Source organism: Mangifera indica, unplaced genomic scaffold (genome assembly GCF_011075055.1).
Source record: "Mangifera indica cultivar Alphonso unplaced genomic scaffold, CATAS_Mindica_2.1 Un_0005, whole genome shotgun sequence".
NCBI lineage: Eukaryota > Viridiplantae > Streptophyta > Magnoliopsida > Sapindales > Anacardiaceae > Mangifera > Mangifera indica.
The window spans coordinates 532,864-604,952 of NW_025401097.1; the positions used below are offsets into that span (position 1 = coordinate 532,864).

The 72,089-nt window shown below is 31.2% G+C and overlaps 4 protein-coding genes across 4 annotated transcripts in view; 3 read left to right on the forward strand and 1 right to left on the reverse strand.

Moving 5' to 3' along the window:
* Positions 1-7,099: 7,099 nt before the first annotated feature.
* Positions 7,100-9,209, reverse strand: LOC123205441. The gene is made up of 2 exons (XM_044622391.1): positions 8,766-9,209; positions 7,100-7,442 (listed from the first exon to the last, which is right to left on the reverse strand). The coding sequence occupies exons 1-2, from the start codon at positions 9,045-9,047 to the stop codon at positions 7,272-7,274; spliced, it is 453 nt and encodes a 150-aa protein (XP_044478326.1). The 5' UTR covers positions 9,048-9,209; the 3' UTR covers positions 7,100-7,271.
* A 21,179-nt stretch (positions 9,210-30,388) lies between these two features.
* On the forward strand, positions 30,389-36,562 carry LOC123205425 (probable disease resistance protein At4g27220). Its single transcript, XM_044622375.1, has 11 exons — positions 30,389-31,445; positions 31,541-33,405; positions 33,479-33,946; positions 34,102-34,846; positions 34,955-35,024; positions 35,482-35,570; positions 35,676-35,725; positions 35,910-36,004; positions 36,160-36,194; positions 36,298-36,367; positions 36,442-36,562. The coding sequence occupies exons 1-11, from the start codon at positions 30,389-30,391 to the stop codon at positions 36,560-36,562; spliced, it is 4,665 nt and encodes a 1,554-aa protein (XP_044478310.1).
* A 235-nt stretch (positions 36,563-36,797) lies between these two features.
* Positions 36,798-45,951, forward strand: LOC123205410. Its single transcript, XM_044622352.1, has 8 exons — positions 36,798-36,855; positions 43,253-43,371; positions 44,220-44,254; positions 44,358-44,427; positions 44,502-44,590; positions 44,837-44,892; positions 44,989-45,107; positions 45,761-45,951. Exons 2-8 carry the CDS (start codon positions 43,286-43,288, stop codon positions 45,792-45,794), a joined length of 489 nt encoding a protein of 162 aa, XP_044478287.1. The 5' UTR covers positions 36,798-36,855; positions 43,253-43,285; the 3' UTR covers positions 45,795-45,951.
* A 25,353-nt stretch (positions 45,952-71,304) lies between these two features.
* The window catches only part of LOC123205409 (protein MIZU-KUSSEI 1-like), a 969-nt gene continuing 184 nt past the window's right edge, over positions 71,305-72,089 (forward strand). Inside the window, exon 1 of the mRNA XM_044622351.1 lies at positions 71,305-72,089. This exon is cut by the window's right edge and continues 184 nt beyond it. Coding sequence (XP_044478286.1) covers positions 71,372-72,089 — 718 coding nt within the window. The 5' untranslated portion in view covers positions 71,305-71,371.

Genomic DNA, 72,089 nt, shown 5'->3' on the forward strand with positions numbered 1-72,089 from the left:
TATGTTCTGATACCACTCTTCGATTATCTGTTCCCAATAATCCATAATATATCAGATACAATTCAACTATTTTGACCATATCTTCATCATTGTCTCCCCATGCCTTAGACATGAAACTTTTACCTAGATCCCTATGACACACTGATTTACCACTTCGAAAGTACTTGTTTGTAAAATTCAATGAATCTGTGGTTATGTATTCAATTATTTTTTATTCTGTACTAAACCTCAATCCAGTAATCATAGCAAACTCAATCAGACTAAATCTATAATTGACCCCATTTTATCGAAACCAAAACACTTCTCCCAACTCACCCTTATTCATTTGTCGAAATAATACATTGTTTAATAGGGTTGAACTATATCCATGTACTTCAAGATCCAAAAAATGTCCGAAACATGTTTGTCTAAATAATATTTTCTACTCTAAACTTAATTTTTCTCTAATATGTTTCACCATATCTTGTGACTACGAATATTAATGGTAACTCTAAAATCATGCGTATCATGAAATCGCCTCTCTCCCACTTGATTATTAATTGAAAATTTCTGGGAAAACAAGTTTAAAATGAAATGTTTTTAGTTTCATTCAATAAAGCTTAAATTTAAACAGTTACAAAGCAGATTTCACATTATGTAAAGAGCATTTTGCGTGATGTTTGTGTGATTTGTGCAGTGTATGTGCGCATTATCATGGTTTGCGCAGTGTATGGGCGCTTGAGAGGTTTGCACAGTGTATGTGCACTTGCACGTGAGCGCGGTTGGCACAGTGTTTACGTGGCTTACGCGTTTTGTGCAGTGTATGGGCGGATTACGTTGTTTGTGCAGTTTGCACTGTGTATGAGCGATTTGCGCAGTGTATGCGCACGAGTGCGATTGGCAGGTTGCATTGTGTGCACAGTGCATGGGAGATTCTGCGTAGTGTATGTGTGGTTTGCGTAGTGTATGCGCGGTTTGCGCAGTGCATGGGAGATTTTGCGTGCTTTGTGCATTGTATGTGCGGTTTGCGCGATGTTTGCATGGTGCTGTAAATTTGCGTGGCTTTCGTCTATACTTCCAGACATCCATTAACATCGAAACTACATCATTGTATACCATTCGAAACATTCAAAAACATCATATACATAATTCGACAGATTTAGGGTTTTATTGTAAAAACCCTACCCACTACCGTAACCACCACAACTGATGCACATTCTCAGACAAATTATTTTTTTCATCCAATACATCCCAACATTAAACCATCCACAATAAATTATTTACACCCATCATCATTTTATCAACAACATTAAACCAAATAAATAAATACAAATGGTAACTAACCTGTGAAACCATTGTTGATTTATTATCGTTGTTGTTTCTACTGCTTTTAGGATATTCGCCAGTGATTCTCGCTATGTATTTTCAGATTTCAGATTTCAGCCTTCTTTTTTCCGTTTTCGACAAAAATAACTTTGAAAGTGTTTGACTTTAGATTTTACTTGGTTTTTCAACATAAGGGTAAAATGGGTAAAAAAAGATAAGGTTTACTTAATTTGGTAAAACTTTTTTACCAAGGCCTAAAAACGTATAAATGCTTATAATTTTGCTTATTTTAATTAATTTCCCTAATTTATAAAATTAATAATTTTTCTTATAATTAAACTTTGAAAAGTTACATTTTTCCCCTAGAGTTTCAATTTTTCCACAAAACCTTTCCCTCTTTGGCAACCAACACCCTCTGGCCCTGTTTCTCCCTTCTTCCGAACTCATTTTTATTGGAAAAGACGAGTTTTCATCAAAATAAAGACAAATTGTCTTTGTCCAAATGAATCGACAAAGATGATTTATCGTCTTTGTCAATTCCATTTTGGAAAGACAATCATCTTCCCATATGAGATGAGACAACATATGGAAAGGTGATCGTCTCCCCTTCTTCTGAGAAGATGATTCGTCTTCCTAGATAAAGATATCATCTTTGTCTCAAAAGACTGCTGAAGGGAGAGAGAGATTGTCAAAAAGAGAGAAAGCGCCTAGAGACAGAGACCACAGGAGAAGGTGCCAGAGGAGTGGCCAAAGAATAAAAAATAAACCTTATGAGGGAATGTTACATTTTAAAACTTGGTTCAAGAAAAAATTATTAGTTTTTACGGTTTAGGAAGGAAATAAAGATGCAATTTTATTTTTTTAATATTATTAATTAAATGACAATTTGACCATAAAAACTAACATATTTTATTAATTTTAATAGTATTTGAGTTTTTGAAATTTAGTAGATGTGAGTTTGAGAATAGACTAATCCTTGGATAGAAATAAATCTTTTGGCCTTATTGATAAAACAAATTGTCTCTATTGCATGACATGTGGAACAATCAATTGAATTCATGATGTCAATTATAACATTTTATCATATGCTTATTCATACAAAATAATAAAACAATTAATTTATTCATATAATTGATTTGATAACATGTGATTAAATTATTTTAAAATAAAAAAAAAAGTACATAATTATACTACACAATCACACATTATCTTGTCGCTATGTATACATAAACAGTATTTAATTCATTTTAAAGTGTAATATTACATGTGTTGTGTTGGCAACTTGGTATTTCTAATGGTGATTGGCTTAGTCATTCAAAATTAAACTAACCCTACTCACTCTTTTGCCTGTATATCTCACAATTACAACAAAATATCTCACCATTTTAGCAAATATATCATTATGATCTCTTTAATTATTTACTTTCTAATTGTATTTGATTGATATTTAATTGATTTTCCTTATTTATATTTTATTAGTTTTACTATAAATAAGCTCAGTTGTAAACACTTTTAATCAAGAATTACAGAAATATTGTCTCAATTCTATTTCTCTATGTAACATGGTCTCATTACGACAAAGTTTAACATCAGTGAATGTGCCCCCATCTGACGTTGCATGCACCACCATACGCACTCCAGAAGATCTTTTGTTGCCTTCCACATGCTACGCACACCTTCCTTTTTTATCAACTATTTGAGTAGTGAACTATTACGCTTTTGCACTGGATTGTCGCTCCACAAACTAGCTTGTGCCACATTTCAATTGCACCATAAACACATTGCATCTGATTCTCTCCCACGTTAGACCATTGACCACTTGCTTTTTTACTTTGACCGACTAGTTCAAAGGGTTTTTTTTTTAATTGATTTTCTACTATCCCTTTTGAATCCATTTTTTATTGTTAGAAATTTTCAATTTTGCCTTTATAAATTAGTTTCAAAGTTCATCATGTTATTTTGTCGTACATAGTGACAATCAACTTTAAGATGTGTCATGCATTCTTGGAAAACAACATTAGAAGCAATGTGGATGGTGACCTTATTATCATAAAATGGATTAGTGGGTCGGGGGGAATTGGTTAACATATTTTTAAGCAAGTTAATGAGCTATACTATTTTTTTAGTAGTTTTTGCCAAGGCGCGATATTCAACTTCAAGAGATGAAAAAGAAATCATATTTTGCTTCTTGGAGTGCCATGTCACTAGGGTGTCACCAAGGAATGTGACAAAACCGATGATTGATCGTCTTATTGTTAGACATGTGCTCTAGTTGACATCACAATAAACATGTATTATAAGCTTGTTTTTCTTAGGATAAAATAAACCTTGTATTGGTATTGAGCTGATAAAAGCAACTACATGTTTTTCTAGCTCCACATGAGGGTTTCAAGGGTCTTGCAAGAACTAACAGTGCAAGTGAACTTTATATGTTGGATTTAGCCTAGTTAAAGTGAGATAAGAGAGATCACCAACAATCTAATGACAAGTTAAAGTATCTTCTAATAAAATTCCTTCTTTAGTGAGAATACCATGTTATTGCAGAATGGGTATTTTAGTTACTTTAACATTCCTAAAACCAACTTCTTTGATAATGTCACAAATGTATATTTGTTGGTTGAGATAAATACCAAGACCAAATCACACTACTTCTAGCAAGAGCCTATGTTTGCATTCCACTACACCATTTCATTGAGACGTGTGGGCATGATGTTTGATGAATGATGTCATGGTTTGAGAGAAAACTATGAAATCCCTTTGTTAAGAATTATGTCACATTATCTAATCTCACACATTTGATCTATTTGTTAAATTTAGTTGTAACCATTTTAACAAAATGCTTTGGGGGACCAAACCTGTCTCCCTTATTTTTCATCAAATAAATCCAAATGCCTCATGAGTAACTATCAGTGATTGTAAGAAAATACATTGCTTCCAAATGAGCGCTAACATTATATGGACCCTAAGTATCTAAATGTATGAGTTTGAAAACATCTTTGGACTTATTATTGCCAACAAGAAAAACATGATGAGTTTATTTGGCTCTATGATAAACATCACATGGCTTTGTCTGAATTTGTGATACACCAACATTAAACACATAATTTTATTTTCGGGAAAGAAGCATAACCAGGTCTACGTTGTAGAATTTTTGGATCAACTTTGGACACATAATTTGCTCTTAGTTTTAAGTCGAAGTAGTAAAGGGCTCCACACAATTCACCTGCTCCAATCATCCTCTTGCTTGGAAGGACTTGGATTGAACAACCAATAAGTGTGAATACAATGTTGCAATTTAAATCTTGGACAAATTTACTAATGGAGATTAAGTTGCAATTAAAGTTGAATATATGTATGAGACATCCTTTAGCCATATATTATGACTTATTTCCACAACTCCAACTTTGTCCATGACTGCCTTTTCCCCATTTGGACGTGTCACAGGAATTCTAGCTGCTGTCCTTCAATCAGATCTAGAGATTGATGTCTGATACAATATGGTCAGATGATTCGTTATCTAAAATCCAACCGTTATAATTAGAGACGTTTTTAGAAGCATTACCAACGAAGTGCATCGTTAAAGTTTCTACTTCTTCTCCAAGTAGCTTCATCAATTTTTCACACTACCTGTGTGTTAGACCTCTTAAATTCATTGAGAAGAATTGTATTCTGTTTTGTTCCGTGACGACAACATTGATCATATACTTCCCTTCCCTTGTCTTATTTTTCCGGGTGGAAGGATAACCAATGATTTCAAAGCAATTCCCTTTCATGTGTCCAAGCTTCTTGCAATGATCACATTTTGGCTTCCTATTTTGCTCCTTCCCTTTATAGATATCAGAATTTATTTTGAAAGCAGCAACATCAACAACAGGTCGTGCCATGGTGATTTCTTCTGACGCCAAGAATGAGTATGCATTAGACAAGGAAGGCAAGGGACCTTTACATAGTAACTTTGATTTTACTACACCGTAAACCTCATTAAGTCCCACGAGGAATTAGTGTAGTCATTCCTCCTTTTCTTTTGCTGCAACACCACAAACACAACCTGTGCATCCATTTGTATGTGCTTTCGCAAATCCAACAAGTCGCTCCCAAATTCCTCTCATCTTTTCATAATAATGGGAAATTGTCATGTCTCTTTGGCAAACATTTGCAATTTCCCTATTGATATATTGAATACAAGGTTCACTTCTTTGAGAAAAGCATTCTTTCAATTCTTTCCACATCCCGAGTGTTGTGTCATGATATGCAAGACTCTCATGTAGCAGCAGGTGGCTTTTTCAGTTTTTCATCCACAAACCCAATCTTTTGTTTGGATGCCAGTGCATTCATTATATACCTATGCAATGTTGGATAGTTTGACCGTTTCATAGGATGGGATACGACTTGATCCCCAGTTTGTCGACAATATTGAACATGTATTGAGGGGTCTTCTCTTTCTTGTTGGATCCTCCCATATTGGTTGTGATCTCGGTGGCCATTCTGTTTCAAGATCATGGCTGCTTTGATACCATATAAAATTTGAACAATAAAATGTTTTATGTTTATTATGCTCTATTTTGTAATGTTCTTTGTACATGGTTTTACAAAAAAGTCTAAAACAATCACAATGGTAAGTTACAATAACAATGGAAACAATATAAAACTTATGGAAACTTGTTGATGCTAATATCATATGAGTCAGCAACAAATAAATTACTTCTTTATTTGAATCCTTGATTTTAGGAATATCCAAGATTCTTAATCTTTGATTTTGGGAATATCCAAAATTATTAATCCTTGATTTTGGGAATATCTATGATTATCAATGTAGGCACCATTGATATTAAGACTGTTAGCATTTTGATTGAGCCTAATGCTCATTGTTCAGCTACTGATGGTACTCTACTTAATGATTATATTCTTTAACGTTAACCAGTTGGTAGTCTTGTGTATCTTTATAGACTCATCCTGATATTGCTTATGCAGTTTATATTGTGAGTCTATTTATGTCTATTCCCAGTATTACTCACTATGATGTTGTTTTTTGCATCCTGGGCACATTGTTTCAAGACCTTCACTGCTCCGATTCTTTCTCTTTTAATTTGACAACATATTATGATGTTGATTGAACTAGTAATTCTACGAACAAATGCTCCATTATTGGTAATTATTTTTTTCTCAGTGATTCTCTTATATCTTGATTTAGTAAGAAGCAAACTATTGTTTCTTATTTCAATAATGAAGATAAGTATCATGTCTTTGCTGACATTACCTCTGAGCTTATAAGGTTACATTGGCTACTTCATGATATAGGTATTACTTATTCATATGTTACTCTAATTTACGATGAAAATCGTAATACCATCCAGATTGTTTACAATGATGCCTTTTATAAGCTCAGTAAACATATCAAGACTGACTACCACTTTATATGCCATCATGTGCTTTAATTAGGGTAATGTTCATCCTGTTCATGTTTCCTCTCATAATTAGTTTGTAGATATATTTAGCACTTAGACCTTTCAGTGACAAACTTCATATGGGTAATGCATTACTACATCTCTCAATTATAGTAGAATCTGTCGCCATTATAAAAAAATATCTCGATATGATCTTCTTAATTATTTGTTTAATTATTTATATTTACTTCCTAATTGCATTGATTATATCCTTAATTGATTTTCTTACTTTACTATGAATATGCTAAGTTGTAAACACTTTTAAACAAAACAGTTTTTTTTTTTTTTTAATTTTATGGTATCAACCCTGATAATGTTGTTGGCAAAGAGTAAAGATGTCAACACTAGCCTAACATTATAGTATCACTTACTATTAATTTTTTCAGTTGCTCGACTCGACCCAATGATGTTAACAAATCCATTGAAGTTAAAGAGCCAGACAGAGAGAAAATGGAACTTTTGGTTTTAGCATTTTAAATAAAATACTATCTTTCGTTTCTTTGTTCTGAATTGGAAGATTTCTCAGTCTAAACCTAAACACTTGAGAAAAGCTTCTCGAGCAAGCCTGAAATAATGGCAGGGATGATAGCCCATGCTACTTGAACTTGAATCACTCTCTGTATTCTCTTCTCTAACTATTCTTTTACCTTTACTCCACACTATCTTCCCTTTAATACTCTGACTTTCTCCTACCTGCAGCCATTTTACAAACGTATTATGTTACCAATCCAATAACGTTATCATTACAGCAATTAACACCGTTAGTTTCTTTAAAAGAATTTTTGCTCCTATTTTTAAAATTTAACACTTTCGCCCTATTACTATAACTTTCTTTCTCTGGCAGTAGGGTTGGACTTAAGTCGAGCCAGCTCGAGCTCGAGCTCGGCTCAGCTCGGTTGGAGCCTGAAATGAGCCGGGCTCTGCTCGGCTCGATCGAGCTCGAGCCGAGCCCGAGCTGGCTCGGTATATATTTTTTTTAAATTTTTTATACAAAACGATGTCGTTTTGATCTATATATATATACAAAATGGTGCCGTTTTGATATGAAAAACAAGCCGAACCGAACCAAAAACGAGCCGAACTCGAGACGGCCATAAAAAACCCAAGCCGAGCCCGAGCTGGCTGCGAGCCGAGCTCGGCTCGGCTCGAATCCAGCCCTATCTAGCGGCGTATTAATTAATTGAATATTACATTTTGGCCATTAAAAATAATTCCCCAGCTCCTTCTCTGCCCCCACCCCTAAAAGATTCTCTTTAAAAACACATTCTAAATCATCAAAAGGTTTTTCACAACACGCTTTTCTTCATGCAAACTCAATAGCATCAAATCAGTTCTCTCATAATGTTATGGGTCCAAAAGCGTTTTCATTATGAAAAAATATAAACAAATTAAATAATAAGGGAAATCAAGATAAGGTCCACAAAGAATCTTCAATCACCCATTAATATAGAAAGCATGAAAGGATTTGACGTTATTTTATCTAATTTGTATCAGTTTCCTACGAAAATTAGCTTGTGTTTTATTGAAGTATAATAGATTTAAGCCCTTGTTTGGAAGCGCTTATCAATATTTTTATATATAAATAATACATAGATACACACATACATACACACACACACACACACACACACACACACACACACACACATATATATATACACACACACACACATATATATATATATACATATATATTTGTTTTTCAGAATGAAATTCATCTTGAAGAAGTGCTTCTGAAAATGGGAAAGTGCTTATTAGATTAAATTTTGCATTTATTCGCCCATTATGACAAAAAAAATATTTCATCTTCAAGTTGCTTTCAGTACAGTACAGAAGCTTAATTCACCACAAACACAATCAACTTTAAAAGTAAATTTTATGTTTTCGAAAATACAGAAAGCTATTTCAGTCAACGAAAACAGTTTCCATTTTGAGATTCAATACGGATTTAAGTTACCGTAAACTGAAATCATTCAACATTTTCTCGGCAACCAAGCAGAGAGCGAGCGTACGTACCTGAGAAGACTGGCAGCGGTGAGTGACAGTCGAGTTGAATTTAACAACCGGCTTCGCTTTGAGAGTCAAATCGGTCGATTCAGTTGACGAGGAAGAAGAGGCAGAGGAAGGAGAAGCTAAAGAAGAGTTCTTGGCGTGGCTGTTGCTGCTATTGAGATCTAAAGAGAAGATGCGGAAGCAGTAGAGGAGGACGATGAGGAGGAGGAGGATGAGTATCTGGATCCAGATGAGCCACGGAATCTTGAAGGTTTCGATGGTGAGTTCTTCGCCAAAATCGAGCATGCTGTGATATTTTGTATTTGTGTGGCGCGTTTGGGGGGTGAGAAAGAAAGAAAAAAAAATGAGTGGAAGGATAGGCGAGAAAATCTTTTTTGCTAGAGAGCTGGAGATGGGAGAGAGTTTTATTTAACGTTTTTGTGGTGTCGAGGAGGAGGGTGGACTCTGCAAAGCAGGATTAGTTTGAAGGGAAGTTTTTTTATTGTGGACTTTCACGCGTATATTACCGCGCGTGTAATTACTAGGTCGGCTGAGAATTGGGCGGTGCTTAAGAGGCTTATGATACGTAGGGTGTCTCTGGTCGAAACATTTTCCCTTTTATTCAAGGAATATTGAAAAAAATACCCTTTTTTGGGTTGTTTATACAATGTATCACACCATTTTTTCATTAAAAATTTATACCATAAAATATATATAATCTCTAAAATACTCTTATTGTTATCCAAAGTTTAAACTCAGTTAAATCTAGGATTTGGATATATAAAAAATTAGGGACTTTAATATGATAATGAAGAGTTTATAATCGAAATATAAAAGTGTTGATTGTGGCTATGATTTGATTGTGAATTTGCTCACTTGATCTGCAATAGGATAAAGTGAAGAATATGTAGGCAATATCATCTACAAGGCCATATCTCCTTGAGTCGCTTAGGCGATTTGGCCTAGAGTTACTGTTTACAGAATAGTTTTTTTCCTATCTATTAAACGCTTTTCCACTTGCCCATCTCCGATATATCAAATGCTTTGTGTTTTCTAATTACTAATATTTGTACTATTAACATCTATAACAGGTTCAGAAACCCACTAAAATAGATTTGAATTATAAATATGACTTGTATATATTTCAATATTTATGGAGTCATGACGTCTCGCACTATACTTTACCCCGTTATTATAAGCATTGGTTTGACTACTCCCAACATATTGGCTAAGTACACAGTAAATCTCATCATCATCATAAAATCCTGGAAATTTATCATTATCATCATCGTCATCACCCTTAGTGAAAAGCCTTTAATGACAAATTAATCTTAGAGAAGGGTGAATAGTATTATTAAAAAAATTAATCACAAACTTATCAAAAAAAAAAAAAATAATCAATCTATCCACAAGCAACAATCAAATAAATCAAACAAAGTATAAAGTAAAAAAGAAGAGTTGAGAGAATGCTATGGAGTTTTTGAGTGGTTCAGAGTTTTTCATCCCAAACTCTTACATCCACTTATTCAAACGATTGACTTGAAGTTTTCCACTTAAATCACTTTTAGATTACACTAGTTAATTCAAAACCACACCTTTTTACAATAGTAATATAAGATTTCGTCTATGTGTAATTGAAAAAAGAATTTTAAGTAGTATATGTCTTTAATAGACTAATTTTATTAATGTATACAAATGTTTCTCTTAAAGATTTGAGTTTGAGATTTCTAGAGAAAGATTGAGAGCTTGGAGATTGAAATAATGATGCTTAAATACTTTGGATATGTTCTCTAACCCTTTTGACTTTTAATCCAACTTGTTTATATAGCTTGAAGGCTTGAAAGATTCGTTGGGTTTATTTTAGTAGTCATTAACTTATGAAAATTGTGTTTTGGCCTTGAGAACATGACTGGAAAGGTGTCCTATATTTAGGGACGAACATCCTCTTATACATTTCGACTTTGGTGGCCTCAAATCAGACATCTAATGGTAAAATTTTTAAAATGCATCACTCAAGGATTGATATCCCTTTTACTAGACAGACATCTTGCCTTGCACCTTCAAAATTTCAAAATACTTTAAACATGAAAGGACAGGCAAGAGAACGAGTGTCCCACCATGTTAACTTTGTTGACCATCCCAAATTAGCTTTTGAATGCATTGGAGAAGGGATGTGCATCAAATGGTCGTCTTCCAAGCTTAGAGACAAAAATTCTTAAGAGCTTTAGACATACAATGACGTGTATGGAACAGACAAAGGAAACCCCATATTTTGGGATAGATGTCTCGTGTCTAAAAAATTAAAAACATAGAATTTGCCTATCTTTCGATCATAAAAATTTTATATCATGGATTTAATTAGTGTATTAAATATTAATTAACAATTTTAAACTTAGTTTTGATATAATTAAAACATCTATGGACTTAGGATTATAATCCTCATTCATATTGTCATCACCATGGTTACTCTTGGAAACCTTGAGGTTGTGCCTAGTCGTATGTTGGATGGTCCTCTCTTTCTTCGTTTTGAACCTTTTTGCCTTATTATTGTCTCTTCCTTTTATAAGACTCTTAGTAACATAAAGTTTTGTTGATCCATGTAAACTTTTTGCTTCTATCATCACATACTGAAGATTATCATCATCTTGAATCTTGATAAGACTCATTAATGGCTCACTAGTGATAAATGTGTGGATATTTGATTGATTTCAATCGATTATAAGACGATATTATATTTTTGTCACAAATCTTTTGAAATCAATACTTATGTCAATGCAAATCAGTTTCTTCTTCCTACCGACATATTTCATTACATTATCATCACTTGTATTTTATTGCTCTAAAAAACAAACCATAAATTTGGTTTTTTCCATTTTTTTCTTAAAACCTGCATCGTCAAACAAATATTGGATAATTGCAAGTTTTAGTGGGCACAAAAGGCAGGCAATCTCTCTTTTTCTTATAATTTTCAGATTTCATTAAGCTAATGAATGTTACATTTGCCCGTTTTCAATTAAGATCCAAGTCTTAGTTGAACTATGAATCAATACTACAACTACTTTTAACTATAAATATCAATATTTAACAATATATTAACATAAATTTACCATAAATCATCTACTTTCAATACATTTTTGGATTTCAACCATTGTACAAAAAAATATATAAGATAAGGGGTATGAATCAATACTTACTTGAATTAGGATTAATAATCTATAAGATCTCTGAAGAAAAATATTTTGTTTTTTAGTGTTAAAAAAGATGTTCCTTTTTTGTGTTTATATAGGTGAAAATAAGAGTATTTTAAAGTATTTAACAAACTTTATTATACAAATGTTTAATAGAAAAAAAGTACGACAGAACTGTATAAATGGCAAAAAGTGACATTTTTTTCAATATGGCTTTATTTAAAGTTGATTTGATAAATTATAATTCAAATATGATTTAACTTACATAAAACTGATCCTAATGTTATTATTCAATGTAAAATGCATTTATTATTATTAAAAAAATTATATACCTTTTACTATGATAAAAAATAATTTTAAAAAAATTATAATTAAACAAAAAAGAAAAGCAATTGCATTAGGACAAGAGCGCGTGTAAATTACGCATTCGCGTCCCGTAAGCTGCGTTAACCAGTTTCACGTGGGCGGGATCACGAAAACGACAACAAAGCAAGTACACTGTCAGCTCATAGTGATCTGACGTGAATCCAAATCTGACGGTCAAGATTAATTTTTGGTTCCACAATACTATGATCTAGTTACATCAACGGCCACCAAACATCATCCGATCAGCCACTTGTGTAGTAACTACAATGGGAACAAATTATTCATGAGAAAGGTTCCAGGCCTTACAAGACAGGCACAAAGACTGGTTTCTAGGGCCCATTACCCTTAATCACTGGGGGCCTAAAGTTTTTAGGGACACTTTCAAGAGTAGGGCCTAGCTGACGTATTTCTTGGCACCTTGTCTTTGTATGGAATAGGGATGGGAATTTGAATCCGATTTTAGGAGCTCCGACTCTCCCCAACCCTAATGGAGAGAAGATTCTCTAATAAAAACAAGAAAAGGGCAGGGATAGGATAAAAAAAATTCTCGTAATCGATGATGGGAATACATATGTCTTCGCCCCTTTCCACCCCGCCCCGCCTGGGCCCGGCCCCATCCCCGTCCCGGTCCCCATCTCCTCTCCATCTCACCCCCTAAATCTAATATACTAATATAATAATTTCTAGTATATTTTAATTAGTTTAATATTTTTAATTACAAATTCGTTAGTATTTCCTATGTAAACTGCTTTTAAATTAATTTTACTTTTAAAATTGATTATTGCAGGTTAGTTTTTAAACTATTGTTTTGTATCAACATGAAGAATTAATGATGATATCAACATGAAGAGCTACTAATGAAAAGATTGATTATTGCATATTATTAAATTTTGTGAAAACTTTGTATTTGAACTAAAATAACAATAAATATTTTGTAACTCTTGTAGTAAGTGATATTTTGGAAAAGTATAATTTATTTTATTTATTGAAATATAGGAAGGAATTAAAATTTATATTTATGGGTATGAGGAGGGGATTTTTCCCTGTGAGAACGGGGACAGGGACGGGGACGGGATGAGAAGGGGATTTTTTCCGACGAGGACAAGGAGGAGATTTTTTCTTGTGGAGACAGGGAGGAGATTTTCCTTTGCGGGGAGGAGACGGGGATTATTTGTTATCCTCGTAACGGGGACAGGCCGGAGACGGGGATGGGGATTGATATCCCCTCCTGCCCCTTCCCATTGCCATCTCTAGTATGAAAGTATGCTAGCTTCTTATAAAATTTGAAAATTATTAAAATAAAAAAAAATTATTGGGTTTTTTTAATATTTTAATTACATAATTTTAAGAAATGTTTATTAATTATATACACTTTAATTTTTAATCAAACTCTCATAACATGAGAGCATAATCTTAAACATATCAAATTAATGAATCTCTAGTGTCCACTAGTTTTTAACAAGATAAATTTTAATGATCAATTGTTAATTTCACTTTCATTATATTGTTTGTTTTAAACACATAATTTTTATGATTTTGTTTTTAAGATGTTAAAATATATATTTTAAATATATTATTTCAGTTAGAATATATTTGAATAGATTTCAAATATATTATTTTGTATTAGAATATATTTTAAATACATTATTCTCTAAGTTAGTAGATATTCTAAACATATATTTTTCCTTTTTATATTATTGTATATTAATTATATTAATTTATAAATTCATGTACTATTCAAATAGTTGAATATATCATAAATTATAATTTATTCATATTTTAACAGTCAAAAGGGTAAATTTATGTGTAATAAAACAAAATATTAATTTATACACTAATAATAATATGTCATCATATAATCGGATAATTTTTTTTTAATTTAAAATCATTTAATCACATATGATACATCACCGTTCATATGTAAATCAGTATTCATTGATAATACATATAGTTTTTATTGTTTAAAAAAACACATTTGATAAGTTAAAAAATATCCAAAATTATATATACTTAAGGAACTCTCTCTTTCATGAATTGATCTCTAATACATGGTTCCCTCCATGTTAATGCCTACAATGGGGACTTCAATTGGGCATGACTCATGACATGTGAACTTTTCATACACAAGCTCTTTTATACAGATATATCTAATGTTGTTATATCCTATTCAATTATGTTATATCACATTTACATACTTGGTATTGTGTTTCTTTTTTTTTTTAAAGTCCAATAGTAACCTTGAAAATCCTAGTAGTAAGCTTCAAGTATTAATAGGAAAATGAAAGTTATGTTCAAAATCAAGGAAGCTTTAGGATCCAACTTTGCTTTTTATTTTGAAAATTCCATAGTGGTTCAACTCCAATGTATATAGTAATTAATTTAAGGCTAATTAATTAAAATAGCTATTTTAAAAGGTCTATAATAATTAACAACTTGAATCCTAGACCATGTAGCTGTCAAACAATGGTGTAACAAAAATGCCCCTATACATAAAACAAATTTTTGTTGCAACTCTCCCATTTTAAAAAATTCATCCCAATCCCTTCCAACATTGTTACAATCAATATCTGATCAAAATCAACTGTTTATGTTCATTGTATACTTTTTACTATAAAATATTGTGTTTTGCTCTTATTTGATAGATTTGATGGTTTTTGTAAGAAAGTTTAGGTTTCAAGATTTGATGCTTGTATTGATGATTAAGTTGTGATTGTAATTAAGATTTGATTTTGGATTGTATTTTCATGGGAATAAAAGAAATTTGATCAATTACAAGTAATATTGGATATTTATGGAATGGATTGGTGAAGTTTGACATAATACACTCATCTTCGAAGAAAGTTTAGTGTATTTAACGTTAAAAAAGGGTAAAAACAACCTCATTATCTACGGGGTTTAATGGTTATTATGTTTAGCACATTAAGGATTAATGTAATTATGTTTGATGTATCCAGGGGAGTTAGTGTATTTCACTAAAGTTTAGCCTGAATAAATATGTTAGAAGCCTGAATGCGATCTTCACTTCTCCAATATTAGCCCATTTTCCCCAAGATATAAGAGTACAATAATACACTGACAATGCCCCAAGTAAAGATTGATTTCAATATATGGATTTAATTTGTACAATAATTTGCTGGAAGCTTTTACATTTGAGGCTATAGTGTTGAATTAGAAAATGCTTTGAAAAATGAAAAATAAAAATGTATATATATTTTTTAAGTGTATAAATAGATATATATAAAATATGTTTTGTTGAAAATAAATAATTTTAAATTAGAAATAAAATAACAACAATGATACACTAACACATATACCAAAAGTTGCATCATTTATTCATTTGTTGTGGTACAAGAGCTGATAATATCCATTGAATTCCCTTACCTATAATGGGATTCATGTTTGCATTCATTGGATTGATTTAAATTCCATGTGAAAAATGTGTTGCATGTTCTTTAGTGGATGCCAATCTTTGAAAGACAGAAGAAAAATGTGCATTTTGATGGTCTGGGAAAAACCTGGGTGTTCTTCTTGATGAGTCATGTAATCTCTTTCCTAGTCATCAGAAAAAGGGGTAGGATAGGATGATATTTTGTATACAAACTTTTTATATAAACTCTTTTATTTAAATTGATGTGCTCTAAATTTATAGATAACTTTAAAAAGGAATAATATTAGTTTTGTAAGAAATAATTTACATTGATGATTTTTGTATGTAACATTAATCAAACAGATTGCATCTCATTGCGCATAAAATAAATAAAGAATTATAAAAGAAAATTTGATTTCATAGACATTGACCCCATTTGATTTAGCAGAGATATATTAAGTTGTAAGTCTTTCAATTGTTATTTGTAAACTAGAATACTAAATCTAATCATATTAGATACTAGATTTTAAAATCCAAACTAATATAATATAAAATAATATTATGTGTACTTATAATGAATGATAATTTGAATATTAACGTATCATTATATAATTAAATGATATTTTATTCTTATTTTAAAATCATATTTTATTTTTATTTTAAAATCATTAATCACATATACATATAGTATTATTGTCCAATTTAATGTATGAAAAAAACTAAAATCATATAAGATCCAATATAATTTACACAAAGTTAAAATCCAATAAAAATTCAGTAAATTGCATTCAGTTGAATTGATTTTTTCTAAATCTAATTCCTATTATATTGTTTAAACGTAGGAAATGATTATGTCCAAAATTTTAAAAAATAATTCATTGTAGAGAAACATAAATTAAGTTGGTTATCCTTTAAAAATATAACATAATAAATGATAAAATCAAACTATGTAGGTATATGTTCAATATATAAAATTGGAATATAGAGTATATATCATTATGTGATTGCATAATAAATGATAAATTATCTGTATACCTATTTTGTATAATTAAAGTGTGTACATATAATATTACTTTAAATAATAATAATCTTCAATATGATAAATCTATCAAGTATAAAAACTAAATATTTATTATTTAATAATATAGACTAATTTTAATAAATAATTAATAATAAAACTATGTGTACATATTTTTTGTATACAAGATAATATGTCATTATTTGATTGAATGATTTTGAATTAAAAATAAAATAATACTCAATCATATGATGACACATTATTTATATATATAAATTGTATAAAAAAATGTATACACATAATATTACTTAATGATTAATTTCTCAATACCATATATATGTAAGTATAAAAACTAAATGTTTATTATTTAATAAAATAAACTAAAATTTTAAAGTTGGATGGGTTTGGAATATGTATGAAAGTTTGTGTCATCGAATTATGTTTGTATCATGTTAGTTTAGGGTTTCGAAGACCTCTAGTCATCTTAACTTGAATTAAAATCATATTGAAAAATTTCACCCCTAACTAGAATTGAACTATGTTTAAGTTGACTTAACATAACCCAAATTGCCCCAAAATTGTTCATTTTTTTCACTCTCGTAATTGTTTTCAGTATTACATTTCTTCCCACAATTACTCCAATGTAGTATTAACAAAACATATAACATAAAACTTTGTCTTGTTTATATTTGACCCAAAAAAATTATATATCAAGAACATTTAAAATATTTCAATAATCTTAATAACCAAATTTCATTCTCACTACCCACAAATAAAATAAATTTTTTAAATGAAAACCAAGATTAATTGGAGTAATCACAACTATTTGGAGATATAACTATATATAATATGTAAGGATTTTGTCTAGTTTTAATACTTGTTCTTTAACATTTCTTTAATCTACTTTTGACAAATCCTACTATAGTAACATTTTTCTAAATATTCAAGTTAGTTTGGGTAAATCTAAACACAACCTAATTTAGTTTTGAGTCATGATGAGTTAACCCAAACTGGAGTTCCTTTAAAAAAACAAGTTCAACCATGATTCAATTTTTTTTGTATCTTGTCATGTTAGGTTAACAAGTCACGTTAAAAATTTCTAACTCTAGTTTGAAATTGGATTTACTTTATAAATTTGAATCTAGTCCAATTTGATTATACAAATTCAAATTTGATCCATTTAATTATATTACCAATCAATCAATAAAAATTCAACTTGTATTTTGTACAACTCAATTTTCGTTCAAAAAAAAATCTCAAATCCTACATACGACTAAAAAACAATATCATTTTCATTCCATTATGTTAAAAGGTATTTTTAGCTGGCAAAATTTTTGTTTGAGAAACTTATCTTCAAAGTGAACCAACCTAAAGTGATTACAACTAGCAATTAGTAACAGGACCAACAATTCAAGATGCCTCTTGATGACAAGGGATGTGAGTAGATTTTCTAGCTCAATGAAGAAAAGAGACCTCTACTTAATAAAATCTTTCATAAGGATTTTTTTTTTTTCTCTTTTGTAATAACAACAAAAAACTAGAATTCCACATCAACTAAATATATCTCTAGCATGATAGAAAATAGTATTTGCCTAATGTCGATTTTCTCTTGAACACTGAACTCAATTACTTTGATCACTTAGGTGCTTATTGCATTTTGGGCAAATGCTATGAATAGAATTTTCTTCATACATTATGGGATGTGACATTTGTTGATGCAAGTTATGATCTAAATGCCTAGAACGTATTCCAAGAGTTTGCAGTTGGCCACATTTTCTTAAGAGGTCTAATGAACATTTAGGTGGTCATGTAGATCTAACTTACAAGTCTAGTGATTGATGTTATCTTACTTCTTAAAACCAATTATAGCACCAATACTTAGGGCTTTGAGCGATTGTTATCCTTCGATTTGGATTCCTTTTTCGTATATTGAGAGATGTTATCTGCTTGTCACTATTATGTACCTTAGGCTTGACAATTAGGCCACCTTGCATGTTGTAGTTGAACATTGAGTCACTATAGGGTGGCAAGATATTGGTCATATTTTAATAAGACTAAGAATTTAGTTGCTCTTTCTAGTAAGAATTAGTTACTAGTCATTTTTGAGAATTGAGATTCATTTTGTGCCACTAGTAGAAACAAGGTCCCTGGATTTGCCATTAGGTGGCATGCACCATTGGTTGATACATTGATGATTAATGTTATGAGTTGAGATGCGACCCATGAATATTCGATTAACTTTGTGATTTGAGTAGACTTATGTTAAGAAATGATATGTGAATGAGAGGAGCAGTGCACTTTTGATGATGCCTACTAATTGTGCTTCTCAAGTTGAACTCTAAGCCATGAAAGGCATGCATGTCATGAGTTTTGACCTCTTTTATGTGTATATCCCCTATTGGTTTCTTGTGCTTGTATGCATAGTAATGATTGTATGAGGTCTCTTATGGGGGTTCCTTCGTATAGGAGTTTGAAAGAAATGTTTTGCCCAAATTGGTAAATTAAGGGGATTTATTCATCTACTAGTAAGCGTTAAGGGAAGCAGAATGCTAGTGATTGATAATAAACTTATACGATTGTCAAGAGAGAAATAAACCTTTTTTAATTTAGTAATAAAAAAACAAACAATCACAATAAAAATAATAATAATATAACAATAAAAAAATCACCAAAGAATGTCTTTTGAATCAAGGGATTTTTATAATATAATTTCAAATAGATTAAATAGGATTTAGTAGTGTTTGAAGGCTTCATCATGCAAGTTTTGTCTCAAATTTGTTTTTGTTTCCTTTGTCACTTCAACTAGGCTTTTCTCATTCACACATGGGTTCTATGTTGTCACTTATTGTGAGAAGGTTTTAGGTGGTCTCACAGATACTAGCCTAAGTGAATAGGTTGAATGAAAGAAAGTGTTTTAGAGAGGAAATTTTCTCTTCTTTTGGTGAAGGAAGGCTCGGTTACTTGGGGTTATGAGATATCCCTCAATTGTATGAGACATCTCATAAGCCCGATCCATACCATTTACATTCCACCCCTGAGATTTAGATTATTTCACTTTGGCCCATAAGCCTTTGATTTATATCTTTAGGCTCGACAATGTGTTTAATATTACACATTTTCAAATATCAAAATTCACCGTATTTAGGAAATCTTGAGATGATTCACTCTTTGTACATTGAATGCAAACTTTTAGAGTCATAGCTAACAACTATTTATTGTAGTGACCTATAGGTTATCTAATAAGTTGACACTAAATAAGATCATGATTAATATTCGATTAATCATCCCTTTATTTGTGGATCATGGTCAATCTCTAACAAGACATCATAATCACCTAGCAAATAAAGAATTAACATTAAGTTGATTATACCTTTCAATGGTACAATTACTATGTAATCAAATCTTTTTATTATACTGATATCTTATCAAGGTTAAGACATAAAAATAGTCTATAAATCAGTTTTCTAAAATTTTTTATTTGATTTTTGAAGCAACAACTGAGTATTATTAGATTTAGGCACCAACCCTAATCCCATGTAGTTACAAATTTAAATGATTACAATCACCCAACAAGTAGTACCATGAGATATTATTCTTCTATATCTGGGAGTGATGAATATTTTATTGATTCACCATAACTTTTTTACACTTCTCAACATAGGCAATAACTACTGTATTGATAGCCCTTAGAAAGAAATTGTGTTAAGCTAGCGTCAGACTAGACCTATTTGTATATGAAACATTTCGGTAATTCAATTCTAAAGATCACATACACCACTGCCCATAGAAGAATCTATTCTATAGACACTACGGTTTTTATCTATTATCAAATTTTTTGGCAAGTTAGTTTGGTAAACATGCAATCAACATGTATTTATGTGTTGTGTCAAGTTGATACAGACAACTTTGACATGTGAAATTTGTAGCTACCTTTTAGTAACATCATTCAACATAATGATAATTTTATCACATTATCTGTGCTTTTGGTTAGAATAATAATGAGACTATAAATGCTTTTAGATTGGTTACCATATGTGTTCATAGGGTTTTTATAATCTAGTTACATTTTATGACCTCGTCATAACTCTACCACTCTAAGGGTATTCATCATACATATATAACTACATACCTTCACATGTAATAACTGATGAATTATTTCCATTTTATCATTAATAAATATGATACATTTTGAGATGAAATTACATAAATAGCCCCTGACAATTGGCTTTAGAGCACGTCCTCTAACACTTTCCTCTAGCGCCAAACTGTTGGTGAGATTTATTATCATTAACTAATATAAATAATTTAGAGTTTTGCATAAATTATGTTAGTGTATCAATGTTGAGGATCAAATAAGAGACCTTGATATCTACTAATGGTGATGTAAATTAGATGTAGTGAAAAGCTAAACATGAAGTGATTTTTTAAAAATGATTTGACCTGTTACTTTGAGAGATTATTTCTACAGTTATAGTATTAATAATTATTTTGGAACTATACTTCAACTGAGGTATGAAATCCATTAATTTTTTTGACTTCTTTTAAAGGGCGGCCAGACCAGACTAATTCCACTTAACCAAGCCCAAAGAAAATATTGTTTTGCTGATTAAATTTCAAGAATCTAGCAATGAGAGTCTTCTTTATGAAGTGCTTTTTTTAAGGAAAATTACTATTGGCAAAAACATTTAAAATTCCTCAAGGATTGAAAAAACAGAAGGGTTTATCCTCTTCCTACTAATTTTATAACATTTTGTAACAGTTTTTCAATATGCCTCATCTTTCTTCTATCTTTCTCTTTCTTTTTCTCTTAGTTAAATTACCCCTGACTACTTCTGTAGCTTAGTGCTTCCCGATGAGGTGAGTATTAAATTTTGTTGACCAGGGTTTGATTCTCCCTTTTTTTTTTTTTAATTTTAGATTGATTAAAAATTGTATTTTACAAATATTGGACAGCGGGCAATTTACCAAAGTTGAAATTGTGACAAACATTCCAAGTTTCATATTCCATCTTCATGAATTAGTTCAAACACACAATCTTTCAGAATGTGGAAGCCGACTCTCATTCTTTGGACCAACCTTTGATTGAACAAAAATGGGTTTGTCACTCTTCTGTTTCTTCACATACACCGAGAGAAAAAGTTGCGATAGCAAGCCTCTCCCTGGCTAGGGAGGCTCTAGGACAAGGGAGCGACGGTCAATTATTTACTTGGGGGATTTGTATTGATTTATATAACACAGAAACGAAAAACCTGGAAATGTGAAAAAGAAAATATTAAAAAGTATTTTCTAAAAAAATATAGAAAATAAAAATATGAAAAAATGTATAAATATGAAAAATATAAAGTTTTTTTTATAAATACCAAATTTTATAAAAAAAATAACAAATTGTATTTTTTAAAAATTAATACAATAATTTTTTAGTACCAATAAAGTGTGCATTAACTAACTTGTTTTATAAATCCAGAATCAAATAAATAATATATATCAAATTTGATTTAGTCAATTTGTTTAGAACTCACTAATAGTACGAGAAGCCAATGATGGAGAGGAGAGAAGCTTTAGATAATGGAGAGGGAAGACAAAATTAAAGTTAAAATTTAAAATTATAAAGAAAAATGATACATGAATTCAATTTTACATCAATTAAAAAATAAGAAAAAGAAACGCATTTCAAATTTTTTAAATATTTTGAAACCATCCAGAAACATTTTGTACCAATTTCAGAGTATTTTGAAAATGAAAACATTTTCAAAATGTAAAAATCCACCATGAGATAATTTTCCATGCTTCCTAGGTATTGATTGATCTTTGTGTCCTACAAGTTCGCTAAGTACACTCACCCTTCTGAGGGGCAACAAAGGAAAGGTTAGAACTATTCCTCACATCGTGAAATTGATCCAAGTCCTGGCAAGCAAAGCCAAGATCTATTTCATGATATTGTTTGCTAAGTGTGGAGAGCTTTTCTTTAAGATTTTTGAAGGAAGGTTTTGATATGGTCCCAAGGAAAGCCTTCTCAAACTTAAGTAAACAAATAAGATTCTCTTTGGGTGAGAATGAACCGCAATAGTTTGGATAAAAATAGACTTCCTTTCTTAATGCACTTGACAAAATTTAAATAAACAATTGTTATCAACTTTTCCTAAACTTAGGACCACAGCTTTTTAAAGTAAAGATTAACTCAAATAACTTACTGCAACTACTAGTTCCATGCATACACGTGGTCATTAACCAATACAAACAACCTCAAGCATTATCCAAGTACTTACAATTCTTCATAGGAACACGTTGGGATCGTTGCCTCTTATCAGTACCCCCTTCTTTCACTGGATACTTGTCCTCAAGGTCCATTGAACAGAACTTGTCCCGCAGCTCAATAGTATTATCCGATGTGGCATCTTCTGTAGGAAGTCTTTGCCATTTGACCAAACTTTGCTCAATAAATTTCAATCCTTGTTTCGTCCAACGCATGTCCAGTATAGCTTCTGGCTTAATAACAATTATGCCCTTATCAGTAATAGGTGGTAAATCAATATTGGCTGCACATGATTCACCCAACTTCTTTTTATGTAAGGAGATATGGAAAATGGGGAGAATACAAGACCTCTTTAGAAGCTTGAGTTCACATGCCATTTTGCCCACACGTTTCTCAATTGAATAGGGCCTATAAAATTTGTTGGCCAATTTTTGATATGCACATTTAAATACTATTTGTTGTCGATAAAGATGTAACTTTAGGAAAACTAAGTCCCCTTCTTGGATTTTGATGTCGCGCCGCTTAGCATCAGCTACCTGCTTCATTTGATTACTAGTCGCATGCAAATTGTCTTTCAATTGTTACAGTAAGACATTTCGTCAAAAATGATTTTGATTAACTTCACTAACTGGGGCTTTTCCCACCTGGTAGTGACGAATAATTAAAGGCAGACGACCATATAATGCTTGGAAAGGTGTCATCCCTATAGATGTGTGATAAGCTGTATTATACCAGAATTCAACCCATGGAAGAAGATAACTCCAATTTTATGACTATTGGTGGACAAAGCAACAGAGATATTACTCCAAGCACCTGTTGACGACTTCTTATTGTTCATCCATTTATGGGTGGTAGGCAAAACTCATCTTCAGCTGTGTTCTTGATAACTTGAAGAACTCACACCAGAAGTTGCTAATAAAAACAAGGTAACGGTTTATAATAATAGATCCAGGCATCCTATGGAGCTTAACCACGCCCTCCACGAATTTTTCAACTACTATTTTAGTAGTAAATGGATCAGACAAAGCCAAGAAATGTTTTGACTTACTGAGGCAATCTATCACAACTAAAATGGTATCCTTGCCATTGGATGGGCAAAGTCTTTCGATAAAATCCATTGTGATATCTTTCCATACTTGGCATGGAATTGGTAATGGTTGAGAGAGACCCGTTGGCGTTAGTGTTTCAACCTTAGCTCGTCGGCAAACATCACAGGAAGTGACACAATTTTTTACCACTTGATAGATAGATGGCTAATAAAATTGTTGGGCAATTCGTTTAAATGTCTACAGAACTCTTGAATGGCCACCAAACAGAGAATCATGGAATTCTCATAAGAGCTAGTTAACTATAAGAGAGTTGGGAGGTCCCACTACACAATTTTTGTTTAATACGAGCCCATTACGCCAAGTGTAAGGAGCTCCTAGCTTTTCAATGGCTATCTTGCCAATTTTTTCCATATACGGATGCCCATCAATTGCGCCTTTAATCTTATCCCATAATTGAGTCTATGAAACAAACAAAGCATTAAGATTGGGCTACCCTTCACTCGTGAGGGGGCATCTGCTAAATAATTTTCTTGACCTGGTTTATAGAGTATTTCATAATCATAACTAGTAGCTTCGCCACCCATTTTTGTTGCTCTAGCGCCATCATACGTTGCTTCCATAGATATTTGAGGCTTCTTTGGTCTGTCTGAATGTAAAATTTTCTGCCTAATAAATATGGTTGCCAAATTCGTATGGCTTCAATAATGGCTAGTATCTCTTTGGCATATGTAGAACATGTCAATTTTGAAATCCCTAAGGCTTGGCTCATGAAGGCAATCAGCTTACCTTGTTGAGTTAGAACAACACCAATTCCTTCCCCTGAAACATCAGATTCAATAAAAAAGGGCTCATTAAATTTAGGCATAACAAGAATAGGAGTGGAAGTCATAGCCCGTTTGAGGGATTCGAATGCAGTTTCTGCTTCTTCCATCTACCCAAACTGTCATTTCTTCAAAAGATTGATGAGTGGGTGAGCCAATGTACCATAATTGCGAACAAATTTTCTATAGTAACTTGTAAGGCCCAAAAACCCATGTAATTTAGTAATATTAGTAGGTCTAAGCCAATCTTAATCCACCTTTACTCTAAGAGTAATAATATGGCCCAAATATTCCAATTCCTATTGACCGAAAACACATTTGCTAGTTTTGATAAACAAATTGGCGATGCCTTAGAATTTCAAAAGCTTGTTGAACATGGTCAAGATGCACGATCCAATTAGAGTTATAGATCAAAATATTATAAAAAAAACTAGTATAAATTTACGAAGAAATATAGAATTCATAATAGCTTGAAAAGGTGGATGAAGCATTGTAAAGACCAAATGACATAACTAAAAATTGGTAATGACCATTATAAGTACAAAAAACAGTTTTAGGAACATCAGGTGGGAATGGGAAGATGCCCCATGAAATTCATCTTGCATGTCCTCAATTGTGGGAATGGGAAATCAGTCTTTGATGGTGATGCATTAAGGGCACAATAATCAATGCAAAAGTGTCAGGCACCGTTTTTTTTTTAATTAACAAAATAAGGGATGAAAAATGATTGGTACTTGGTCTTATAAGCCCCAAGTTTAATATGTCTTTAACTTGTTTCTCAATTTTAGCTTTTAAAATAGACATACCTATAGAGTCGTACATTGATTGGTTCTATGCCTTCTTTAAGGTGGATGCACTGGTCAACCTCTTTTGCTGGGGTTAGGGTAGCTGCTCAGTCTTTTTGAAAATGTTAAAATAGGCTTCCAATACTTGCTGCATATCTACGTGAATATTTTGTCGTGGCATTTCTTCTAGTGAGTGCAAGCAAACTACAAATGTTGAGCTTCCTTGTCTTACTTCCTTAGAGACTGCCTTCAAGGATATAGGTTGAATGAGTTGTGCATTTGTTCCTTGTAACCTTCAAGTCTAAACTCCCCATTTGAACTTTATTATCATTTTTTTTCCAATTACAAACAACCAAACCTAATTGCTTTAACCATTGTATGCCCAATATCCAAGCCAATTACTGGTAAAAAATAAAGGGTAAGGAAAAAAGGGAATTCCTTGAAGGAGGACATGCACCTACTCAAACCTTCCTTGACATTATAGTGGATTTCCATTAGCCACCCACACATTGAATGGTTCAGTGGGAACCACAGGTAAATGAAGCAAATCAGCCACCTTTTCACTAATAAAATTATGAGTAGAACCATTGTCAATAAGCACAACAATGTCATAATACCCCACTTTAGCCATGACTTGCATAATTCGGGGAGTCAACTAACCAGTCAACATGTGTAATGATATCTCTAGTTTCGTTGGATATCGTGTACTGATTCCTTTGCCTCTTCATTAATCACCTCATCACACTTAATATTGCTCACACTAGTACATCTTTCAAGCAGTAAAAGTTGTGGTCCTTGGCATTTATGACCCACAATGAACTTGTCATTACAAGTAAAGTAAAGACCTTGGGCTCACCTTTTCTGCATTTCTTCCTATGTCAGACATTTTATTGGAGATGTTAGGTTGGATTTCACGAGGGTAGAAAGATCCTGCTGCGATCGATTGGATTACGACAGTCACATGAGCCTCTGCTGGTGAAGGAGTTGGTCATCCCGCATTTGTGCAAGACCAATGGCTTCCTTCAATGATTTTGGCTTAAACATTCATATGCCTTATACTATTTCTGGCTTGAGTCCTCCCATAAAAGTACCTATTAATTCCTTTTGCGTCTACCCCGTGCACTTGGTTACCCAACCTCTCAAACTCCTTTTGGTAGTCTCGTAAGGAACTTGCTTGTTTGACCTTTGATAGTGACTCATCAAAGTCCTCACATTCTGGAGGTTTAAATCAAGCCCATAACTCTTCCTCAAAGATTGCCTATGCCACTAATCGTCTCTCCTCCACGAACCTCAACACAACCATTGCCACCATTGGTTAACTTCTCCCTTAAGATGGAATGATGCTAAGAAACGTTTTGTGCTTCCATGGTGCCTTGATACTCAAAGAATTGATCAATGCGGTTGAACCACTCAGTGGGGTCATTGTAGGAGTATTTCAGAAACTTGACCTTAGCCAACTTGGATGGAAGAAACTATCAACCTTCGTTTGTGTCCACTTTGTTTTTCGCTTAGTTTTTGCAATAATGACCATCGCGATCATTGATGTTGTTGTTGTAGAAGCTTATTTGAATTAGAGCTATAAGAAAGTGAATGTCAAAGTTGTTTTTCTAAATAAAAACCTTAGTAAAGAAGTCTGTATGGTTCAATAAAATTTATCAAAAGTATAAAGGATGAAATTTTTAGTATGTAATCATGAGAAATCTATCTATGGTTGAAATAAACTTCTTGAGAATGATATTTAAATAAAATGCACTTCTTATGGCCTCATAAAGAATAATTTGGATCAATATAGAAATATGAAGATCAATTGGAGCAAATTTTTCTTTATGACATGGTTCAATATGTTGATAATGACAATATGTCAATTTTATCTAAAACTTATGATGTGAAATATCTTCAAAATACATCATTTATTCTTGATATTGAGATCCATTATGAAATGGCTCATGGAGTTAATGGTTTTGATTATTGGGTTATAGTTTAAGAGGTAATAAGATACTTACAAAAGATCAAATATTTTGGTGGTTGTAAAGATAAGCTAAAGTTCATTTTTTAGATACATTATTATACCCGCTAAATAGGTCATATTTGAAAAAGTACTAAGCAGTCATTTGTCATAATATCAACCATAGACATTTAATTTGTAGCTTACTATAGGGCAGCTTCTTAAGCGTGTGGTTGATGAATTACTTAGTTGAATTATTTTGTGTAGATTTTATCTACCATGATAGCAATGCAATTAGATAAAATACCACTAGTAGATTGAGACATACAAGAAAAAACATATTATAGTTAGAAACCTCAGAAAGAAATGAGACATTACGCTAAAATATAAAATACAAAGTTGATAAAAATTAAACCCCTAACCAAAGGAATAAGATTTGTAACCTATAAAGTCATGTTGAAATATGAGAGCATTTAAGGTCTTTTGATATCTAGGATTAGTAGGAGTTTTTATTATCATTATTTTTATTGATATATTTTGTTACTTATTATTTATTTATTCATTGATTATGATCATATTAACATATTTATTTGTCTATGAATGTATGCGCATATATATGGTTAAGGTACAACATGTGTCTCAAGATAAGGTTTCTCTTGAGTATGATAGTTGTATGTGTATATTTCATGAGTCTCGAGTAAAGTTAAAATATACAGACTTTGTTGGAAGCAAAGAAATTTCTCTTGTTTCTTTTGAAACATAAAGTTAAAGAGAAATCATAATGAGGACTAACAGATATATAACATATATTTGTGATCACTTTGTTAGAAGATATTTCTGTCACACTCCTAGATTTAATCCGTGTTGATTTGATTATTAGTAATTGTGATCAAATATAATCTTATATTGATAGAGAATATAAATAATGTCTCGGTTTATTATTAATAGTCATAATAATTGGATTATTTATTAAAGTGTAATTTATCTTTGGACTATTTTGTTTGCTAAAATAGTGGTCACTTAAAGTTAAAAATGTTAATTACCCGAGAGTCAAAAATTGTTTTCTTTTCTTTAAATAAAATAAAATAATTAATATTGCTTAAGTGAAAGAATGTTAGAAAATTTCTAATATAGGTTAACATTAATTATGTTTTTGGTTTAATAAAACTAAGTAATTTGATAGTCCAATGCCAGTTTACAGATTAACTTAGATGATTAATAAAAATAAATTCAATACACTTAGAAGTTATGATCTGGGTGGACAGTATAAATGTAGGTTTGAGATTTATTAGACCTTAATGGAGGATCAATTAACCCACTATAAATTGGTTAAGTCCTTACTCTAAAATTTAATGTAGTATGAGTGTAGTATAATTTGTCTATATAAAGTCATCATTCAGGAAGATTTCTAAAATGGAAAACCAAGTTACATTGAAAGTTGATCTCGACAAATAATTTCAAATGATTTATAAAAGTTTTATGTATTTAGATTATAGGACGATCTAAGTAATTTTAAAATTTTAAAGTTTAATTTAATATTTTATAATTTATATAGAGATTATAATTGATTGATTGATTTTATTTAATTTATGTAAAATAAATCTTACAGGGTTGGCGCTAGCCCTATCGCACGTGAGGGACATGCAAACCGCCACCAACCATGTGCAACACAAAGGAGATTTGAAAGAAGGAGAACACGCTATTAAAAAATTATTATATTACTTTTTCAATTTATTAAAAAGGTTTGGGACAACGTCCCACCCCTCTCGCGTTATGTAATTTGCATATTTTTATATTAAAAAAGTAATATATTAATTTATTTATCTAGAATTTATTTTAGGAGAAATTTATTGTCCCAAGAATCTAAGAGATAAGAACTTATGAAAATCGTACAAAATTATATTATATCCTAATCTAAACATTACTACATGCACTTGCACGCATGAAGGCCACTCAAATAGACGATTACTATATATCGAATTTACTTTTGACAATTACTCTTACTATGATACCATCCTAATCATTTGGCTATGTTTATGATCAAACAATACAGCCAACTTCAATAAATACCTAGCAATAATCTAAGAAAAGAAATTTTGATTTAAATTTCTTGTTTCCTTCTTCCATGGAGCTGCGTAATTTGAACTGTTTAGTTAATGCTCTAAACATGTCTTTGAGAATTCACATATCTGTGTTTCTTCATAGCATATTATCACGCGAACTCTGTAGCTTCGGTTTTCGCATGCATTTTGTCACTACAATGCATGCATATCAAGGCTATCAACTTGACGATTTATTTATAGTTTAATTATTAATGCTTGCTGCATTTTACGAACAAGACTTGGCATGTGCCTTCCATTTGGTTGGCTCAATCGTCCCCTTTTTGTTTCGGTGGTAGTGTTGTTTGATTCTTACTAGAAAAATTAATACTAAAATTACACCAACTCTACCACAATCTTTTGTTAGATCATTGTTTCTTAGACCGGTCGGGTATAATTTATTAGATTATATTGACTTGACATTAACCGCTACAAATGGAGTCAATCCAATTAGACGTACTGACATCATTGTTCACCCACCGGACTTTTGACCATCTCAAGGCCGATCTGGTCTGAAAAACATTGTGTTAGATTCTTCACTCTTCCAAGTAATTTCAGACTTACTCTGATTATCATCACTGTTTTCCTGATTCCCACTGCCATTGATCCATCAGTGTGATCCCTTTATCTTTCTCTCGATCTCTTCTTTGGCCTCCTCTCTCTCTCTCTCTTTTTTTTTTCATTTGCCTTTTTTCTTCTGTTCTAGTTTGGAACTTGGAAGGCAAGTGAACAAGAAAGCAAAAAGAGTTGAAAATAATGGTGGATGCTGCTGGAAGTGCCTCTGGCGTTGTGAGCGCCGCTCTTCCGGTTGCCAAGTTTCTGAGTGCTCCGATTGGGCGTCAAATTAAGTATGTTTACAACTACAAGAGTAACTTGGAGAAACTCGAAAGAGAAGTTTGCAAGCTGAAGGATGGAAGAGACGAAGTGAAGATAAGAGTTACTGCTGCTGAAAAAAATATGGAAAAGGTCAAGCGCATAGTGAAGGTTTGGCTGAAGGACGTGAATTCAACCATTGATGAAGCAGACAAGTTAATTCAACAGAAAAACAACTCGTCTTCCAGTGTTGGCTTGATCACCCGCTATAAGCATGGTAAGAAAGCATTCAAGTTACTGGAGGATAAGATTTCTCAACTCTTGGTGGAGAAAAGGGACTTGGATGACGTCTCCGTTTCCGCTATTCCGATGGGAAGATCCCTTGCGCCTGACATAGGTTACCATCGTTTCATATCAAGAGAGCCCACGTTGAAGAAGATAGTGAAGGCCTTGAAAGGAGGAAACCATATGATTGGGGTTTGCGGGATGGGCGGCATCGGCAAGACCACTCTAGTCAAGGAAATTGGTCGACAAGTCAAGGAGGTGTACAAGCTGTTTGATGAGGTGGTTTTTGTACAGGTAACTCAGACTGTAGACAGAAAGAAGACCACTCTAGTCAAGGAAATTGGTCGACAAGTCAAGGAAGCGTACATGAAGATTCAGATGGAACTTGGAGAGCAGCTGCGTCTTCGATTTAATAACGAGGCTGAAATAACAAGCAAGCTGTATGCTCGATTGACTAACAACAAGGAGAAGAATGAGGAGAAGGACGAGGAAGAGAATGAGGAGAAGGAGGAGAAGATCCTTATCATTTTAGATGATATTTGGGATCCTCTTGATTTAAAGAGTATAGGAATTCCTGATGCAGCTGATAATGGGAAATGTAAATTGTTGTTGACAACAAGAGACAAACATGTGTTGGAGAGGATGGATTCAGCAGTTTTCGAAATTGGCTTTTTAACTGAAGAGGAGAGTTGGAGGTTATTTAAGGATATGACAGGTGATCACTTTTCATCTTGTAAAATACTTGAAATAAGTCATAAAAATTCATATTGTCGCTTCATTGATTTGGTTTTTTAATCATGAATTTTGCAGGTGATTTTATTGAAACAGAAGAGATGAGATCTTTGGCGGAAGATATATGCAAGAAATGTGGTCGTTTGCCTATTGCAATCGCAACAGCAGGGAAAGCATTAAAGAAGAAGAGACATCCACCTCAATGGAAAGCAGCCTTCCTACAACTGACAAGGTCTTCCAGCGCAAACTTCAGAGGAGCCCTAGAGCCAGCATATAGTTCAATTCAGTTGAGTTACGATTTCTTGAGTAAGGAACAGCAGAACATTTTTTTGCTTTGTGGTCTAATGAGGCATCAATGTTTCATTTCAGACTTGGTAAAATATGTTTTTGTTTTGGATATATTTCAAGGAATATATAAGATTGAAGAAGCACGAATTAAAGTTCAAGCATTGATCCATGAACTTAAAGACTCTTATTTGTTATTCCATGATCATATTAGTAACTCCTTCTCAATGCATGAATTTGTGCGTGAAGTTGCTTTATCGATTGCTAGTCGAGATGCCCATGTCTTTTCTGTTAAGAATGAGATTGAATGGGAATGGCCCAGTCAGGATAGACTAAACAGTTGCAAATATATTTTCATTCGTGATAGCACCATTAGTGAGCCTCGTGAAGGTTTGGAATGCCCAGAACTTGAATCTTTCTTTATGAATACCAAGGTCGATGATTCTCTTACTGAATTGCCAAAGAGTTTTTTCGCAGGGATGACAAAGCTCAAAGTTTTAGATTTGACTAGAATGAAGTTTTCCTCTTTGCGATCCACACTTGGGCGCTTAAAAAATCTTCAAACATTGTGTCTGGATTACAGTAGTTTTGACGATGTAACTGTTATTGGAGAGCTAAGTGAGTTAAGAATTCTTAGCTTAAGAGGATCAAATGTTAGGCACTTGCCTAGAGAAATAGATAAACTGAGGCAATTAAGATCGTTAGATTTGAGTAATTGTCAGCAACTAAAGAGTGTAGCACCAAAAGTGATATCAAGCTTAACCAAATTGGAAGAATTGTACATGAGAGGATGCTCTATCCGATGGGAGGATAGAAGGAATGCTAGCCTTGATGAATTGAATCAGTTGTCTCATCTCACCACTTTAGAACTAGATGTTAAAGATGAACGCATTTTTTCAAGTGGGTTTTTCTCCAAAAAGTTGAGAAGGTACAATATATCTATAGAAGAAAAGTCTTCCACATGTTGTACATCATGCACATCTAGGAAATATTTGGAAAATGTTGAAATTTTTAATGGATATGAGACTTTGAGAACGCTAAAACTGAAGCATAATTCTATCATTTGGTTAAGGGAATTGCCATGCTTCAAGAATGTTGAATTCTTATGCTTAGGCAAATTGCGAGGTATCAAGAATTCTCTTTGTGAATTAGACAGAGAGGGATTTTCGCAATTGAAACATCTCCATCTCTATGATAATCCTAAAATCTCCTGCATTGCAAACTCCTCAAGTTTCATGGATCATGAAGCCTTCCCCAACTTGGAATCATTGATTCTTTTTAATTTAATTGAGTTGGAGAACATATGTTCTGATCATCCCACAACAAATACTTTTAGCAACTTAAAGATCATAGATGTGGAAGGATGTGCTAAATTGGAAAAAGTCTTCTCATTTGCCGATGTTAGAAACCTTCCACAACTTCAAAGAGTCACTATGGATGATTGCGAGAATTTGAAAGAGGTATTTGTTGTTGAAAGAGAAGGTGATGACAACAACAATAAAGTGATTGATGAAGTTAACTTCTGTCAATTACGCTTCCTGAAGCTCAAATCTCTTCCACAGCTTACAAGCTTCTGCTCTCAAGTAACGAAACATGAAACATTGCAAGAGAGACAGATGGATGAGCTTGATACTCTCACGTCACTTTTCAACATAAAGGTATGCTTCACTATAATCTTGTATTTGTCTATTTGTTCTTCAGATTTAAAATTTCAGTTAACTTTGACTGCAGGTTGGTTTCCCCCACTTGGAGGCCTTAGAGTTAAGAGAAATTGATGTTGAAAAGATCTGGGATAGCCAACGTTCAACGCTATCGTCATCTTCTTATAAAAATTTAACTCGTCTGACTTTGTCAGATTGCGAAAAACTAAAATATGTTTTTCCATCTTCCTTGGTAAAAAACTTTGAGCAGCTCCAGCACCTTCAGATTCATAAATGTAAAGTTTTAAAGGAGATTGTAGGGAAAGGCAGTGGAGAAAGAGAAATTGCCCCCAAGTTTGTCTTTCCGCGGTTAACCTTCCTGAGTCTCAAATGGCTTCCAGAACTACAAACTTTTTACCCTGGAAGACATTCTTCTGAGTGGCCAATCTTAAAGGAGTTGGTGGTGTGTTATTGTGGCAAAGTAAAGATATTCAATTCACAAAATAATGAGAGGCAACTTGGAAGTTTGGAGCCACAATCCCTCTTCTCCTTCCAACAGGTACATAAGTGTCTCCTTTCCTCTTTTAATATTACATGTACATGCTTTTAAGTACACAATTAGATAGATTGATGATGTCTTATTGGGTGCTAATATTGTGTGAAATTGTTTACAGGAATATCTACTCCAATTTGATTTGTTTTCTTGATTTGTAGATTAACTGTTATATGGAGGAATTGACTATAAGCAGAATGGACAGCAATATGATATGGCAAGGCCAGTTTCCATGTGATCATTTTTCTGCACTTAAAGTTCTTAAGGTCAGGCATGATAAATCGGAAATTATTCCACTAGAAATCTTTCAGAGATTTAAGTACTTGGAATGTCTTGAACTAATGAAGGGTTCATATGAAGAAATATTCTCGCATCAAGAAGTTGAGAATCATGACTGGATGCGGATAGACATGAATCTAAAAGTCCTGAAAGTATACGGGTGTGAGAAATTGATTAATCTATCTACTACATCCTCAGTATCCTTCCAAAGTCTCACAGTTCTGAAGGTGAAAGACTGTAATGGATTGGTAAACTTGATAACATCTTCAACAGCCAAAAGCTTGGAGCAATTAAGAGAAATGGATATAACAGCATGTGAAACAATGACAAAAGTAGTAGAATGTGAGGAAGATGATGATGCAGAAGATGAAATAATTGTTTTCAAGAACTTGAAGTCTCTATCACTCAATAATTTAGAAAGACTCAGGTGCTTCTACTCTGGGAATTACATTTTGGAATTCCCAGTTTTGGAAGAATTAGAAGTGAATAATTGCCCCATGATGAAGACGTTTTGTAGAGGAGTAGTAAGAGCACCAAGTATAAGGAGAGTACAGATATCCAATTATGATGAAAGCTGTTGGGGGGGAGAGCTTAATAAAGCCATACAGAAACCATACAAAGAACGAGGCAAGTGTTTTGAATGCTGTGAATTCTTGAGATGATGCATGTTCACAGAATCCCGACCAAATCACATTCTCTTCATTTTTATAGCCAGTTTGTTGTGTTTGTGCGCAGGGAGAAGGCAACTAATACTATTCTTCATGTTGTGTCTTTTGGCTGTGATCTTCGTAAATCTACCTTTCAGGTTTGTTTTGTTCTGTTTGTTAATTTTGCATTTATGTGATGGAGAGAGAAGGCAACTAATACCATTCCTTGTTCGCACAAGTAGCAGATTTTTTTATTTTGAGTAAATTCTCTTTCTGTAATGGTATCTCAAGGAAAAAGAAGCTAGCAAGGAGCTCTTACAAAGTGTATTAAATGATAGTGTTTTGACTAGGAAATTTCAAGATTCTAGTGATGAATATATTAGTTTTAAGGTTCTTTGCCTTAAAAATTACTTTTTGAGTAAAATCGTTATTTTAAAATAATAAAATAATATATATTTATAATAAATATTAATTTAAATTAGTCTATAATCATATTTATTTTTATTAATATTTCTTATTAAGTATATATATTCGGCTTCACAACTATGTTAAGTGATATTAAATTAACATTCTTTTTTAATTAACTAATTTACCAACATTTTTCTGAAATGGCAGGATGTCCTATGTTTTACCTGGATCAATTGCTATTGGGTCCATTCTTGCTTTAACATTTAGAAGATCAAGACGCGAATATCTTATAGTTGGTAAAGTTGGTTTTGCCTTGTAAAATAATCTAGTGTTGTCTATTAGATAATCAGCTTGTGGACCTCATTGTGGCTTCACTTTATTTATTTATTTATTTTTTGCAGTTTTTTACGGCATATTGTGTAATTATTACATCTCACAGTGGCATTTACAGGTGAGTAATTATTTTGTTTTTCTCGTAGGCTAAAATTTATGTAATTAAATATGTTTATTCGGCACCAATCGGCATGCACATTCCCTCTATTGTTTTTTTTTTTTTAAATTTCTAAAATTCTAAATGCCGAAAGACTTCAGTTCATTTATTTTCATCAATCACCATGATTAATCCACTATAACAGGAATTTCAACAAAAGCTGCTGGCAATAGGCTTAGTCATCTACATCATTGGTATATTCCGTGACATACTGAGCAATCCCCGTTCTTGGTGGAAAGGGTATGAAAATCAAATTTTCTTTTTAAAATTCCGAAGTCTTTGCAGACCACAATTAGTGGAAATTAATTTCTACAAAATTAAGAACTATGCTTTTATCTTTCCACTTTCAAAGTCGCCTGAAGTCTTATGTTTGATGTTTAATTGATGAAATGTAGGCTGCGGACTAAGGAGGAATTAAAGGAAAGCATCGGTTGTCTTCTCATCTTTGGCTCCTATGTTTGCTCTTCCTATGCAATGTTGAATTTACTTTTCGTTTTTCTTATATATAGCCTGTTTGTTGAGTTTGTGTGCAGCTGGAGGGCGGCTAAGGCAATTCCTTGTGAGGATTATTTTGGCTGTGATCTTCATCAACCTATATTCCAGGTTTGTTTTGATCCAAAAGTTAATTATTTTTGTTTGTCAATTACATACGTTGTAAAAATTTGTGGAAATTTCAGGTTCCCTTTTGAACTAGATGCAACCATTGGCGTTGGGTCCATTCTTGCTGCTGTATTTAAAGGATCAAAAGGTCCATTATTTCAATCAGGTGAAGCTGACTTTTCCTTTCACATTCTCTAGTACTTTTGATGGATAATCTGTACGGGAGAAAGTTTTCTATATAGGTTATTACAATACAATAAACCAATGAAAGTATATGCTTATTTTAGTATAAGCAGAATACACTTGTTTTCACTGTGACCGGTTGTATTCCTATATGATAATTTTTTTCCCGGTTGAAACAGAAAATGTTGCCTATATGCTATGAGTTTCATTCTGGCTTATCTTTCCTTTCTTTTTTTTTGCCTTTTTTCGCAGTTGGGTATGGCATACAATGTTATAATTATTGGATAGCCCCACGTGCATATTTACGGGTGAGTTTAGTTTTCTTATTAGGATATTGAATTTTTTATCCTTATTTTAAACCATATATACATATAAACCACTCATATCAAACCCTAAACAAAAAAATCATAACAGTAATTTTTTTTTTTCTAAAATATCTTTATTAACACAACCCATGCAAAAAAATTTTCTCTTTTTTTTCTTAATCTTCTAGTAAGGGAAAGAATCTTTGTAACATAAAAAAATTTAAATTGGGAGGATTCTTCAATTCTGGAAAATAATTGAAGTAGACACCTGTGATTGAATAATAAAATTCGTAAAAGAAATTCAAAAAAAGGAATCTCTAGTCATTATAAAGGATTCATATAAACACAAGAAAGGGAGAAAAGAAAATTTTCAAATTTCTTTAGAGAATTCACATTCGTTATAAAGATTTCATAAGAAAATCATTCAAATTCAGATCAGTGTTGATTTAGGCTTTTATGTTATGTGTTTTCTTGTTAAACAATTGAAAATCAAATAATGTATAATAGATTTATGTTTATGACTTCATGTAAAATATAATTTTATTGTGATTTCATATTGTTATATTGTTTAATGTTATAAATTCATGTTGTTGTATTATTTAATGTTATTATAATGTTGTTTAATGTTGTGTTGATAGTTAAAAATGAGAATGAGTTGACAAAAATCCAGGTATAGATTAAAAATAGACGAAGAATAGGTTGACGTCGACCCCAACACTTGGCGTTAACGCCAACCCTCTAGTCCTACATGCCTTATAATGCCCGGGGTTTTAAACACATGCATTTTTATGTTTTTAGGTTTACTTTAAGCTAAAATAGAAAAAACTGTACTTAAGATTCATTATAAAAGGTAATGGATTTTAAGTAATGATAATGTGACAAGATATACTGATGGAAATGAGAGAGGGATATGCATGGATGCAAGTGTTGATTTTGAAGGATTCATAGCTAGAATAAGCTATTATCTAAGACTCAATCGAAGTCAATCAAATATGCATGTATTTACCCTAGGTGATATGGTTTTAATGAAAATTGTAGACGATGATGAAATGAAATCCAATATATTTGTGTATCCACCCATACCTTAAGTGAAATTCTTGAAACCTGCATTTTGACAATCCCAATTGAATTTAATAAATACGACCAATTAACAAAAGTCCAAGATAAAAAAGAAACCCTAAACCTTAAATACTTATTTAGGGCCCTCCCTTAGAATATGGTTGTGCTCACATGTCTTCTTAGCCGCCTAGAATGTTTAGATATGAAATTAAATAGGTAATCTCAGGCAAAGTATTCTATAAACATAAGTAAAAAATATCAAAGTCTTTGGTTGCTACATCTTGTTTCGGCACATCACGAATACACTTGTATTGTAACGTTGGTGTAGTTTTTGATGGTTGGATTCTTTTTTATGTATAAAAATTGCTTACATTCCTTAGGTGTGCCAATGTCCTATATGATGTCATCAATTTCTTCATTCTCGCTAGGGTAGTGATATATCGGGTAGAGTCGTTTATATACAACTTTTAAGCATTGGTATGCAATACACTGCACACCCAATGTTGGTTGCCGAAGTTGATGGGAATGAATACCTGCCAACCAATGAAGATAAATAAGTATAGTTATCGATAACTATAAACCCTAAACATGTTACATTTGTAAACCACCTTGTTGACATTGTTTTATGGTCGAAAGCATTCATTGGGTTGTACACGTGAGATGCATTAATTTGATCTTAGAAAAACAAGGGTCACTTCATATTTACACCCAAACATTTGAACTCATTGGAGCATTGTAAAAGATGTGTTACGAACTGGGTCAAAACAATTTTTTGATTACTATCTCGAAAAGATTTTTGAAGTATTCGTATGAAAGCTTCGATGTGTTATGTACGCAAATAAGTTAGACCATAAGTTGAAAGTAATAACCAATATGAACAAAAACAAAAGAATAGTGCATACCGTGTTTTTCAACCATTGCTCTTGAGTTACAATTAGGGTCTACAAGGGTTTGTTCATATTGGTTGTCATTTCATTCAGTTCTTCGAGGAAGACACGTCAGTTATCATTATTTGGAGCACTGCAATAGCACAATAAAAATTCTAAGTAGTCCTCAGCCAATCGTGAGTCTATAGGATGTTTTTTAGGTATGGGTTGTTTGTTCTTTTGCATCTTCATTAGATCTATGAAAAGACTTACCAACTATTTTTCTTTTCGCAACACAAGTCCAAATGTTGACATTTTTTTGGTAGTTGATGGCTTTTCAATAGTTGTCAGTAGGTCTTCCTTTTGTTATTACATATCATCGTTAGATAAGTCATCTAATTGGAAAAAAAATTATGGCTCTCATTATTCTTTAACACAACTAATCGAAATAATAAAAAAAGTATAGTGAATAATAACCTGTAATAATTTTGATGCCTGAAAATACGAATCTTCAAGTCTTATAATTTGATGCTCTAAAGAGGATTAGAGTTCCTATATCTCCCTACGAAGCATCAATGCATGTAGTTGCCACTACTCTTGCATCCCCCACGAAATACTAATGCTTGTTACTGTCACTACTCTACATCTCTACATAAAGCATCAATGTTTGCCATATATCTCTCCACAAATCATCGATGCATGTTGCTGCCATTTAGCCTGCATCATCACAACTTGTTAGTCAAGTTGCTATTGCATTTAAGAGTTGATTACTCTTACATGCTCAGTTAAGACTTGTTGAAGACGATCATATGATACATCGCTATACAAAATCTTGTGAATTGAGTGTCTTACAAAGGAAACCCTCTAATACTCTCAAGGATGGAAAGTAAGAGAGATAAACATTCGTAGAGGGCATGTATGTACATTATGAGAGACTTTTTGCAACTCTCAGGGGTGCATGATATAGGAGGATGACACCTGTGATAGGGATGCCTGTCTTGTTATGCAACGAAAATATAATACACAATTTTTATGCTATTGAATATAATAAATAATTAAGGCAGAAAATAAAATACAGAAAAATAAAAGAAAGAGAACACAAGGAGGTTCGGTAAATGTACGTACATTCTCGACGTCGCTGACTACTTTTACTATCTTCAAAGAATAGTTTTAAAAGAAAAATAAACTATTAGAGATTCCTAATAATAGGATTCTTTCAATACAATTGTGTTTGACTACAATTACTTTTGAGATGATTTTGAATTAAAACCAAAGCCTTTATTTATAGCCTTTGGTAAAATATAAAGAGAATAAATTAATATATGTGGGACCTAAAGAGCCAATTTTCCAACATGTCTAATACGAGAAACACCAAGAATGATAGGTTAGAGCCCTCGTGATGAGGATACTCATGAATGGACAAAAGCAATAAAGACCTAGGGGTTAGCCACATGGGTAAAGGAACCTTATACTAAGGGGGATGCTATAGGGACATGGGGGAGTTGAGACATAATGGTTGAAGATCATGAAGATCCTCTAGAGGTTGCCTAAATTGTAGTAGGACGAATTGACAAGGTATCATCATTATCGTCTGAATATGTAAACTTGTCATCTGATGATACATGTGGTGCCTTTCTCCCATAAACTCTAGAACTCGTATGTACCATACGAAGTCATGCTCAATCTCAATCAAACACAATGTAGTCATAATCTCTACCTGGAACATTAAGGAAATTTATCAGAATTAATGAAATAAAAGATGGAATGATAAAATATAAATATATTAATAAGCAACTTACCAGAGGAACGTCTTAAAGTATCAATATGTCATCCTAAGTTAGTAGTACAATAGTCTTCCACTTCAGAATATGGGGACCTGGTTATCTGCTTTTATACGAATATAAGAGAATAGATTTTGAATCATCTTATAGATCTAATACTATACAATGTACAACATTTATGGTTAGTATTTACAATTATCAATATGAATATTAACTTTATGGATTATACGATACTTATCTAAAAAGTAATCAGGTATCCCAAAATATTATAGCTAAGCAATAAAAGCGAACTCCTGTAGGGCAAGTAGTGTTATACACAATACTAATATTTGTTATGTATGTGTTTCTGCATCAAATTAATTATTTTGTTCCATGTCATCATCTCTCATAGGTACTAACTAAATGCATTTCAATTGTCAGCTAAATATAAAAAACAATCGAGTATTTTTGTTCTATTGTTTGCCCCCTAGTAGCCTCATAAACGCAAAGAACAATACCACAAACTTCACAATATCCTCGTTATTGTCTCCCCAAATTTGATTGTCAACTGCTTGCTCGATCTCCTCATGGGATAGCAACCTGTCAATACCCAAAAATTATTCATCTCTCTATCAAGGCATCCTTGTATAATTAATGTAGTTAGACACTTTCATGTCCTCCTCGAATATCAAACTAATGACTAACACAAACTCAACAAGACTGAATCGAAACTCAAGATCATTTAATCTGAACCACATTTCTCTCACTAGGTCCTTGTAGTTAATTATACAAAGTAATACCGCATGCATCGAAACGACACTAAACATTGGCTTCGCTAAATCTAATAAGTGCCCGAAACAGGTTGTCTGAAATATAACTCTTTGAGTAAACGTTAGTTTATTTTTTATTATACTCATGGTATCCATCTTTATCCGAAGTAACATGTGCACTTGAAATCCATATGCCTCATGGAATTTGTACACCCCTTCCCAATAGTTAATGAAAAATGTCTGAAAAATATATTAATTCATTTATTATATTAATAAAAAATAATCATTAATCAAAGATTAATCAAACAAACTGGATTATCATTAATCTGGTTGGCATCAATTAATTCAATTGACTCTTCTATTTTTCAAAATTAATAATGGTCTTAAAGTTATATTTTAAAATGAATTTTTTCACGGCATATAAATTATATATGAAAACTGTTAAATTTGATGTGAGATTACTTTTTTTCTTTATTTACATCATTTATCTTCCTAATGGCATAATATGGGTGTTTCTAATATTTTCAGATAATCATCATACTGCTTGATAATTTTCAATCTTTTAACTCAAGGATGGATACATAAATGCCAACTAATTATAGCCCTAGTTTTAGATTAGCATATTTGAGTTTAAATGCCATTTCACTTATGCTAATCTAAAAAATTTAAACTCAATCACTAGCATTCTTGATAATTTTCAATGTCTCAACTCAAGAATGGATGAGAGATTGAATAATACTATACTTGATAATTTTAAAAAAAATTCAAGCTTGATCATCTATACTTAATAAAATAATTCTACTCAACTAATCACCACTGTTTGAGTTTAATTTTTAATATATAAAGCACCAACCCATGGCCCGTTCTTCCACTTCCCAAACACTTTCATTTTATAAAAACCAATATAGAAAACCTCACTTATCATCCTGTCATTGCATTGCCACTACCAAATCCAAGAAGTTTTATCATCGACTGGTGATCGATAAAGTTGTTCACTCAAGGGATCACTCTAATGACCTCTGAATTTTCTTTACTCTAACTCCTTAAAATTTGTTGGATTCTCTTTGCTCATTCACGAGAAAGCAATCTGATGGTGATCTCTTATGTTATATGTATAATACTCTTATGCTATATTATATAAGGGGTCTCTTCATGGAAAAACAAACAAATATGTTTTTGCAGAAAATATTTGCAAAAGCATGCAAAATATCTATGTATTATGCATACATTCATGTGAATGAACATATGGAAGCAAGCAAGCAAGCATGCATAATATGTATGTATTCTGCATATTCCTTAAGAATATATTCTTTGCAACATTCTTTGCAAAGAATATTGCAAAGAGTATATTCTTAAGAAATGTGCAGAGTGCATACATATTTTGCATGCGTGCTTGCTTCACACCAAGACTTTTAGGTTGCATACTCCTCACAGGTGACAGAAGCTTCAATTATTGGATTATTTTTTCATGTATTGCTTCAATATTAGATTAACACAAACTAGAATTTATGGAGATGAGATTAAATGAGTTTAAATTTTTTTAGATTTGAATTTAAACTAAGTTTAAATTCAAATGTAATTTAATCTAAAAAATTTAAACTCAAAAAATTTTAAATTCACTTGATCTTATCTAACACATATATAAACCTTATTTCAAATATTAATACCAAACATTTGCACATGTACTCTCTCTCTCTCTCCAATGTATAAAAAGTATAGTATTATCTTGTCTGGTTTTTCGAGGTTAAAGATAACGATAGTTTAGATATTCTAATATATAAAATGGTATAAATATTTAGGATATAAAAAGTGTGATATAAACATATAAGTGAGCCCAAATTAAGGTAAAAAATTCAATATCCCTTTCTTATTTCATTCTTCTCTTATATCATAGTTAAGTTTTCTCTGTTAATAAATCACAGCGCTGATTTATCAAACATTGCAGGAAATTCGACGACTTCCATGGCTTGTCAAGAAGATGTTGCCAATAGTCCACTTTTTGAACTTTGACCAAACATTTCGCATAATAATTCAGTGCAACAATCCCCCTTCTTGGTTTAAAAGGTATGACATACATTTTTTTTTTTTTTTGTGAGCCTCAATAATTCGAGAGAAAATTTTATTAAAAATACAATAATAAAAATAAAAGAAGAAGAAGAAGAAGAACTCTTAAAAAAGGGGGACAATAGACATAATGAGAGGTAAAGGCTTACCCCTCGTAAGAAATTAGGCACATAATAGAAATGGAAATGCATGAAGTACGATTGAGATAATTAGGAGAAAAAAATACAAAGAAATATTAAAAGGAAAAGAGAATGGCAACCTAGAGCCAAAGATATCTTAAAAAAAAAAAAAAGAAAGAAATTAGGCAAATGGATATTTAGAGTCTCCAAGTATCTTCATGTAAAAGTGTGACCAGACAAATAGTGGAAAGAGTTTTATCTTTCCAATTTAAAAGTCACCTAGCTGGATTAGTAATATTATAGCGCTTGGATAACTTGTGGCAGCTACAAATTAAGATGCAAAGAGAAGGATAAGCTTGCTTTGAAACCAGTAAATAGCATCATCTGAAATTATTTTTGGATTGTTTCTAATGAAGTCAATTTCGTTTGATGCTGATGAAATGAAGTTAATTTTGCTATATAATCAAAGAGACTATTTTTGTCTCTGGATTCATTTTGATCAGATATGGCACATATTTATGTAAAATCATTTTTTGTTTACTTGAATGTCTTGATAGAATTTGTAATAACGAGAAAAATGAGATCAATTTTTTCTTTTTAACATTTGAGTGTCGGCAGATCACATGTTGTAGAAATTGACACAAAATGCAGAACTATGCTTCTATATATCTTTCCACTTTTAAAGGCACCTGACGTTCTTATGTTTGATGTTTAATTGACGAAATGTAGGCTGCCAACTAAGCAGGAGTTAAAGGAATGCATCGGTTGTCTTCTCACCTTTGGCGCCTATCTTTACTTCCCATACAATTTGTTCAATTTATTTTATGTCTATCTTATACAAGGACTGATTGTTGAGTTTGTCTGCAGAGGGAGGGCGACTAAGGCAACTCATTGTGAGGGTTATTTTGGCTGTCATATTCTTAAACCTATATTCCAGGTTTGTTTTGATCCAATTGTTAATTTTTCGTGTTTGTTAATCAAGTACCATATAGAAATTTGTGGAGATTGCAGGATGGCTTTTTATTTACATGCAACTATTGCCGTTGGGTCCATTCTTGCTGTAATATTTAGAGGATCAAAAGGTCCATTATTTCTAGCAGGTAAAGTTGATTTTGCCTTTTAAAATTCCCTACAAATTTTAATAGATAATCCAAGTTGGATAAAGTTTTCTGTATATCTTGTTGCAATACAATAATCCAAAGTTTGCTTACTCTAATGTGAGTGGAGTTAACTGGTTGTATTGCAATGTGATTGTATTTGTACATAATTTTCTTTTCTGTTGAAACAGAATATTTTCCCTACATAGCTATGAGTCTCAAGCTGGCTTATCATTTTTTTTCTTGCAGTTCTGTATGGCATGCTATGTTTTCATCATTGGTCAGCAAGGCGGGCATATTTACGGGTGAGTGCTTAATTTTGTTTTGTTCATGCTTCTTTTATATCAGAATTGAGTTCTTAGTGTTCATCAATGGCAGAATTGATTTATCCAATATTGCAGGAAATTCGACGACTTCCATGGCTTGTCAAGAGGCTGTTGCCAATAGTCCACTTCTTGAACTTTGATCAAGCGTTTCACAACATATTTCACTACAAAAATCTTCCACCTTGGTTTAAAAGGTATGGCATACAATTTTCTTTTCTTTATTTATTTATTTTTTTTAGATGTGACTTGAATCTTTTTTTTTTTCTGGTAAACCTAGATAGTTCGAGAGAATTTTTGTTAAATATTAATAATAAACACTTTTAAAAGGAGGCAATATTGAGGGGCAACTTGCCCCTTGTAAGACATCTGGGTACATACAAGAACTGCAAATGCATGAAGTACAATTGAAATTATTAGCAGAATAAAATACCGGGATGTATTGAAGTAAAAAAAAAAGAATGACACCTAGAGCTCCAGATATCCAACAAAAAAAATCAAATTAGGTAAATGGAAGCATCTTAATGTAAAAGTGTGACCAGAAAAATAGTGGAAAGAGTATAATCCTTCTATTTTTAAGGTGACCTACCTAAAGTCCTAATATTATACCACTTCGATAACTTGTGGCAGCTACAAATTAATATGCAGAGAGAAGGATAAACTTGCTTTGAAACCAGTAAAGACCATCATCTGAAATAATATTTAGATTGTTTCTAATGAAGTCAATTTTGTTTGATGCTTGATGAAATGAAGTTAGTTTTGTTATATTATCAAGGACACTATTTTTATCCCTAGATTTCTTGTGATAAAATATGACACATTATTTACGTGAATGTCATACAATTTTCAGGAGTCAACGCCGGATCATTAGACAGAATTTGTAAGGAGGAGAGGCATGCAATGACAGTCATTTGGTATAATTCGAATAATAGATGCTCTGAAGAATTTGTTCTGGATTCATTTTATGATTTGATTTTATGTTCCATCCACTTTATTATGGATCCATTTGGTATTTATGAACTGTCTATCAATTTTTTATTAGAGGTTTGGATTTAAAAAATTGTTAAAAAAAAGTGGATACATAATTTGTTTTTCCTATTAATTTCATCATCATGATCAATTATAAAAATCAAACTGTTTAGATATATATTTTAGAGATGAGTGGAGTTAAATATTTCACTAAAAAAAAAAAAATCAAGATCAAAATCAGTCGGTTCCTAAGTTTTTAAAAATTAGATTTGAAACTTAAATAGATAAGAATTGATCTCGTCAATTCAAATTATAGTTGAATACTCAACACTTATCACTCGTCATCTTTCTTTTTTCTTTTTCGTTTCTTTTTCTCATCTTCTTCCTCTTCTGTGCCTCTTTCATTTCTTTGCAAAATGTCCAATACGATTCATACATTGCTTCACACTACTCATGCATACGATACATGAAACATTATATGACACTAATGAAACAAGATTAATTCATTACTCCGTTCGTATTCTTTCACTTATGAAACATGTTTTAGATAACCAAAATTTATTGCATTTCTGCTTTACACAATAACATAATTCATACTTGACACTCAATGAAATGTACCGCTTTAATTCTGAGTTGTTGGAAAAGCAAGACAGTGTTTATCCTGTAAAGGTTCCTTCGGCCTTAATTATCACGAGAATTTTTATTTATCCTTAGAGTCATATGGGTTCTTTTGGTTTTCATCAGTCCCCACCAATTCTTTCTTAAGAGCTTCTCCAAGTCTAATTAGCTTTACCTTCAAAAATAATAATCCACTAGGTTTTTCAAATTTCTCAAGATTTCTAGGTTGACCTTCAAATTGGTTGCCGACAACTATGGTTGTTGACAAAAATTAGAGTTTTGGGTTTACAAGAAAGTTGAGTAATGGAAAAAAAATAGGGATCCACAAAATTGATAAAGTTTTAGAATTTTTACAAAAAATCTCGAGTTCAAGCTTTTGTCACACTTTTTAAGTTAAGGTACCTTTTCTAATGAAAAAAAGGTAAATAAACTTTTCTAAGAATTAATCCAAAATACGAAGAATTCATAATTAATATTTTTTATTTTTTCCTAATCGAAGCATTACCAAGCGCACTCGCAGCTTCACTTTCATTTTTTTTTCCACCCATATCAAGGATACTGAATTTTGTTTAAAGTAGGCCAAATGATGAAAGGATCTTTTAAGTTTAAAAATTTTAATTTTTCATCCCTCCATAAATTTCATCAGTGAAATCCATGATATATTCAATGAAGGATTTAGTGATTTTTTAAAAAGGGTACCCCTTACGCTCAACGTCCTCACAAAATTTACAGGGCTCAACGTCTCTTGTTAGCGTTGACCCTGTCGCACGTGAGGGACATACAAGCCGCCATTAATCAAGTGCACAGGGGAGATTTGAAAGAAGAAGAATATGCCATTAACAAATTAATAAAACTATGCGCACAAGTGTGTGTGTGTGTGTATATATATATATATATATATATATATATATATATATAAAATATATTATTATTTAATTAAATTATTTTAAATTAAAGATAAAATAATATTTGATCATACGATAACATATAATCTATATATCAAAATTATATATAAAAAATGTATACATAACATTATTTATAATAAATTATTATATTACTTTTTTCTATATATTAAAAAAGGTTTGGGACTATTACTATAGGCCAAAAGACTTATTTCTACACAAAGTTTATTGCATTTATAATTATTAGTATCATACGATATGTAATATATATCATACTATATGATATGATATACATAAAAAATTATATATATCATAAAATATATTAAAATTTGATACAATGTAATATACGTATCGTATGATACGATACATATTGATAAATTAACGATACGGACTCATACACTTTTTTAACTAAATTAGACATATAATTAGATGTGGATATAAACTAAACTGGGCTCGAACACCCATTGGCTCGAGTTTGACTCAAATATAACATGATTCCATTTGAATCAAATTGATGATTTGGATTTGATTCGATTCAATTTGAATTGATGGCTCGAATGGATGGTTTAGATTCGATTTGAATTGATGGTTGAAGCTTGGTTTGATTAGGATTTATGGTTTGAATTTGTAATTTAGATTTGTAGCTCAAGTTTATGGTTCATTGGCAAAATAATATTATTTTACTCAAATAATAAGAAAAACAAACAAAATTTTTTTATTTGAATTTAACTCGAATTCAAATTAAATAAATTCAAACCAAATCGAGTTTGCTTTTGATAGTCAACTTAATTTGGATATAACTCAAAGCTAGTTCACCCCACCGAATCTATTGTTATTTGTAAAGCAAAAATGATTTTCATATTGTAATTAAATATTTAATATATAAGTACATATCATTTTTTTTTATTGTATTACTTATTTTGAATGATGAAATTTAGTTATAATTCTTACTGGATATTCTTACCAAGTTAGTAACAATTTGATAAGATGATTTTAATCTTTTATTTATATTTTAAAAACATTGTTGATATTAAATTGAAAGGAAAACAAAATGAAAGTTATAACAAAAAAAAACTTCAATTTAATTTTTAAAATTTTAAAATTTTTAAAATTTTATTTTAAAAAAGTGTATCATAGATACGATATAATATATGATATGAAAAATTAAATTTTTGACATACAATATGATACGTAATTCGACTATTATAAGTGTATTTCTAAACTTTTACTCAAGAAAGTTTATTGTGAAAGTTTCTTTGGCCTTAACTATCACGAGAATTTTTACTTGTCCTTAAGTTATATGGGTCCTTTTGGTTTCTGTCAATACACTACAAAAAAAACATACAATACTAAGGTTTTTTTTTTTTTCGCTACTAATTAAAAATAGTTGCAAGGAAGGGACTATAACAACTAAAATAAATCTAGTTGTAAAAAAATAACTCCATTTTTTAAACTAATTTCTTAGTGCAAGTAATTATGTTTTGGTAACTAAGAATTTAGTTGCAAAATAGAGGTAAATTTAATATTTTACAACCAATTTTTTAGTTGTCAGTAATTTTGTCTTGATAACTAAATGTTTAGTTACAAAATCATTTCATCATTTTGGTTATTTTAACAACTAATATTTTAGTTGTAAATACTTTTATTATGTATAAATAAAATTAATTTTCTGTAACTAATTTTTTGATTGCAAATAATTATGTTTTGACAACTAAGTATTTAGTTACAAAATATAGGTAAACTTGATATTTTGCAACTAATTTTTAATTGCAAATAATTTTGTTTTAGCAACTAAGTGTTTAATTGCATTATAATTTCATCATTTTGATTATTTTAGCAGCTAAAATTTTAGTTGTAAATAATTTTTTTTTGCAGCTATAAAATTAATTTCCTGCAACTAAATTTTTAGTTCTAAGTAATTTTGTTATAACAACTAATTGTTTAATTGTAAAATAGAATTAAATTTAATGTTTTGCAACTAAATTTTTAAATGTAAGTAATTATGTTTTGCAACAGTTAATTAACCTTTGGGCTAATTCCGAAATGTCTTATAATAAAAACTTCAATTTACTCATAAACAAACATCATGCATAATCTTAATGTCATTATTAAATATAAAAGTTTGAGAGTAGTTAAAAATAATAATAAATTTTAATTTAAAATTTATTTATATTAAGATTTGACTACTTTGATGACTAACAAATTATCCATAATAGAAATTTTAAATTACAAAATTTCAAATCATTAGAAATATTTATAATTTGAAATTTATCTACATTAAGATTTGACCACTTTGGTGACTAACAAATCATTGTTAATATAAATTTTAAATTATTAGAAATATTTATAATTTGAAATTTATTCACATTAAGATTTGGCCATTTTGTTAGCGAACAAATTATTTATAATATAAATTTCAAATTATAATAAAATTTAAATCATTCTAATAATTTTTCTTTAATACTTTTATATTTGCCACACTTAATATTTTATATGTCACTATTAGATTAGAAACCATTTATACATATAAAATTCATAATGAAAAAAGAAAAACTTTAATAACCAATAACAATAATCGTTAAGAAATTTATAACACCCCTCTCCAAATACATACTCCTATCTAGAATATGATCTGAAGAGACATGTCAGATTGGACTACTTAATTTCAAAGCCTTGCACAACTGCTTGTTAGACCGCTGATTTCTATGCATGAGTGATACACGAGTTAAATGCATTTTTATTTTTGCCTTCTAGATGCGACACACGGGCATTTATAAACTCTACATGGGTGTGTGTTGTGTCGCATAACTAAAGCAACACCTAATCTTATCGCAATGCTAACTTATTTGGGAAATTTAAACTTGCTGATGATAAACAATCATGTAGACCTCTATACACAGACATATATTGCTCTAGTGAACATTAATTAACTCAATTTAAAACAAGGGAAAAGACTAGAATGCATTTGGGCTTACCTGTGGGTGTTACAATCCTCTCCCCTTATATGAATTTTATCCTCAAAATTCACTTAAAAAGTTGTGGGAACCGTTGCCTTATGTCTTGCTTAACCTCCCATATGGCCTCCTCAAGTAGGTAATTCCTTTATAGAACCTTGACTAAAAGAATTTGTCTACATCTAAGTTTCTTAATTCACATGTCTAAGATGTGGACTAAGCACTCCTCATACGCCAAATAATCCACGAGCTTAGCATCCTCAACTCTAGGTATATAGGTTAGGCACTTATATACTTGTGCAACAACGATACATGAAAAATGTTGTGAATGCAATCCATGCTTGCTAGTGATGCAAGCTAGTAGGTAACCTTACATACACCCTCCAACACCTCAAATGGTCTCATAAACCTTGGCTCTAACTTGTCTTTTCTATTGAATCTCATAATATACTTGTAAAGGACTACTCTAACAAACATTAAAAGGACTACTCTAACAAACATCTTATCACCCACAATAAACTTAAGATCATGTCTCCTCTTGCTTGAATAACTATTTTAACAGTTTTGAGCCTACCTCATTCTCTTCCTTATCTATCGATGTCCTCTATCATCCTTTAGGTTATCTCTTGTCCCAAAGCCTAGGTTAGGGCATTTTTCTCCTATCTCATCTCAATACAATGGTGATCTACATCTCTTGTCATACAAAATCATCTTGATACTTATATGGTAGCTATTATTATACGCAAACTCCATTAATGGCAACACCTCTATCCAACTCATTTTCTATCTAGACAACAAGCCTTTAACATGTCCTTGATCACCTAGTTGACTCTCAACTGGTCATTTGTCTAGGTATGATAAGTTATATCGAATGCTAACCTTGTACCCAAAGACTTTTGCATACTTTACCAGAAAGCTAAGACAAACTTGGTGTCTTGATCTAAAACTATTGTCTTGGATACCCTATGAAGTCTGATTATCTCTTTAACATATATCTGACCTAGCTGGTATATACTCACAGTGTCTTTCACTACAATGAAGAGCACCAACTTGGTCAGTTAGTCAATAATGACCTACAAAAGCATTATATCATTTTCTAACCTTCGACAATCCTACCACGAAATTCATCGAGATATGTTCCCATTTTTACTATAAGATACTAAGGAGTTGTAATAATCCTGATGGTCTCTAATATTCAGTTTAACTTGTTGGCACACTAGGCACTTGGCCACAAAATCTACTATATCTTTCTTTATACCTAACCATTAGAAAGATCTTCTCAAATCTTGGTACATTTTTACACTCCTAAGGTGGGTAATATAAAGGAAACTATACACCTTGGTGTGAATTATGTCCCTTAAACCTTGATCTCATGAAACATATTCTCAGTCTCTGAATCTTAAAATACCCTTTACAACACTAAAATCTGGTCAGTATCCTTAATGATTCTTTGCCTTAACTAGACACACCAATCATCTAATACTTGGGCTATACTGATCTCATCTAGAAGGGTCGACTAAATCTATAAGCCTACCAATTACCTTAAGATTACCTTTATTTGTTTTTTCACCAATTACTATTATAACTTTCAATGAGTGATAATCTATGATAGAATTACTTTTCTACTTGATGCATCAGTAACTACATTGACTTTGTTCAGGTGGTATTTGATCTCATACCCTTTACAACACTGAAATTCGGTCGGTACCCTCAACAATTTTTTGTCTCATATTAAGTTCCTTTTAGGTAAAGAAATACTTAAGTTTTTTATGATCAATGTATATATTAATTTTGACCACATATAAATAATGTCGTCATATCTTTTGTGCAAAAATGATTGCTGCCAACTCAAGGTCATGTGTCGGGCACTTGGTCTCATGATCTTTCAACTAGTAAGAGGCATACGCTATCACTTTACTTTCTGCATCAATATTGTTCTCAAACGCTGATGAGAAACATCTGTAAAGAGGTCATACTCTTCACCCTCTATCGGTAAGGCTAAAATAGGAACTAATGCTAACCTCTTCTTTAATTCTTGAAAACTCTACTCATATGCATCAGACCATTAAAAAGGAATATCGTTGTAAGTAAACTTTGTAAGTGGTCGAGCTAACTTGGTGAAACCGTTAACAAATCGCTTGCTAAAACCTACTAACCTAAGGAAACTCCTTACCTCCTTAGTTGTCTTGGATTTCTACCAATCTAATACATCTTTTACATTACTGAGGTCTATCAAGATACCGTCTATTGAGACCACATGTCTAAGGAAAACCACTTTGTCTAACCAGAACTCGTACTTGAAAAACTTGGCATACAATTGCCTTTCTCTTAATCTTTACAACACAAACCTCAGATACTGTGCATGCTCCCTTTCAAGTCTTGAAGTTTACAAGGATTTCATCTATGAATACCACCAAAAACTTATCTAGATAGTCTTAAACACTTTATTCATAAAGTCTATAAACATTGTTATGGCATCATTCAACCCAAAGGGCATAACTACAAATTTGTAATACCCATATTTGGTTATAGATGTAATCCTTGGTATATCTTTCTAGGTAACCCAAACCTAATGATAACCTGATCTTAGGTCAATTTTCAAGAATATTGATGCACCCTTGAATTGATCATACAGGTCATCGATTATCAGAAGTGGATATTTATTCTTCATTATCATTGTATTTAACTCTTTGTAGTCAATACATATCTTTATCGATCTGTCTTTCTTTTTCACAAACAAGATCGATCTAATGAAACCATTATCTAATAGCTTTTGTAACTACTTCTTCAACTTTTGCAGTTCTATCAAGGTCATTTTGTATAGTGCCTTAAAAATTGGTGTTGTGCTTGAGGTTAGCTCAATACTAAACTCTACTTCTCTCTAGAGTGCTAATCCTAAAAAATTGTCAGGAAAAACATCTGAGAATTCTTACACCACTAAAGCATTTTTCACACTTAGGACCACCTTATTTGATTTGTTCATTATGTGTGCCAAATAAGTTGTGCACCCCTTACTCAGCATTTTTCTAACTTTGACACTGTTGATCATCATGCTGAGAACTTGACCCTCTCCAAAATTAAATTGCTCATCGTTATCTAAACTAAACCGGACCTTTTTCTTTTTGTAATCTATCTCTACCCAATATCTACTCAAGTATTACATCAGAATCAGACACGTTTATAACTATCAAGTCTATAACTATCTTTTAACCTCCTAAAGAGACCATCTCTCTAATCAATATGTAGCTACTATGGATTTTGTCCACATTTGACATCTCTATACAGATCTGGGGAACAATTATAGGCTTTAACCCCAATCTCTTTACTATGCCACTAGCAATGAAACAATATGTAATGTTAGAGTCAATCAATGGATACAAAGGACAAGAATGAAAGATTAACTAACCTGTCAGTACTATCAAGTTGGTCTCGACTTAGGTTTGAGTAGCTGCATACACTTGCTCTATCTTCCATAATTGTTTACTTTATTGGGGTTTATGCTATTAGGGCTATAACTGTATAACAAAGTGGTCGGGTTGCTTACACTTATGACATACCCTCTAATTGACAAACACTTTCCAACATGCCTCTACCCATATCTATGGCAAGTAGGGGGATCATCACGTCTCGACTGATTTTTTCTCCTTTATTTCTTACCTATCCAATTCTAATTATTTCTAGGCTAGAATGATCTTTTACCCTTGGAGTCTCTACTACCTCTCTCTCAATTGTCATCTTTTCGACTATCACCTGTGACTATCTAGTCTTCTTTCAAGGATAAGGCTACTAGCACTAGTTGATTTGGTGTTCCCCTCTCTTTGGTTATCCTTTATCTCATGGTCTCTAACCTTAAAGCTTTACCTAGGGCCTTTGATAAAAATTTAGGAAGATTATCTCTTATCATAACATCATTTGTGATATTTGATCTGAGTCCACCAAGGAAAACCTCTAACTTGTCTCGATCTAAATTGGCTACTCTTGAAGCATACTTGGCCAAAAGGGTTCAACTTGATAAAGAACTTCCTAACTGTTATAGTACCTTGTCTTAGAGAAACTTTTGGGCCTTCACATACATAGTATTTGTAGATTGGTACTCTTTCTCAAAGGTCTATCTAAAATCAGTCTAAGTTATCTCTAATACTTGATAAGTCCCACATAACATCCATTATCATACCTTTACACCATATTTTAGTAGAAGGTTGGCATACTTAATATTATTTGCATCCGTTGTGGTGTAGATCCTCATGATGTTCTTTACTACTTCCAACCAATTTTTAGCTAACAATCTATCTAAAGTTACACTCCTTCTAAAATTAGATGGTCATGTCTACCTATTAGACTATAAATAGGATGAGTCTGACCTATATTGCCACCTACTATCTCTATCATGTCCTGCTATGGTGGTATCTTAGTAAGTAGAGGTTGCTTTGGCATCGGTGGGCCATGAACTGGGTCCCCAACACTTTAGTATACCTTTTAGTTCTACCTAAAAATATCTTTAACTATCCATCAGATAGTCTCACTTTCCACTGATGGCACAACTAACTTGTCCAATGCCTATCTCTTCTCTTAATTGGGGACCTCTGGGTTATTCCTAATTAATCTTCAAAATCTCATTTTCTTGAAATAAGATCATGATTTAAGCACATATGATACTTTAACTTAATATAGGTTTATTATATTTATAGAGGTAAGCATACGGGGGTGATCAACATTGCATGAGAGGTTACTTTTCCTACTTAACTATATTATGCACTTTTAGACACATAAAAACTTTTCCATCCTTTTGGGTCCTAAGATCATGCTTTGATACCATAAATGTAACAACCCTCTCCAAATAAATACTCTTACCTAGAATATGAGCTAAAGAGACATGTACAACTGGATTACTTTATTTTAAAACCTTATAATTAATGCATGATCATAAATATTCAAGCATGTAAAAAGGTATAATGAGAATAAATACTGAAATACATCATTTATTAAAATTCATAGATGTACAAAATGTCTGAGAACTTAGTTAAAAGTTATTGTGCATAAATAAATCTCAAAGTGTAACTGAAATATTCAAAATACATAAAAGGAAAGAAAGTCTAAAAATGATAACTATGCCTCTTAACCTCGCACAGTTGCTAGCTAGACTATTGGTCCTCCCATATGGCCTATTACTTATCTCCACCTGTAAAACAACTAAAAGAACGCGTGAGTGAAAAGATTCAATAAATTGGTAGCCTTTCAACACTTATAATACTTATAAAACAAATAATCCTAGAGTTCCATTTGTGAATCTAAATATGTTCATAGTTCGGCACTCTCGTGCCCTGACATAGGTTTTCTACAAAAGTTACTGAAACCTAAGCTGAAATTAGTATAACTGATGCCTTTGTGAAAGCATAAAACACCTTATATGTCACTATTTGTCGTGCCTTGCACACATGTCATATGGCCTATTAGGCTAACTAATCGGAACACCCTAGTCACATAAGAAAAAAATCTGGTAGCAGTCTTTTTCCTTATCACATAAGCTAATTTGAACTATTGTCTAAACCATCCTAGGATGCCTCTTACCGTAGGTACATATATGATGCATTCGTTAACCATATGAGGAAATATCTAAAAAGCCATAATTTTTACCATGCACACTTAAACTGAACTGAATGGCTATGCATGTTGGTGTTAAGTGCATGATACATTTCATAGGCATCTAACTCTATCGTTTTCACATATCTAACCACTTTCGCACATAGCTAGTGGCGAACTAGATGTGTACGACTTCCCAATTTTTCACTCGAATTTGACTCAATCGGGGTATTATGTCATTTACCACATAGTTGGACACTCTTTCTAATTCCATCTGGGTTATCTTACTAAAGTCTTTTATTATTTCCTTTTTCTTCTTTTTCCCTTTCATTGTGTTTTAACTATGGGTAAAATAGTCTTTCTAACTGACTACATAGGTATGTGCCTAAGATGTACCTACGTGTGTCTCTTTTAATGTGGCGTCTTCTTTTGGAAAGTCACACATGGCGTGTATCCCATACTACACGACCATCCATGTCTTCCCTTAAAACGACCATAAAAGTTTTGTAACTTTCTTATTTTAAACTAAGGATGCACAAGAGTGTATAAGGTCGTACACGATTGTGTGTCATGATCTGGAGATTGTAACATCTACGATTTCTACGTTTCTCTTTAGCTAATTTATGACTATATAAGGCATATGTGAGCCATAAAACATGCTTATTGTCCTCCTTAATCCATTTATCAAACTTATAAACATAAGAATAAGTTTCATATCTATAACCTAGTCATCGCTATCATTAATTTGCCATACCTTTCTAGTTCGATAAACTTATAAATATATGCAAAGACATCACTCAAGAATATACTTGTCAAACATCCATACAGACCTCTTTAGTCAAACAAGTAACCAAAACCATAAATTAATTCATATCAATAACTCATAGTACTCAATATACATTCATCAATGCCTTTAATTGAATCTCTATGATTCTATAAACATGCATATGTTTTAATAATCATCCAACTAATAGGTACTTCCATTCACAAACATCAAAATAGATACAACATCTCAACCAATCAACAAATAACATGGTTTCTTATTACAACTAACTGAAAGTCATCCAACTTACTTGACTTTCAAAGATTACTAAGGTTTTCACGTGGTTGTGTTGTTTCTAGCGATTGACATCTTCCTTTATCAGACAAAGTACTTATTTCTCTCTACTCTATTTTTTAGGTGTGATTGGGTGTGAAAAAGAATGAAAGAAATTAGCTTAAACATGCATTTTATTGTTGCCTTTTAGACACAACACATGGGCATGAATGGACTCTACATAAGCGTGTGTTGTGTCGCACAACTAAAGCAACACCCAATTTTACTGTAATCCTAATCTTATTTGAGAAAGTTAAACTTGCTGACAATACACGACCATGAATAACCCTATACACAAGTATGTATTGATTTGGAAAACATTAATAAACTTCATTTATTAAAAAGGAAAAAACTAGAATACACTTGGACTTACTTATGGGTGTTACAAAATTAGAATTCAAAAACTACAAAATGACTTGTAACATTTATCATTCTTTTTCTTCAATGCAATAACTTTACTATATGACTTTTCCCTCAGTCTTGTGCATACGAGTGAGAAAATAATTTTATGGCCTCTGTAGACACATAATTCAAAAAATTGTCTTTGGCCACACATATATCATTTACATCTTTCTTTAGATCAAAATATAATCATTTATTTGTGATATTTAACAAATATATACACTAATGCACAATTCTCACAAAACAATTATAATGCATTTATTTGTTAAATGTGACATGCATTATATGTATTCTTCATAAATGAAAAGATGTGACATGCATTATATGTATTTTTCGATACAATACCAAGACTCATTCTTTGCATTTACACACAAATCAATATTATTGCTTCTATATGCAATCAAACAAAGTTAATTTAAACGTTACATAAAATCAACAATCTTTGATGTAAAAACATGAGTTTAAACCATGTTCAAATACCACATGTAAGTCATAATAATTACTTTCAAGGAGAAACAATTAAACATCAAACTATGTTTCTAAATCTTCAACTTCATGTTTTTCATATAACTTTAAGAGGGCGTTTGATTTAGGTAATATTTTATTACTAAAATAGGGAGATTAGCTTGAAGATAAATTACTTAAAAGATTATTAGGTATAAATAATTACTATGTTTGATAAAATTTGGCAGGTATAAATAATTATTGTGTTCGATTGAAAGTAATAAAAGAATACTAGTACATTATTTTAATTAAATGCTCTTGAATATAATTATTTTTAAATTTTTTATATTATTTGTTTTATTAATTAAAAATAAACTTATTTTTGTTCCAAAAAATTAATAAATAATAATATAATTATAATAAAATCAAGATTACTTTGATAATCTTTTAATACCTAAGGTGAAGGTGATAATCAGATTACCACTTATATTACCTGTCATGTCAACATTGGTAATAGAAGATTACTTTAATATTTTATTATTGACAAACCAAATAAGGTAATATAAGTAATAAAAAATAGATTACTAAGATAATATTTAAATCCCTGTAACCAAATGACCCTTAAAAGATAGAAAAACATATCTTAATCCATTGTATTTTGGATCATACTAAACATAAAATAATCATGAAGAATTTAGAGAATATTGGTTTCTCTCACTTGACCTCTTGACTTAATGATGGATTAAAAAAGAACTTAAGTTATTTTATTTGTAAGTTGTTGTTATTATATTATGTGTTGTAGTGTGTAAGTCTGTAAATGTAAATTAGGGCTGAAAATGAGTCGATTCAAGCCCAAACAAGGCACGACTCATTTTGAACTAAGCTCAACTTGGGTTCGAGTTTGGGTTTAGGCTCGCCAAGCTTGTTTAATCACATGTTTGTGATCAGGTTTGTATTCATTGTCTCAAGTTCATGTTCAGACTCATCTGAGCTAAGCTCATTTCGAGTCCGAACAAACTCGCTTTGATTCGCCTTTATGTTTAGGTAGGACTGAAAACAATGTTATTTGCTAAAGGTTCAAATGAGTCGTGCTTGGCTCACAAGCTGAGCATGGCTATAGTTCAAGTTTGGGCATCAGTTTATTTCTGGTTTTACTTCTTAGCTTGCACTTGGGTGTTCATTGTCTCAAGCTCGTTTCGAGTTCAAACAAGCTTGTTTCGAATTCAACCCTAGTGTAAAGGATAGAGAAAGAACCAACTCTTATTTATAGAGTTAATTGTGACTTCCTATTAAAAGTCAGATATTAGAAAAAATCACATATTTTAATTATAAAGAGTTACATTCTTACATTATAAGGAATTATATTAGCTAACATAATTTGGGTATTAAAATTCTTATTTAATATTAATTATTTTATCAAATATTATAATTATATTTAATAAAATAAATTTTTAATGTTATGTGAGTAAAAAATCTTATAAAATAAAGTAATATCAATAATTAAAGATGGATAATAAAATATTACTTTGAAACGAATGTCCCTTTAAAATAATATCATATGCACAAAAGGTGATTATTAATGGTTATGAACCATCAAATATTAGTGTAACTTTAGGATTTTGTCAAGATATATCTCGAATGTAAAGCACTCACTTTGCACACAAGAGGTATAGCGTTTAATTGCTTGCATCTCCATTTCTCTTTCAAGATTATGCTTCATATATGTGTGTGTGTATATATATATATATTAATCGATGTGATATTAAGTTGACAGATAGTTTATATAACATTTTATAATTACGATAATAATATTAATTATAAATTTTTTTTCAAATGATTTATCATGTTATGAAACATGGACATGTATATAAAAGGACGTTGTACTATTGAATCCACCGTCAATGATTTGTCAATGTTGACGATTCATATTGGAGTGTGAAATTTGGGGCATAAATCCACAAGGATATTATTGAGTTCACCACAAATAATTTCTTAGTATGAGCAATTATATAAGATCAATACAACTAAATTAAATACTCTTAAATAAATCACAAAACTCAAGTAAAAGTTGCAAAATGAATAAAGGAGTATTACATAAAGTACAAATCAGTCTTCTTAGACTCACACCAAACATTGATCTAGTCAAAAGATCAGTTTAATTTTATTCTCTACACCCAGTTGTTAGACCAATGATAGAACAAAATAAATATTATAATAATATTTATTTATGCATAATTGTAGCATGATACATACATGCATATATATGTCTTATAAGATGGACTAACCAAACAGAATTGTGGCCTTGCATTGTTGAGACGTCCCAACAATTATAAAATTTTGCAAAACAATATCTTGATGTTAGTATGATGATTTGACTAGATTGACCTAGTGATTGAACCATGATTCGATGTTTAACCATGAGTAAACATGATTTTGATGACTAGAATGTATTTAATCATTAACATCAACAAGATTGGCCACTGGGTCCCAATCGAACTAATTCAACCAACTGATCAAGGTTTTAAAACACTACTAGAAACACACGCAATCTACTACTGTAATAACACCAAATAAATAATGTAACAGTGAGAAATCAAATTTTGTTGCATTTATGTTGGATTTTTCCATCACGTGAAATGAAAGTTAGAAACTTTGGTAGGAATGCATTTAATTAAAAGGAAGAGTGGGCAGTGAAATGATATTATTGACTATGGATAATGGAATTTGCCTATATAAAGAAGCTCTCTCCCCTTTACTACAATATGCAATTTCTCTATCTTTCAAATAAAATGTATACATCTCTTAATGTGTTGTGTATTTCATCTACAAGAGTATCCTCTTTCTTTCGTTTCTCCTTTTCAATTATTAAAATTTATAACACATTATTAACACCATCAACTCAGGTATATTTTAATATTAGCTATCTTTCAATTATGTTGTTGTTTTGTTTATATATTACAAATACGAATATCCCAGTTATGATATTGTCCTATTTATAAAATATAAACTATTCATGCTTTAATTATTGTTATCTTCTATTTAATTTTTTATTTATAATTATATTATAATTGTAACCCAAAGTTTCCAAAATCATGAATCTGGAGCTGAAGTCCTAAGTATCACTTGTAACTCGAAGTCTACAAAAACATGAATCTGGGCCAGAAGTCCTGAATATTATTTGAATACTTATTTTTATTATAACAATTGTATCCGATTTGTAATCTGAAGTTTGTAAAATCATGAGAATATATATTTATATATATGGGCTTGAAGTCTCAAATTTCATCAAAAATATTTATTTGTTTTATATTAACTATAACACATTTGCAACTCGAAGTTTACATAAATTGTGAAAATTATGGACTTGAAGTCTGAAATACAATCAGAATTAAAGATTTAAATACTATAATATTCTGAATACTAAATACAAAATCATAAATTTTGTATATATGAGATAATATATGAACCTGAAGTTTCAAAAAATTAATCCCAACATTTCCCTTGCAAAACAATTGTCTTATAAATATGAGATAATATTTGAACCTAAAGTTTCAAAGATTAATCTCAATATATTCTTTACAAAACAAGAAGTTTTGTGAAGATGAATAATATTTGAACCTGATGTTTCTAAAGGTGGATTGATATAACTAAATGAGTTTTTTACACAACACTCCACCTTAAATATATGAGTCTTAAAAAATTGATTAAATAAAATGTCTTAGAAGGACAAATACAAAGCCACTATTTTACTAACATCACATCCACGAGGATTGCAAGCCGAATATTTAGATATAATAATAGATCCATTAAATTCGTGGAGAAATTTGAAAGATAAATTTAAATATCAAATTCAATAATAATCTCAATGGCTCTGTAATTTAGTACAACTTCGTTATATTCAGAATCTTTCCCTGCTTGAGATAATGTGGAAGAAAAAATATTCTCCACCTTTCATTTTATAGTATGTTCTTGTAGTAACAATTTTGGGAAAAGAAATTCTAAATTAATATTTTCTCATTAATGAAAAACCATCAAACTCATCCCACAAGCATTGTATCATTTTCTGAAGTAAACGTAACCACCAGAAATAGTTATCACGGATGTGAGTATAGTCATGGAAGAAATAATTTTTTATCCGAAGATAATTATAATAAAAAATTTGTCATAAGACCAAAAGTGGACTAAGACTATAATAAAATAAATAATAATGCAAAGTAAACTATAAAACAATAGGTGTGACTACAAATGTCATTGGTTGTATACTTGTAGTACACACAAACATTGGGTGGATCTATATTAAGCATCAATAAAAATTAAATTTATTAATAATTTAGATCTTGTTGATCTAATGAATCTTGATATTTCAAAACTTCTTTCAAGAATAAAATATGAGTTACTTGACTAGTGATGTGAATGCCCCAAATTTTTATAATTAAAATTCATCATATATAATTATTTTGGAGTCATAAATATTATTTTATATTTTATTATCATGTTCTCCTTCATTTTGTGTATATTATAACTAAAGAAAATTTTAAATAAAAGGATATAGACTCAAAAATTAAAGCGTTGATTTTGAAAGCTGATGATAGAGACATATGTTTGGTGGATAGTGCAACAACACATACAATTCTGAAGGAAAAGAAATCTTTTATAACTTTAGCACCAATTGAAGCTAAAATAAACATTATATTAAGATCAATAAATTTGATTTAAGGGTATGAAAAAACCATAATTTTATTGAAAAATGAACCAAATTAAGCATTAATGATGCATTATATTTAAGTAGATCAAGAAGAAATCTACTTAATTTTAAAGATATAAGAAATAATAGTTATCACATTGAAATAATGAGTGAAAATGATACTGAATTTATCTGTATAATTGATAATGCTTATGAAAGAAAGCTTATACTAAAAAAATTGCCCATTTTATCATTTGGATTGTATTATGTAATCATAAAGGAAATTGAAATTTACGCAGTATTGAACCAGAAGTTTTTTCATCTAAAAGTATTTATGCTTTGATATGACTATTTAGGTCATTCAAGATCTACGATAATGCGTAGCATTATTGAAAATTCGCATAGACATACATTAAAGAATCATAAAGTTTTATTGTCTAATGAAAAATTCAGCACTACCTATGCATAAGACAAATTGGTAATCAAACCATCTCCTTCTATAATTGAAGTTGAATCATCATCATTCCTGCAAAGGATTTAAGAGGACATATATGGACTCATTCATCCACCAAGTAGGTCATTTTGTTATTTTATGGTCTTAATTAATGCACCTGCTTGATGGTCTCATATTTATTTATTGTTAACTCGAAATGTTACATTTGCTAAACTATTAACACAAATTATCAAAGTAAAGACATATTTCACATATCATTCAATCAAGTCAATGCGGTTAGATAAAACTAGTGAATTTACATCCAAAATATTTAATGATTATTGTATGTTTATAGGGATAACATTTAGTCTTAAATGTCCACACACAAAATGGATTAACTAAGTCTCTCATCAAACGACTTTAGGTAATTACATATACTTATTACTAAGAACTCAATTACCAACTTCTATGTAAGATTACATGTTGTAGTGTTAATTCGTTTGTGACCTTCTTCTTATCATCAATATTTTCTCATGCAATTGGTTCTTGGTCACCAACCTAATATATGATATTTGAAGATATTTGGTTATGTTATATATGTCTCTATTGCATCTCCTCAACACATAAAAATGAGAACCCAATATCGTTTAAGAATTTAGGTTATATAGAACTCACCGTCCATTATCAGGTATCTGAAACCATTAACAGGTGATTTTTTACTACATGATTTGCATATTGTAACTTTGATGATATAACATTCTTATCTTTAGGGGAAAGAAAAATGTCTCCTAAAGTTAGACAAGAACTTATTTAGTACATACCTACCATGTTTTATCTAGATCTTTACACATCCCAAAGTGAAACTAAAGTGTAGAGAATATTGTGTTTGCAAATTATTGACAACCAAATGTCCAATGCATTTTTAGATACAGCAAAAGTGACAAGATCACATGTACCAGCTGCTAATGCACCAGCAAGAATTAATTGGACTTTTGAATAGTCCATTCAAGCTACAACTAATTAATCTACTGCACACTAAAAGTATGGTAAACCCGTTGGATCGTATGACACTATTCCTCAAAAAAGAAAGGCAATTAATCAAAAAGATATCAATCATGATGATCCTAAAATAAATAAAAAATCCACACCCTCTAATATTCCTCTAGAAGTGGTTACGGTCCTCATTTACAGTAGCTATTGAAATTATGAGTGATGATGATTTTAAACCACGTATTGTGGCTAAGTGTAGACAAAGACGTGATTGGCTTAAATGAGAAGAAGCAATTCGAGCAGAATTAACTTCTCTAGTAAAATGTCAAGTGTTTAGATCTGTAGTTCCAACACCTAAAGACGTATAATTCGTTAGATATAAATGGGTATTTGTAAGAAAAAAATGAGAAAAATGAGATTATTAGATATAAAACCAAGCTTGTAGCCTAAGGCTTTTCCTAAAGGCCGGGTATAAACTTTGATGAAACATATGCACCTATGATGACTATAATCACATTCAGATATTTAATCAGTTTAACAGTCTCTAAAAGACTAGATATCCATCTAATGGACGTAGTTTGTACTTATTTGTATGTAAACTTGGATACTGAAATTTATATAAAACTCCCTGAAGTATTTAAATTGCCTAAACTAAAAAGGGTCAATTCAAGAGACATATACTCAATTAAATTACAAAGATCATCGTAGAATTAAAACAATCCAGAAAAATGTGGCACAATCGTCTCAATAACTATTTGAAAAAAAAAAAAGCTATATGAATAACCATATATGCCCATGTATCTTTATCAAAAAGTCAGAATCAAGATTTATCATTATAGCAGTTTATGTTGATGACATGAATTTAATCCAGACTCCTGAAGAGCTTTTAAAAACTATTGAATATCTAAAAAAGAAATTTGACATGAAGGATTTAGGAAAAACAAAATCTTGTCTCAGCTTGCAGATCAAGTACAATTCAAATTGAATACTTATCCATCAATCAGCGTATATTGAAAAATTATTAAAACACTTTAATATGGATAAGACTCATTCTTTGAGCACCCCAATGGTTATTCGATCTCTCAATCTAAAAAAAAATTTATTTCGTCCTAAAGAAGAGGATGAAAAGATGTTGGTTATCTTTTTAACCCTCATAAGGCCAAATCACAAATAGGATATGTTTTTACTTATAATGATACAGTGATATCCTGACAGTCTACCAAACAAACTTTGGTTGCAATATTTGCAAATCATTTAGAGATTCTAGCTCTCTATAAAGCCAACCGAGAATGCATATGGTTACGGTTTGTCATCCATCATATATGAAATACATATAATTTTCCTTCTACAACAGACACTTCTTCTATATTATATGAAAACAATACAGTTTGTATTGCTCAAATTAAATATGGATTCATTAAAAGAGACAGAGTCAAACATATCTCACTAAAGTTTTTTTAACTCATGAGCTCTAACAGAGTAGTAAGATTAATGTCAAATAAATACTATCCAGTGAGAATCTTGTAGTTTTGTTTACCAAGACATTACTGATATCAATATTTAAAAAGTTAATGTATAACATCAGTATACTGCGACTCAACAGACAACTAAATTAATCTCATTATAAAGAGGGAGAACATTCATCAAGGGGAGCAAATTTTTAATTTTATCATGTATTAGATAAAAATGCGCACTATACTCTTTTTTTCTTAACTAGGTTTTGTTTCACTGAGTTTTTCTAATAAGGTTTTTAATGATGTAATTTAAGTACGTCCAACACCACTTTGCAAGATATTAAATAATTGTATTCATCTGCTTTTGTTTTTATTCCACTGGATTTTTTCTTAGTAAGATTAATATAATTATTCATAAATAATGAATATCCAAGAGGGAGTGTTATATATGGTAGATTTTTCCACCACATGAAATCAAAGTTAGAGACTTTGGTGGGAATAGATTTAATGAAAAGGAAGACAGGGCAGTGAAAATTCGGAGGTAGAATGATATTATTGGCTATGGATAATAGAATTTGTCTATATAAGGAAGCTCTCCCTCTTTTACTGTAATATACATTTTCTCTATCTTTCAAATAATTTGTATACATTTCTTAATGTGCTTTGTATTCCGTTTAGAAGAGTATCCTCTTGCTTTCATTTCTCCTTTTTAATTATTAAAATTTATAACAAGTTCCAATATTTACTTTGCTTCAAATTATTAACTTAAATTTTTCTTAATAAATTGGGCAATAGTAGAAGCTGAATTGTAATGGACTTTACCAGGTCCAGCCCAGCCCAACAATTGATGAACTCACCTGCCTCTATGGACAGGATTGGACAAATCAAACAAAGCCTATCAGCGACGTGGATCGCTGGGCGGCTACTAAATAGACCCATAGATATGTCGAAAGGATCAGCTGGCAATTGCCCAACCCTCTTGAAAATCCATGGCCCGCAACTATCCATAACCAACCAAAACGAATTAAATAAAAATAAACTAAGATGTACATGTTTAAAAAAAGTTAAAAAGGATACTTTGTATGTTTTGATTGTGGTATTTATATAGTCTTGAGAAATAAAAAAAATTAGGAAAACATATATAAATAATAGAGTTCAAATCTTTTTACGGTGATCTCAATGTTAACATTCTCTTGCCTATCCAGATTACTTATAATTGCATAATTCTTTTGAAGTTTGACCATTAGTAATTTATTTCCTTTGACCATTTAGAGATTACCTTTCGTCTTTGAAAGATAGCTGAATGCTACGTAAAATATATTTTTTTGTACTATTTTGCATCTATTAATAAGTATTAAGTTAATTACTTTATTTTCGTGTATAGTGTATGATGTTATAATGTTACTAATAGTAACAACATGACAACCCTTGCAAAATTCTACATATATATATAGTTTTAATATGTATATATATATATATATATTAAAACTATATATATCTATCTTAAATATATAAAATAATTATATTTAATATATGTTATAATGTGATTAAAAATTTTATAAATATATAGATATGTGAATTTCTTTTCATTTAATTACATTGTTTGATAGGATAAATATTTAGTTTGTTATTTTCTCATACAAATATCGTTGTTCCGCTCAATGAAAATCGAAAAACGTAATATTTTAGGAATTAAACCAAAATAATATATCATATTCCTAGAATGCCTTATTTCTTTTACTTTCAAGTATACACATAAATATAACTATAACTAAAATTAATTAACACTGAAGAGAATGAAATTAATACTCATTTAACTGGGAAAAAGTTCCCTGAATTTTTATAACTAAAACTTTCAATAAATAGATTATCTTAGAAATAAAATTGTTAATTACTGTTGGAATGGGGCTGTGAAATTTCAATGATGTAACACACCACTTTGGGTACAAACCCCTAACGGTAATTATTATTATTTTAATAAAAAAAGATAATAATAAATAGATAAATAAAAAAAATGTACAATCTAACGTTTTTGAAGAATTATTATAAAATATTTATTGAAAATCAATAGGTGTGCCAAAATATCTCAAAATAAAAAAAAAAATTGATAATTCTGTAATGTATGAATTCTATAAAGTAATTGATTATAATAATAAACGAAATAGAATTAAAATAATTGTAGCCAAAAACACATCTCAATGTGTTAATCCACTCGCCTCCTCATCTGACCTGTTGTGTTTCCTACCTGTAATACCCCAAAAATAAATATATGAGTTGTAAAACTCAATAGGCCTTTACAATAAATTCATTATTTCTCATGGATATTCTTGATGGAGTCTCACCGTCACATGAGTCTATGACAGACTTCACTGAACACTCGTCTCAGATGCCTTTTATGTCATCGTATTAGAGGGGAATCCATTTTGGATTCATTGTATGTCCATTTTCATAAAATCTAAACACTTGTCTCAAGTGTTGCTCACGTTATCATTACATATCAAATTAATTTTACTTTATCTATATTCAGAATCAAGATATCTCATCAATCGATTTGATTATATATAAGATTAGGATATCACATCAATCGGCTCATAATAAAACATATAACTACAAAAGATTTCAATTCAGTAGGAAGACGTAACTAATAAATATGTTGTCGCCAATTTAATTATTATAAAAAAAAATGTCTTGCCTTTCTAGAATTAATAAACCAGGGTGCAAGTGAGGTAATTAAATAATAAAAAAATATTAAATGGCCTGCAGCTTCGCTTTTAAGAAATCAGTGCCTTGAACCCATCCATATTAATTTGACAAATTACAGCTCAAACAGTAAACTATGCCTAACATTCTTTTAATAATTTTTCTTCTGTAATATAAACTTGGAAGAAAAACTGGGAATTAGGCTTCAGAGAGGGGAAAGAGAGCTAAATATTGACGCATGGGTTTGAATTTGGAAGAAGGCATGTGTGCTGTACGACTGGAGCTAGAGTGCAACATGGCAGGCCTAACACCAGTGCCGATAATAACCCAGTCAAGGCACTGCCAAGCATATCCCGACTCTCAGATAATGAGCATCACAAATCATCTCCAACACAACATGTATCACCAGCATTTACAAATTGATTACCATAACAGTTCATACACCCAAATTGAGCACTCCCACACATTATAATATTCTTGATCACCTAGCTTAGGTAAAATATATAGACACAACATATGAGATGTTTTAATAAAAAATCTAAGAGCAGAAAATGGCAAAAGATGGCCTACGTTATCTTCCTTCTGGAAATCTCTCATATTCTCTTTCTTTGCATGTTTAAGCACTAATCCATACTTCATCAATTCATACAAGGATTCATTCAACAATTATGTTGCAGACTGTTTGCATATCCTCAACGCTTAACCAACTTCAACTTACATATGTAATCACGTTTCTAAACTTATATATATATATATATACCTCATGCATATACAATTACTGTAATTCAACCCCTGGAAATATTTATAAACATATGCAGCAAACACAAACTAAATTTACAGATACTGATACAAGAGAGAAATAATGGATCAAAAGCCTACCTCTCCTCCGGCGATCACGTCCGTCTTAACTTGGCAATAGTCTCCTCGGTGATTTCCTTCCCCAACCGACGAACAAAAGATTCTTCTTTCTCTTTTGCTGCATAAGAATAGATGTTGGAAATACGACAATTATGTAGTGGAGAAAAGAAAATTCTTTTTCTTTGTGTAGAGAAAACCAACAAAAAAAATCCAGTAGTAAGGTTTCAGAAGCTGCTTCCTTTCTTTATGTCATTTCCCTTCCAAAACGCCTTCTAGGAGAATCATGCTCGGCAAGCGCTACTCATCCAAACATAAATTGAATTGAAGAATGATGCGTTACACCACGCATGCACAATTAGTGGAAACAGGATCTACGTTTCCCATATAAAATCTCTTTACTTAAACAAGAAGCATATAGATATACATATATATATATATTCAAATAGTTAATAAAATGACCGAATTGCCCTTTTATTAATTTAAGGGTATTACAGATGATCTAAAATTTTAATTACTGAAATGTCAGCTTTCTGTTGACGAATATATTTTTAATAGACATGAAAAAATTTGACACGATGGGTTAATTTAACATAATATGATATAAAAAAATTAGATTAGAATTATGATTTTTGACACAAAATGTAATTCAGGTCAAGTTAGAGTTGAGATATTATCAATTTGAATTGGTTCAAACTAATCCAAAAATTTTAAACAAAACATTGTATAGCATCGTAATGGTTTTAAAAGAAAAAGCCCAATATCCTTTATTTTTTACATTTAACTGAAAAAGTTTTAATGCATAAAATCTATATTCCCTAATTCAAATCAATAAAAAAATCGATATTGCATCACCAAATACAAAATCTACATTACCCAAAGACATTTATATTAATTTAATAACTCTTTTTGGGAGACTTGTAAAAACTATTCGTTTTTTTTTTTGTTTATGTGTTATAAGTACCACTGATTTGAAATTATTATATTTGATGTGTCATATTCATACACCTGTTAATGATTTTAATATTTATGACAATCACACTCTTCATATGAATTGGAAATTAAACTTTTTAAACATTTGATGAGTAGTTGTCAATTTTATTACTTATCAGTTGCATTATTTTGAAATTGAAATTGCAGGTTTATTTGAGTTCTTAATTATGATATTTTGTTTTTTATCTTTACAATTAATTATATAAAGAAACAATAAATAAACTATTACATAGCGTTTAGTTTAAGTAATATTTTATTATAAAAAATTACCACAGAGATAGATAACCTAAAAGATTACTGGGTATAAATTATTACTTTATTTGATAAAAATTAGTAAGTATAGCTAATTATTGTATTTGGTTGAATATAATAAAAAATACTAATATATAATTTTAATTAAATATCCTTGAGTATACTTATTTTATAATATTATTTATGTTACTTGTTATATTAATTGAAAATAAAAATAATTTTATCCAAAAAAATTAATAAATAAGAGTACAAAAATAATAAAGGCAAGATTACATTAATAATCTATTAATATCTAAGGTGGCATAGGTAATCAAATTATTTATCATATCACTGTTGATAATAGAATATCACTAGAATTTTTTATTACATATAAACCAAATAAAGTAATATTAATAATAGAAAATAAATTACTTAAATAATCTTTCAATAAAGTGAATCAAACACCCCCTTATTATTAACTTGAAATAGACCAATTTTGTTGTGAAAAAATGTCATTTCGTGTTAAAATATTTTTTTGTGTATTAGTGTGGAATAAATTCTGTTATTTCTTGAAATTTGATAAAATATGTTGTTTCATAGCAAATCATGTCCTTACATGTGTTTTGACACGACTTTACTTGTTACATAAATTGAGTTATTTTGGTCAGGTTAAATCAATCTCAAAATGTTGCAGTTCAATTTAGGGTTAAAATTTATGACACGATTCCATTTCAGATCAGGTTAGGATTTAAAGTCTTTAACCCAAAACTTAAATTGATATAACATAAATACGATCCGATAACATAAACTGTTAGATCTAATTTTAAAGAATTTTAAATTATGAATTCTTGTGATTTTACTATAAAATTATATAAAATTAACCATCTTTTGCCAAATGTAACAATGAATATTACAGCTTGATACTCAAGAGAATTTATTATGAAGAATTATATAACTCATCATAAGAACAAGTCAAGCACAAATGTAGGATTATTGACCTAAATAATAGGATCCAAAAATTAATCTCAATGTCAAACCACAATTGAAATACCGAACTTAACGACCGATATTCCTAGCTCCTTCGTGTGTGTTGAGTATGCTTTGCCTCTCTCTCATGTAGCCTTCTAGCTTGTTCTTAGATCACCAACCTTCACTAATGGGGTCACCAAATACTAATTCCCCCACCGCCTATTTCTCGATGCCCCCAAGCCCCACTGCCGCTGATGATGACTTTCAAACGCCACCACCGCCTCCTTCTCAACGCCAACCTGTATCCCTTGTACAACCCTCTATAAAAAAGAAAAACAAATCTATTAAAGTATTTCAGGCTTTTCGCTCTGTTTTTCGATCATTCCCCATCGTATCGCCAACCATGTGCAATATGTCGATCACTCCTGGCAGCTTTTCCGATGGTCAACGTATCAGCTCAACCAACGGCAAGAAAGTTACCGGGACGTTGTTTGGGTACCGTAGAGGTAGGGTAAGTTTTTCTGTTCAAGAAAACCCTAGGTGTCTTCCTTCACTGGTTATTGAGCTAGCCATGCAAACAAATGTTTTACAAAAAGAACTTGGCTCGGGTATGGTTAGAATTGCCCTAGAGTGCGATAAGAGACCCGAAAAGGATAAGAGTAAGCTATTAGAAGAGCCATTATGGAACATGTATTGTAATGGGAAAAAGACTGGTTATGGAATCAAAAGAGAGGCCTCGGAGGATGATTTGCAAGTCCTGGAGTTCCTCAAGCCCGTATCCATGGGTGCTGGAGTGTTGCCTGGAAATTACGAGTTGGAATGCCCAGAAGGTGAGTTGACCTACATGCGAGCCTATTTCGAACGGGTTGTGGGCTCAAAGGATTCGGAGACGTTTTACATGCTAA

Bases quoted from the DNA above. Each gene is read 5' to 3' on its own strand.
- LOC123205441 (XM_044622391.1), bottom strand. From the start codon at position 9,047: ATGCTCGATTTTGGCGAAGAACTCACCATCGAAACCTTCAAGATTCCG. The intron at 7,443-8,765 runs GTACGTACGCTC...AAATGGCTGCAG, and splicing joins ACCGCTGCCAGTCTTCTCAG to GTAGGAGAAAGTCAGAGTAT.
- LOC123205425 (XM_044622375.1), top strand. From the start codon at position 30,389: ATGGTGGATGCTGCTGGAAGTGCCTCTGGCGTTGTGAGCGCCGCTCTT. The intron at 31,446-31,540 runs GTGATCACTTTT...TGAATTTTGCAG, and splicing joins GTTATTTAAGGATATGACAG to GTGATTTTATTGAAACAGAA. The intron at 33,947-34,101 runs GTACATAAGTGT...CTTGATTTGTAG, and splicing joins CCCTCTTCTCCTTCCAACAG to ATTAACTGTTATATGGAGGA.
- LOC123205410 (XM_044622352.1), top strand. From the start codon at position 43,286: ATGTTGCCAATAGTCCACTTTTTGAACTTTGACCAAACATTTCGCATA. The intron at 43,372-44,219 runs GTATGACATACA...GACGAAATGTAG, and splicing joins CCCCCTTCTTGGTTTAAAAG to GCTGCCAACTAAGCAGGAGT. The intron at 44,428-44,501 runs GTTTGTTTTGAT...TGGAGATTGCAG, and splicing joins TTCTTAAACCTATATTCCAG to GATGGCTTTTTATTTACATG.